Below are 69,160 nucleotides of genomic sequence, written 5' to 3' on the forward strand. Positions count from 1 at the left end.
TTTCTTTTCTTTGCGCTCTTTATTTTTGCCGTTTTTCATCTACTTCTTCGTTGCCATGAATGTGTGTGTGTTGTTTTTTTCTCTTCGTTTCACCGTTCCGCAATTCTTCGGCTATTATTGCTTCTTTGCTTTGCTCGGGCTCTTTGCTTAAATGCACACACAATGGTCTTGAGAATGATTTTCAGTATCTTTTTTTATACTCATATATATTTTTTTTGTTGAGATTTTTTTTCTGTTTCTCTTTCTTTTTTTTTCATGTCGTTACTTACTATCTTTTTTATGTATCTCTCACAAGAAACCACACACGTTTCAGGCCATCATCGTTACAACAAATAGCTGTTGGTGGAATAAAAATTGTGCAGTACATCGACGAATCGACATTTTTTTCTTCTATCTAATCAAATCGTGAACTAAGTTCGCCAATACGTTTTCGTTTCTGTTGTAAATTTAAAAAACAATTCAATATGCACTTTTCAAGCTTCAAATGTCTGCACAAACACAATTGAAATTCATTCGTTGTCTTGATTGTTTTCACGTAGCACAAAAATCTATTTAAAGTAGTTTCACTTTTTCTGCGTTATTTCACTTTTGGGATCCCGATAAATTCACTGAGAATTAAAATCACAGCACTTTTCTGGATGAAGAGTAGAAAAGCAAACACAAAAAGAAAAAAAAAACATTTATCTGAACGTACTCTCTGTGTACACTTCTTTTTTCATCATTTGAGATAAAAACTGCAATCGGTAAGTCGGTTGACCTGTTGCTTCGAAATGTGTAAGAGTTCTTTTCCTCAATTTTATTGTTTCATCTTGTTACGTCTCTCGATGTCGGCTGTTCGTTATGTTACTGTTGCTGCTTTCAAGTTTTTGATTCTCTTCCCGAATAAAAAAAAAAACAAACTACACAGCGTATAATCGTATTTCGTGTGTGAACACTTTTCCAACGTTTTATTTCGTTCGCACGGTTGATGTGAATGTGTGTACTCTTTGTTGTCGCTAAGTTGTTCGCTTGTGTGCACACACGTTCATACAGTGAAACGGTTTTGTGCATTTGTACGTTTTACCGATCGTTTGACACATACACACCGATCGACTTTTCACGTATGTATTGGTTGTTCATTCTTTTTTTCTGTCTCTGCTTTGGCCTGTGTGTGCTAATCGATCCAGACATGCATGTGAAACAAATGAATGTGTTGTTATTTTTGTTAATGTTGCCCATTCCATTCTCTTCGTACATCTGTGCCCTACGTGCGTTTATATAACGATCACCTTTTGGCATGAGGTTGTGTGAGTGCATGTTTTCATATTCTCTCATTCATTCAACTTTACCTCACTTTACCTGTCGTTGTTTTCTGCGGTTCTTGATTTCACTTTTCGGTTTTCATCACCGGTTGAACTTTCATCGGGCAAATCTTGTATTTCATGAATTTTCTGTTTCAGACGAATAACATTTTGGTTTTATCGTAATTTCTAATTGCAAAAAAATCAGTTTGAATAATAAAAACATCAACGCCCAAACGTAGTAAAATTCAATCGTTATTTCTTGATGAACTGTTGTTTCTTTCATAAAATCAAACCTCAAGAGATCAATGATCGAGCAATTCGATTTCTGTGTTTTATATTTAAATGCATTTAATTAATTGATTGATCAAAAGAAAACGTGTATTTCATCGAATCTTCATGCAACATGTTTATATATATGTTTATATTTAAAAAAAAAAAAACGCATGACTGACTCCATCAGTTGAAGCGGAATGTTCAAACGTGAAACTTTCAAGTGGAGCTGGTTGATATTTCGTTTAAATCTGTTATGGAATCTATAATTACATTTATTTCGTTACTAAAACATTGCAAAATTTCACATTGATACCAGTCATGGAATGGATTTTAAACGAGAATAAAAAAGATGAATTGTTCAATTCTTTGGAATATTTTGATCAATAAGAGATATTATTTACGTATAATATTGAATAAGAATTCTGTTGTTTTAAGTGTCGCAATTGATTCGATCCTATTTGTTTCATGGCAAACGTCCCCATTGAATAAACAGATGTGTTTTTTTGTCATTTTTTCGGAATATTCTATAGTGATTCATTTTTAATTGGAAAGTATGATGCCAATATGCGTAATTCAATCCACACGTTTATTGTTAGTTATGTGTTGATAAAGGTGTCATTGCAAACGGTTTCGGCAATGTAAGTGCGGCAATATGCAATTTGTGTTCGGTCTCATTTACATTGTTGACAGCCGAATTAATGCCTTTTATTACTCATTTTGATTTCTATAAAGACACATCATTTTCGGTGAGCATCATAATTTTACAAAAAATTCCAATACTTTTATTGAACGTGTGCTCTTAATAATCGTATATAAAGGCATAAAATCAGCAACGCATCAGTTTCAACGAGCGCATCAAGTGTAATAGATTGTTCTTCAAGATGTTCGACCGACAAAGTGTAATTTTTATGCTGATTATCAGTGTTTCGATTATGAATATTGCAAGATGTGATTATTATCCTTGCGAAATAAATGTTATCTCTCAGAAGCAGAAATATTTGAGTCGAATCCGAGAAGTTGATAATAATGTACAAGAAGACAATATTAAGACGTTAACAGCATCCAAATATGGTGAAAGGATATGTGCATACATGGTTTTTAAAAACAATCGATCATGTATGCTGAACGATTACAAGAAGGGCGGTAGCTCTTCCCGTTCTTATAGCTGCAGTGCTGCTTGGAGCTACTAAGTTCGAAATGAAAAGTCAGCGAATTACGCACAATGCAATGTTTGGAATTAAAAGAAAACTTTATGTTCAATATTATAATATGATTATAATCATAATCTTTGGAAAAATTCCCAATGTATATAAATTGGTATTGATAAGATAATAAGCAATAAAATAAAATTAACAAGGAATTCTTTTTTATAATTATTATTTTCCGTCCATCGTTCATTTTTAGAGACATTTTGGCATTTGATGGCTTTGCCAAACCAAGTTCATTTTTGTTCCACATTTGAAGTTGAATAAGATTTCATTCAATTAAATGTTATTTGAGTTATTAAAATGATTGATTTTCCATATATATCGGCTCAAAAACGACGCTTGGCTCTACAGATTTATTATGGAGCAAAATAATCGGCTGGAGTAAACTGAAATCAGAGAATTTATGATCCGATTTCAATTCCTTCGTAGCTGAATTTTTGGGTGAAGTACAAAAAACATAACGATTAAAACTAAAAAAATCGAATGGGCCAAAAAACATAACGTACATTTCATATAGTGCTAACAAGTGTACTATCGTAGAGAAAAGTGTACCACCGTATTATTTTACAAGCTCCAATTTGGAATTGAACATTGAATTTCCATTTTTCAGATTTTTTCACTTTACACTAATTTTTTTGTTATCTTGATCGATTTTTGAAAAAAATTATGACTTTCCCATTGACTTCGGTTTTGTATAGACATAAGAAAGACTTCCAATTTCGTCGAGAAAAAATAAATATGATCGTTTTCTCTCTTGTTTTCGTTGATTGTCACATTTTAACACCTATATTTTGTTCAAGTCAGCTATTCTCTGAAAAAACAAATGTGGAGATTTTCACTACGAATCGATTAATATCTATGTCAATATTTTGAATATATTTTAACGCAGCACATCGCAGTCAAGAATAAATAAAACGACGTAGATTCCAAAGAATGAAGAACTACCAATACCATTTCTGTTTTCAAAACTGATAGTTTAGTTGATTAAAGCGAATTGTGTAGTTCAAAATGTTACCAAATCAAATTGTCAATGTTTTAAAGATTTTTGATATTTTTGGTTATAATTCTGGTTTATCTCGGCTACATAAATATCGAAAAATTATTTATTCTCTACACATAGCGTTTGCGATAATTTTAACGTGGTTTCAAACGCAATTGTTTCTAATGTATTACGCAAAACTTTTGCTCCTTGAAGTGATTAGCGAATGTGTACAGTATGCCATTGCGTTGAGCACAGATTGGCTCATAATTGTGGATTCGATGTTTTATTGCTGTGAACATTACACATTTTGGGAGACTCTTCAACAGATCGACATATCCTATCAAACCCAAACCGATTTTATTTTTCGATTTTATTGGTTGAAGCTAGTCGCATATTTATTGAAGACGATTTATACATATTCAATAAGACTTTTCATTCAACCGTTTGACAGTTTTTCAGTTGATGGTGTATATATAGCTCTTTTTACAATATGTGAAGCCAGTATGTTTTACTATTTATTTTGTTTGGAAACTCTGAACTTTCAACTGAAAATGGTTGAAAAAGCGTTGAATTTGATAATTGAACAATGCATAGAGATAAATACAAATTTTAGTTTTCCATCTGAATTGGAGCAAAACTATGATGATATATAGGATGATTTATTTATTGAATGAAATTTTTGGATGGTCTCAAGTTGGTGCAATTTCGTTTTGTTTTTACTTCCTGCTCACCGAATTAAATTGGTATTACATACATTATGAACCTTTGAGCCTCTTTTACACATTTGGTACGAGAATTTTTCAATTACTTGTTTATGTTTACATTTTTAAATAACAATTCTTTCAGCAATGGGACTCTCCATTGTACATTGGATATTAATAATACTCTACTTATCTTGCATAGCCGACAGTTGTTATACGAAGGTAAAGAAATTATAGAACATTTTGATAAACTACTCTATCCAAATTTGTTTCCATAATTTTCTGTTAGATGAAGAATATACTGTTTCATCTGATGATTATTAGTAACATACGATGTGATAGTATTGGAATTGAATCACAGATATTATTAGATACAAATCTGCACTGACTTGCAAAATTAGAATTATGTATTAAGAAGAAAATAAATGTCAACGTTTTCCATTTCCTCTATTATTAGGTTGAAACAACGCAATTACACCTGTTGCATCACTCCATATATCTTCAATAGAAACCCCATTTAGTTTCTGTTGTTTCTATTTTTTGTTGTTGTCAATATTCTTGTAGTTGTCAAATGCAATTATCGTGTATATGGTTTTATTCGTGCAATTTTTGAAAGTGTATTAGCTAAATAAATATGTGCAGTGGATTATCACTTTCCATTGAAGCGAATTGACATCATCCTTGTTATAAACTTGTTATTCGAAATTAATTTAAGTTTCTCGATTAATTTTCAACCCAAAATAGTTATGATTCGATGTAAAAGGAAGCACCGTTTATTCAAGGGTTTAGCGTTTTCAATGCTACAAATATTGATATATATTAAAAATGAACCATAACTCATTGATATTCCGCAACACATCATTACATTTTCTGATCGACTGATCGAGATACAGGTACACCGGCAACTTTACACGACCAATGAATGTTCGATGGTAATAAGATAAATATTAACAGTCTATTAATAAGCCAGTAATTATTTCCCTACAATATCAGGTAAATGATTAACTTCAAAACCGGAAATTTTGTTGAAAATAAGACTCATTTGGTTGGAAAGTAGTCATGAGTTGAGTAGTTGATGAGTCATGCTGTCTTACTTTGCTCAAGTGTGAAATTCCTTTCAAACATAAATCATTTGAAGCGAATTTAATGTATTTGTTGCATATTTCAATGGCGATGATACTTACAATATTCGAAATTTGTTTGATAAAAGAATGCTATCCGATTTTAGGATTACCCGAGGCAATCAGTGGATCTTTGCAATATTTACACATTCTGCTAATATTGATCTAGATTTGAATATAAATTCCAAAACTCGATCATCAAACTGCCTACGCAAGAATTAAGTGAGTCAGAATTGAAATCGAGCTTGATACATGTTCCATTCAAAATTCAATGCGAAAGATATTATGCAGATTTTCACTTGCCTAAGGAAAATATTTCTGAATATTTCTTACGTCAATATAATCCAATCTAGAATCCAATGTAAATTAAAACACAAAAAAATTCTTTTGAAAAATATATATTTTGTTGTCAACTGAATACTCATTTAATATTTTTCATTATTTAGAAGTAATAATCACATCGCGCTCAAACTTGGCAAAGAATTGCATGAAATAAATATTATAGATCTAAAAGCGGCTTTCTTTTATTTTATAAATTCACCTTAATTTTTGAACACATTGATACAACGTCAAACTGCAAACTGAATATTTTATAAGCTTTAGATCACAATTTTTCATGAATACTTGACTTTTAATTTTACTTCGACTTTTTAACTGCTTTTTTCATACTTTTTGCAGTCCCCTTGTTAATATAACTCAGAAATAATAAAAAAAAAAATGTAGAAGTAGTCCATCCGCACGTTCCATTTAGAAATAATATTTCCATTATTATTTTGTATAATTCATTATTACAGATGAATATTTATAAGGGTATCATAATGAATAATGAGTTGGGTGATAATATATAAGCCAAGAAATTTTAGTAAAAATTGTGAAACCTATTTTATCAATTGACTGTGACTTGCTAGATAGAGTTTCATAACGATGAAATTAATTGTGTTGATTGTAACATGTGCATTCTTCATTTCAACATGCCATTCAAGTGAGTATATCTATATCTGTTTTTGAATTGACTTTATCTCAACTATTTTTAAAAATTCGTTTGCAAAGAATTAAGGGCTAGTGATCTTGAAATTTTGAAAATGAGCGAAGAACTTTTTAAAAAAGCCAACATGAGTTTGGCAACAAAAGTTCAATTTAATAGCCAAAAGAGACCGTGAGTCTATTATTATTTACACTTTCTGAAGAGATGTCAATTAAAAATAAATTTCAATTCGATTCGAAATAGGACTTTATACGTAAAAGAAGCAGATTTGAATAGCATAGAAACGATCAGAACAATGCGACCCTTGTTTGATAACTACCAATTGGATGCGTCAAAAGAAGAAAGAGAAACCCGAGAGCATCTCTCTGAGCAAAATCGATTCTTGGAAGCTGTTCTCACTTCTCAGAACGAATGTTATGGCGACATTGATGGACTTTTTCAGGAAAAAATGTAAAATTACATTATTAGTTGTTCTTTCAATGTAATTTGATGAGTTTCCCCGGTTATTTTAGTGGTGAATGGTTTTCAATATAAAATGGAACCCAGATATGCAATATATGAACATAAAAGACTACTCAAATTTCTCTGGTTCACCAAATACGCTCGTGTTCGCGGTGGTCCCAGATCATCTTCTGGCTTCAAGCATGTGTTTTGCCAGGAACACGTTAATAGGGTACATATTTTTGTCTCTTCAAATTTGATTTTTTCATCGAATGGATATGAATTAATATTTCTTCTGTTTTTAATATTTGATTTCAGAACGGTTATAAAGAAATCAGCGGACTGCATAATTGGATCTATTTTCGTGACCAAGAAGACGTGCGGGGGCGAATTTCTTTCCAAAGACTTACGGCAAAACTTTCGCTACCAAAAGTAATCTAAAATTTTCCTTTTGTTTTGCGGTTTACAGTTTGGTCATTTTCATTTTTTTTTTAAAGAGTGTTGATGTCATCAAGTATCAATTCTCATTCGATAATATGACAAAGCCAACAACTTCAATGTTTATTGGCACACCACCTGAACTAGAAATGGCTCTATATACATTGTGTGTTGTTATGGATAGAGATAACTGTACAGTTTCGTTGGGTGGAAAACAGTTTCTTATCAGAACGTATGCTTTTGACAGAGGAGAAGATAAGCTAGTAGCCTCAAGTAAGTTTACCTATGAATTAGAGATGAGTTTGATGGCAAAATTAAAGCGAATTAATACATATATTCCAGGCTTTCCGGTTGTTTAACTTAACGCGATTTCGATACCACGATTAAAACTGAATAAATAATTTACCGAAGAAAAAATATATTTTTTTATTTCAAGTTTACATTTGATTTACAATCTACATATTGAAGCCTCATTAAAAGTATTGTCAAGATCGTTTTTAATTTTATCCAATTTTTCATTTCATGATAGAACGATTCAAAAGTAAAAAATAACACACTCAAGACAGATGATTATATTTACACAAAAAAATGAAATGTGTTACATGTAAGATGTACTTTTCCGCACTGTAATCCACAACATGCATTTATTACATATCTTTTACTTAAATTTGAATTCACGAGAAAACTGAATCTGACATTAGTTTTGCGATACCCCCAATACATATTTTTGAGTGTTTAAGAATACATTAAATATCACTTTTGGAAGAAAAATTGAATTTTTCTCATGGGCATCACACCAGACGTGACACTTCACTCTATCAACCAAAGTCGCTCAAAATTTAATGGTTTCTATTCCTCGGGATCATCCTGTGAAGTCAGATTTTGAATTACTTTTCTTGGTTGAAAGTTATCGTGCTAACATTTTTTTGCGTACAAGGTACCACGCATATTCATTCGGACATCGTAAAAACGACTGATTCGTGTTCCCTGGCTCTTAAACCACCCAGAAAACATGTTTTTTTGGGGGTGTTAATTTTTCGACCGATTCCAATACTTTACCTTACACACTAGGTGTGTGCGGAAAAGTAAAAATAAATAACGGCAATGTTCTTAAGTTGTTCGGTTGTATATCTAATCCTCGTATATTTTATCGGACTTGATTTTGAACATCTTTTGAATATTAAATCTAAATCATACTAGTGATAAACGCTAATTTCTGTGGCAATTATCAAAGCATACATACCGTACAATTGTCATCACCTAACAGTTAATAAATTTTAGTGATACATACCATTCGGGTGAATCCATGGACAAATGTGAAAGAAAAAATGTGCTTGTAATTTTGCTAAAGAATAACTTTATAAAAAACCTTTCAAATTCGAATTTACTCAATCGTTTACGCATTTTTGTATTGATATAAAATAATCTTTGCTATACATGAATTTGTTCAGAGTTAAAAATGTGAAATTAACAAATAAGTAAATACCGGATATAGAGTGAATTATACATTATGTGTCCAAAAATATTGTTTTTTTTTTTTTATATGAGTCTTTCGAAAAGACTGGTCAAAATTTCAATTAATTTAACAACTACAATAAAATTTGAATAATTGACATAAAATCTTTAGATAAATAGGAATTAATTTTTAAAAAAAGTTCATTGAATTTACTCCCAACTCACTATTGAGGTAGTGAACAATGGTCTTTGACGTATATAAACACTTAATTGGTCAGACTATGAACAATTTTTTATATAAATGTATACAGTAAGATAAATGTGTATATATAATATTTTTGGAAGAAATTTCTATTCTTTTTGTAGTGAAAATGATTTTTTTAGATGAATGTGATTTTTGGGTTTGAGAAAAATTAAAATCACATATATCGATGACATTTGAGCTTGTTTTATATGATCACACTGCATTTTTGAACGTTTTACCTATATTTTTAATTAAACTTAACTAATAACACTAATTTGGCCTTTATATTTATGATTCTTGGTATTGATCACGTGGAACAATATTCTTTTTGCCGAGAATTTTCATCAATTGCTTTGACATGAAGTATGGCTTCTCTTCAGAGCCATCATTTCGTTCGCAATCTTCCACTGAAAGTAACAAAAATCAAATTATTTTATTAAATGAACTGAAATAGAGATTCAAATGTGTTCTTATCTCAAAATTCCAACTTACAGAAGCACAAAAACAATGTGTCAACACACATCGAATAAACACCGAAGAACACACTTGCGATGAGATATGTGGCAAACATTACAATTACCACTGGAACTTGAACGTAATTCAATTTATCATCGTATCTTTCGCTGGTAAAGTAAACGTATGTTACAGCACCCATTCCGACGGTAATTAGAATTTTTGTTAAGAAAAACAGAAATTCGGTGACTTTATCCAAAGCAACAACACGCAAAAAGTTTCTCATCAGTAAATTGAATGCATCACGTGCACTGCTGCAAAACGGTTTGCCATGTATGGCACACATGATGTACGCATTTTTGCTTAAAAAGCGTAAAAATCGCTCCAAACACCAAAAGAAACATTTACAACAGCAAAGAACACACTGTGTAAATTCGTTGTCCCATTTCTTCAGTTTTTCATCGATATACTCAAGAATCACACGTATTACACGGCAAATTGTAATTATGAGCGAACCAAATGCAACCGTACCCAGATGATATCTATAGAAAAACAAATCATTAAAATGTTCATTCATTTTTAACAACATAATGAAGCGTGTCATGCCATTTGAATTTATGTAATTATGTGAGAATTTTCTCATTTACAAATTAATAAAATTACCTGATAGATCGACCAAGGCCCACGGTTAAAGTGAAATACGGTACATCTTTTTTATGAAATGTCCAATACCAGGTGGCAAAAGTCGCTGCTAATACCATTTCACCCAGAGCCGAAACAAAGAAAATGCCCCAAAAGAAACCGAATACGTTCAAAGCCTTCAGTCGAACAATAAATCGAATTATTATTAATTTTACTTGAAGACATTCAATATATTTTATTTCGAATAAATTTGTTTATTACCTGGAAGTATGGTACTATTCGTGGGCTTTCAATTTCTTTGAAATTACATGCGGCTTTCTCGCATAAAGCATTTCCAGCTTTACAAAATGCATTGAATATGAAAGGATCACATGTAACGCCGTCCTAAATTTTATGACAAAAAGAGAGAAAAACACATTGAAAAATATGGCAATTTGCATTTTACCTAATGCATCAAACATTGAGCTTTTCCCATGAAACGTTTCAATTTCCATTGTGCGTGGAACTTTTAAAACCTTACAAAGTCAATTATTCTTACTTTATAGTGAGATGCATTGCCGAAGCAATGGCAGTTTGGCTCTTCGCTCATCCGAAGGACTTGATTCTTTGGCGTTCCAATGCTGGACAAATACAAGCCAACAGCGACGGCGAATGCGGTGACAATAATTTGTAATATCCATGGAAATATTGGAAAGAACACAGTTGAATAAATCGAACTCACGACTCTGCAAGAAAAAGATAAAAACGATTAAAAACAAGTAAAGCGTAAAAAATTATACAACTCCATCATACTTGCTGCCCTCTTTGACAAGTGCAATGGCTATAAGAATCCGTTTGCGTAGTACAAGAACCACTAATAGTATGATGATTAATACTATGGCGGCCACGATTCCTAACGTCAACCATGTGCTCGGCTTTTGAAGCAGCGTATTTATCCACAAACTTAGATTTGTGTGCACATTCACGTCGGTTGGGGGTCGGTCACGGAAGTATACATATTGCGTGAAGGAATAATAGGTCGCTACACCGAAGAAAAAAAATGATAATTTCATAAAGACATTTTTAACGGCTTCTTAAGCTCATTTGGCATTAGACATTTCTTACCAAATCCAAGCATTACAATGACACCCAATATCGATAACCACACTAACGGTCGTGCCACCCAACGCATCACAGCAATAACAATCAAACAGAAAAACATTGCTAGAAAAATATCAGCGGCGATTGCCCAGCGGATTTTCATCAGATCTTCAACGATTCTTTGGCCCATCTAAAAATTAGATTAACATTTTAAATTCGGTCAGTTTTGTAACGATTAGGAGAAGAAATTTGAATTAAGAAAGAGAGAAAAATCAATGATTGTGGAGGAAATATATTTCTTTTAAATGGCAGGAATCTGTGCATTTTATATGTTGGCATTATAAATTTTGTTTAAAATAAAAATGGGTCCGGAATACTATAAATAGCAACGAGATCAATATTCTATTCAAGAGATTTTGTGGATCATTCATGTCCAGTTTCATGTTGGATTTTCGATTTGTAACTTACCCCATCGAATTCGGCAAAAAATTTTATATTCTCTACTGCACTTAACAAATCGGACACTTTGGGGCTTTTGATCGGATTCCCTTGCGGGCTATTCGATTTAATGTTATTCATCAATGAAACATCATTCGGAATGCATAGTTTTGCAACTGAATAATTAAAATAAAAACGATGGATTTATTGGTTTCATTTTTGTTTGAAAAAGTTTAGAAAACATGCCGCACTTATAGCATATAACGTCGAACAGAACAGTACAAAATGATTGATGAATTGTTAACACAATGAAATGAAAACACAGAATTTCCCAAACTTTTTTTGTATTAGCGTTTAAGCATTTCCTCTCCCCATCAGAATATATGTACAATTAAGCAACTCTTTTACTTACTTCTTGTGCCGTCTTTTCATTCGAAAATAGCATGATAAAATTTCCAACGAAACGTGACAGCATCGAGTCAGCGTATTGTCCTTTTTCGTAAAGAATTTGTGTGCCGACATTTCGAGCGATTTCACATGTAATGACCGGTTCATTTGCAGCCGTTTGGCTCGATGATGTCAAATCATTTGGAAATAAAACTGGCGATTGCTTGGAAACAGTGCGTTGACTTTGGTCAAGCGGATGATCGGTATCGTCCAGTGATAAGCTTCGTCTATAGCGTTGCAATAGAGTTTTCGAAAGGCGAGGGCATTCATTCTTAGGCAATCCTGAGATACATCGCTTTAAAACTAATGACATTCAAAGGAATAAGCAACAAATACGTACATTTGCAAACATTTTTGTAACTAAATACATTCACTTTATCTACATTCGACACACACATACATAGGAAATATATAGCAAAATATTTTGATAATAAAAGAAAAAAAACACCAAATAATATACCACAAACTAAACAAAAATGATAACGTCAAACAATGATATTAACGGAAACAATAATACTGACATAATGTATAATATAAATAGACAATGACCGATACTTACATGGTTTGCTGGGCAGATACCAACTGGCACATGAGCCTCTGTCAACACGATTCTGGATATCATCACAATCTCTTATATCAAATTTATTTTCATTCTTTTGACAAATGAGTTTATCGCGAATACTGGGGAATGTGCTTGGATTGCATTGATATTTATCGAAGATAAACGTTGTTGTTGGACATTCCCTCACACAAACTTGTGGTGTTTTACAACCAAATAACGGAACGGTCGGATCAATACATTTTTCCAAGTTGAAAAACAATAAATACGGCTCATTAACAACGCCATTATCAACGCCACACTTTCGTCCACTACTGTCGGTCGGCACTAAAAGTCGATCCAAATCACCATTCTTTATAGCTGTTATTTAAAAAACAAAGTTTTGAACAATACCATTAGTGAAACGTCGTAAATTGAAACATTACGGTAATAAATATTCACATCATCATCATAATAATAAAAGTTGTAACACCTACCGAATTGAGCCACGAATCCCCAACAACAAAGGAACACAATAAATATGAATAAACAACATACATCGGTGCAGGAGCGTTTCGATAATGGACCTTTGAAATTCTGATCATATTTGATTGTCTCACCTGTAAGAACAAAAAAAAGTTCATTAAATGATAAGAAAAGGCGCTCTACTACCACTACTACTTCAAATGATAAAAAAAACGTTTCTAAGATTTTGAATAAAAAAAGTATTGAATTACTCATTGGTAGTTGTTCAAAAGAAACATCGTTCACCGATGGATGCACACTTTTTTGATTGTCATTCGAAAAACAACAACCCATGACTAATATTAATGTTTTCAATTTAAATATATACAATTGATAAATTCAGTTCACACTCTAAAAATCACAGTTTATTTTTTCGTCGAAATATCGCGACGATGATGAATTAAATTCATTATAAACAATTGCCACAACAATCTCTTAAATGATTGCACTCTGATGCATGTACATATGTGCAAAAAGTGTTTTCTTAATCGTAATTTCTTCTATTTTTTCATAAAATTGGTGTACAATGTCTTGGTATCGAATTCATCAAAACGTTAACACTTCAGTGCGACATACGATCACAGACTAAGCACATGCAATTGAACACAGTCACTTGCTAAATGAGTGTGAGCTCACAAACAGACTAAAATTTGTTTCTGTTAATATTTGTTCTACAAATATGTCTGTCTCTCTATGTGTGTGTCGCGACTACGTTTCCATTTCGTATGTAATCTACGTTGTAAGCCTGTTGTTTGTGTTCCGTATGAGACGGAGTCACTCACACTTACAAGCAGGTATAACGGCGTTTATCATGAGCCGAGCCGCATTTTGTCGCCTCAGTTTCAAACGAAAGTGACGTGCAATATTGTCACTTGTTACTTGTAAGTGCCGTTTGCCGTTACACACAAAGAATAGCATGCCGTTTATCTTGTCGCTCTATCAGTTTGGATTATTCGATGATAAAATAGATAAAAGTTTATACCAATCGCACTTTGCTCGATTGAAAAATAGTGTGAAAATGCCTTTGTGCGGTATTTCAATGATCCGTGTATATCACATGAGAAAAAAATCGTCACTGTTTGAACAAAATGATCCGTTAATACACTTGAGACCAAATCTTTGTCACGAAGATAAAAGCAATTGTTAGTATGTGCCGCACTATTGTGGTCCATAAAATTCTTTGTTTACATATTGAAAATGAATATAATTAACCTTGTTTTGAACGATTATATTGCACTTATTAGTCATATTTTCTTTCACTCTATCTCTATAATCACTATAGTGTTAATTTTCTCTCATAAACTAGTTTCATAAACGAACGAACTGGAGTCGATATACTTTTCAATAGATTTTCAAAATAAAATCTTTTAAAATAATTTATTTAAAAAAAATTATACTAACTTATGTTATTGCTTACGCGGTGCCATTTGAATTGCTCCAAAGCAAAGAGACAGTCCCCCCAAGTTTCAAATAGAATTATATTATTGAATCAACTGAACTATTTAAATAAAAATGCACTATACGTCAAATTGTATATATTATTATGATTGGCACGAGTGATTCTTGTTTTTTTTATATATAAACTAATTGAATGCTGTCTTTGTTCTACAATAAAAATACAACTATAGTTGAACGAGCTATTGTGACAGTGGTATAATATCAAATGAATTCAGTTTCAGTTCCACTGCAATATACAGCTAGTCTCTTCAAATCTGATCTTCACTCACTTAATTATAAATGACGAATTACGAATAATTACGAATTTTTTGTTGTGTGTCTCGTTTCTGGTTGACGCATGCACAATTAAAATCTCGTAACTATCTCTTGATTTAGTTTCTATTTCAGTTCATAGAATTGGCTTTTGATGACGAAAGCATGAGTGTGTTTACACTTTACACAAGCAAAATGTGTTTATTAGCATTTTTATTGAACATATACATTTTTAGCTAACATAATTCTATTCATCAATTTTTCAGAGACACCACAGTATCTGCACTGTGTATTTAAAAAAAATAGTTTGCCAAAATGCATTATTGCAAATTACATGTGTTCAAATCTATTTTTATTTAACCCAATCATATGATCAACTTACCGTAATCGTTTTCATCGGACCCTTGTCGACGATCATTGTCACCGCCACCGCAGCAAGACATTTTTTTGCAGCGGTTCTAACTATCGGATGCGTAAAATGGCTGGAATAACAAAACCACACAAATTTATTTAGTTTAAATTGGTTCGGTTGAACAAATATAGAGAGAAAAAGTAGCAATAAAAAAGTAAAATTGAGTCATTGCATTGCTGCGGAATAATGCGTGTATACTGAAATAAGAAAAAAAGTAAATGCAAATGTGATATAAATGGAGAAATACAATAAAATTCCCCAAGTAAACAATTTTGTTTCGGTTATCGGTACTCGAGCCAGACTGGTGAATGCATATAATCAATAAGTGCCCATTTATCTTGTGATAAATATGATTTTTTTTAAGTAAATGCAGTGCTATTTTACTTTGTTTCAAGACGTTTGTTTTGCACAAAAATGCAAGCCGTTGCCATTGGAAAATAAACAACGGCAATAACCTTGACCACTAGAATTAGTTCTACTCGAATGAAAATCGTAGAAAACATACAAAAACCAATCTAATTTTGATGTCTGGTGTGCGACGAACAAATTTATTGCTATTCCTTTATTTTTAGAACATCTTGAAATACGTTCGAGTGCGACGCTTGACTCATAGATCGCCATCAATCATACAGTGTATTTTTGATTTTTGCCCACTTTCCCATACCGCTTATCGCCATTTTTTCCACGAACTTCATTTGGGCTATCATGTTCTTATTCAACCTTTTAATCTACTTAAGGCTATTTTGATGGAATTAGGATGCACAAATTATTCGTAATTCATGATTGAGGTTTTAACAAAATTCCGACGAATTCAATTACTTGTTTTCTCGATTTGATATTACGAACATCATTTAAAAAAAAATGCCTTAACGACGAATAATTATTATTTATAGCTCATTTTAAATGGGAAAAATGCAACAAAACTCAAATACAGCCAATTGAAAATTTCAATTGAAAGCCCACTTTTAATTATCCAAAAATGCCACCATGTACTTGAGCTTCGACACAATGTTTTCATGAGAAATTAATTCATCGCAACAGATTAGCGTTATTATTGTAAAGTGTTACTTTGAAAAATGGATGTATAGCATTAGACTCGTGCATTCAATATTCTATTTAATAACACACGAAATTGTAATTTCATTACAAAATACACACTTCACATACATAGATTCTCACAACACGGGGGTATTTGCATCAAATTTTCCGTTAATTATGCGAAATAACTCTAAATTGAAATTTTTGGAAAAATGTATTTGGAGAAATAAAGTAATTGACTTACTGATGCCGTCTAGATGCAAACTATAAATTTATTAATTCGAATTACCGCTTGAACGCCTATTTAAAACAGTGCTTCAAACACTCAAATATTTCAATTCATAGACAAAGATGTGCTTCGACAACGTCTTTGGTCACAGTGAATCATTATTGAATAAACAATTTACTGTGTCATTTTTGAATGGACAATTTTCGGAGCACTGTTTTAAATAGGTGTCCATTGTTCAATTAGTTCATGAATCATTAAATCAATCGTTTGCATCTAATAAGAAGAATATGGTTCTTATCTTATGCAAATCCAACGGAGCAAATAACGTTCACAATATAATATGTACAATCGCAGTTTTTTTCAGTAGCTCAAAACATATTCATGTGACGATATTTTTATCATTCAAAATATTTTTTATTCGATTACTTGTGACGTCGTAATCAATACTGTTTGTAGAGATGTTTATTGAATTTATTTATATGCTGATATTTATATTGAAATTCAAAACAGACAGATCGATTACATGCAAAGTGTATTCAATGAATTACGCGAAATCGTTATTCAAAATGACATAGTTACTGCTGTACGGACATTTTCTATTGTTAACTGACACTCATTCGGTTTGACACTATCTAATGGAACAATGCATTAGAAGTAGTCGCGGTTGTAAATTTTTTATAATCCATAAACAGAATGATAGTCATTTGAAGTGAAAGCAAATAGTTTCGATTTATATGACAAAGTAGCTGAAGCTTTTTTTGCTGTTCTAATTTTGTTTTATTACATTAGCGTTTGATTCTACGTGCAACATATATTTAATTATGTCGGTGTCCTAATTTATACCAAACCAATCACCATGAATACGAAAGGACACAAACAACTGTCAATCGTGGCACGTTGCAAGTAATCAATACTACATTCCACATGGATAAGACTCACTATTACTACACCGAAATTAGCATCAAATGAAGGCATTTTTTGGCTAAGAATATCACATGCGCCTCGTTTAGCGCATGTAGACCATCGATCCTGTGGGTGAATGAACTCGTTGTAGCATAGCAAAAACACTAGTAAACATTTTCGATTTTCTCCCGCTCGATTTCCGTGCGCTCGTCACTCACCATACAATTGCAAATGAAATGCACGTTTCTGGCCTATATTTTGAATGAACACACCATAAACAATATAGTAACGTGTATACACATAATCAAGCAATTGCCGCATGCATTGTGTATAGCATGGCATATTCCCTTCGTGTTTTTTTATCGATTGCGTTGCGTGGAAAAACTCAAATATAGTATGTGATGCATTACACATTCAATTGGATGAAGTGTGAATAGTTAATACGGTCAATGGAATATGGTGTGTTGAAGTGAAGCAATTCGTAGTCAAGTTGAAATTGAATTTGAGCGTAATTCTTTAGGCCAATTTTGGTTTATTAGGTATTTATTGAGATAATTTTTTTCTATAAATTCTCTCAAGTGGGTGCAACAATGGCTTCAAATTCACTTGACAATCATTTATTCAAGACGTGTCTGACTTTGAACAACTATTGTCATCGATGAATAAATATTAATCTAAATTTGAATTGTATACGCTTTTTTCACTAGAGTTGAACCTGGATAATTCAAGTCTGTCTTCAAATTAGAATTTTAAGGATCACTTTCAATATTTAACTTCCATATTGATTTGAGAGAAAAGTCAGTTACAGCCATGAAATGTTCTGAATTCATTTTATCCATTTTTTTATCATTAGTCAGGAAGTCGGTTCCATATACATGATTTCTCGACGGATAAAAAAGTTTGCACTGTACTCGAAATCATTTTGTTGCTATTCGCAAAAATACGATAACGAGCTATGCCAAATTTATCATGGGTATTGTGTGACATAATGGAATTATCGTCTTTTCCGGCACTAATTCCCAAACAATGGCTGGTGGCAATGAGCAAATTTGGGCAAATTCTTCAAAAACCGTTTCTTTTAAAGCAAATTTGATAAATGTAAAACTGGTGTGAATTAGCTCAGATCGGCTGTTATCTAGGCGGAATTCCAATTGTGGTCCAACCAAAAATCAAGCCATATTATTCATCTCAATTTAAGTGACAGATGTTACAAAAGAACGTTAATTGCAATAACATTTTATCGCTTCATTTGTCTTCATTAAATATCGGAATACATAAAAATGCTTTTCTTTCGAACTTTACCGTAAGTGCTCAAAATTGTAAGTTAACAAAAACTCGCTGATCGCAATCACAAGCACGATAGGGTAATACACTTGTTTAACATTGATAAGGTAAAGTTCTATGATTGTAATTAATAAAGCTTCGTTTCTGCACTTGACACCAAATAAAGTCAATCCACCCAATGACCGTACACGGCATTCAAATGGTTTTACTTGATTTTCTCGTAATAATTTGTGATGTAAATAGAAAAAATCGAAACGACAAAAATCACTTTCATTGTGAAAGTTCACCAAATATATACATTTCTTTTTCCATTGTCTGAAGGTCATCGCTACGCGTGAATAGTTTACCTTAGTGTAAATAGTAAACGGAAAGAGGTAACGTAACGTATGACCTTAACTTATTAATTAGTCCAATAAACTTGTGACCGGCAGCGTTTGAATTTGATTATTATGAATGGTTATATTTGTAGCTTCATTTTGTACCAGCCAATAAAGTTCTTAAAATGTTATTCCCAATAGACGAGTTCGCAATATGTTTGACGAGATGGAACGCATTTGTATCTATGAGCTAAACTGAAAAATGACAAATTGACACGGGCCATTATTTAAACTTGAATTCTAACTTTACGACCAATCAAACTAACGCATATTGAATCGACATGAACAAAACATCGTATTCACTCATCTATGATATGTGATCTATCTTTGCGTTTAATTTATCTCGCCACGTTTCTTCAATGCTAACAAATGTATCCGCTCACTTGAAAAAAAGTGAAACGAAAAAAAATTGAGATCTGCTCAAAATTCTGAAGACGAAATTTCCATTGTAATAAACTCATTTATTTACTGCAGTAACTTGAATATTCATTTCTAAGAAGAAATTAAAACGATATTCAATGAATTCGATTCTGTTTTTTTCTTCTTTGTTTTAATTGAATTCGGCGATATTGCGATTACGTCATTCAATTTCATTTGCGTTGTTAGTTTGACGCTTGTCTCTGGCTATCGGTTAAAAAGTGATATTTTATCGATAGAGATATGCGATCGCCTTTTTTATGCGCCGTAAACCAATTGCTTTATAGTCAAACCGGTGGCACGCTTTCACTAACATTGCCGCCCGGCGGGAACCATTAACTGTTAGTTTTTACACAATCAATACGATTATATCCAAAATGCTATGCAAACAACATAAAAATATATACACATTTGAATGTGATGCGATGGAATTGGCTTAATGATCGTTAGGTTCGATAAAGCATAGATTTTAGTATGAGTTGTTCTTGACATAAAATTTATCAGAATATATCGAAACATCATCATTTATATATCAGAAACAAAATGTACTTGTTGCTTCAAAACGTACAAACGGATGACCTTCAAGTAGTTACTAATTTTGACATGTAATCGCCCCGAAGTGCCATAAAGTAAAACAATATTCCCCGAAAAATTACCTTGGAGAATCACAAAATACGATGAACCATCGGTGTAAACAAATGTTGTGGTTTTCTTACATTCAATGGTTAGCAATTATCGTACGTATAAAAATAGATGCGACAAGCACGACAATGGTCAAATAAAACTTGTTTCTTGACTTACCTGAATAACAATAAAAAATTCAAAAAAATAAACGCCTTTGTTGTGATTGATGAAAACGTTTACAAAAAATGTTCGGAGTAGTTTTTGTGCAGCGAATGTATATGTTTGTCTATCAAAAGTCACATTCCGCGAAATCAACAATCGAATTTGTACGATTTCGTGCTTTGAATTTGATACAAAATAAACTGAAAACTTGTTCGATTTTGGCAAAAAATTGATTTCAAAGTCAAACTGTATTTGGAATGAACGCACTTTAATGAAATAATAAAGTTGTTTTCAATGACGTATTATTGCGTAGATTATTATTTGAATTGCACGGTTTGGCCATCGATGCAAATAACTGCATCAACATTTTTATCTAACTCCACACAGCCGATTCAAGAAAAACATTTCACTACTTAACATGCGATTATTTGTTTGTTTGTTTTTTTTGAGCGTTTATTTATCTATATGCTGTCGCTGTGAATGCTGAAATTACACAAATGATGTTGTTGGTTTCACTTCCATTTCGCTTTCATATTCATACATTCAATGAACAATTCCATATAAAAATAGTCTATTTTGTTTTTGCTTGTCGAAAATCCATTTTTAAATTGTACAATTTGTGCTCATTTGTGCAATAATAATTTCGATCATGCAAGAATTAATTTTGTGGAAAATAAATCTTTTTGACAATGCCGAAACACAGGCAACACAATTTTTAAAATGGATTTTCGCTCAAGCAAAACGCGAAAGTAGATAACACTTTTTTTCCACTATTTTTTTTTTATTTCCATTTCGAGTAAATGAATAAATGTGCAAAATGAAAACAGTCACATTTTTCGTACCAGTCGACTGCTGAAACTGAACTGTATTGAACTGTTTGCAAAAGCGAACCGTACAAATACGCCTAGTTGCAAACGAGTCTTGATGAATACTGAACCAAATCAAGTCTGTTCATGTTTATGTTTTTGTTTTGTGTTGAAAGTGTGCGTGTGGTCGAACAGCGTCGACACAGTCGTATAGGTTAAGAAAACGTCAGGTGTATTGGTGTGCGATACACAATTATGGATAAACAGCACCAATGTTCGATTTATTACTGTGCATTGGTATATATGCGCGTGTAGTTTCTAACATTGTGTGTTGTGTTCAGTTTGGATGCTAAAAGATACAATGCTGTATTTGTACGTATGAAATCTCTAATGTACTGAGCAGCAACATGACACAGCTGATATATAATGTTATGGAATGCACACATTTCAATCGATCCAAATTCTAAACAGTATAGTCATATGGTTTTTGTTTTTATCACGTTTTGTTAGTTGATCCTGTTTAACTCGCTCATGTGAGCGATAAAGAAAAAAAACTCACTGGCGCTATATGCTGTATAAAGTCAATATTGACATTGTACACAAATAATTTACAGTTTGACATTATCTGCGTTGAAAGCATGGATCAAACGGTTAAATATTCAACATTTCATGTGATGAATATAAATTACTAAATTGTTGCCATCAAATGCCATTTCATAAGAGCTCGAATTATTGGTTGCGATAACCAGTAAAAAACTGTAGATGGAAAATAGCGCATGGAAATATTTAGAAGGATTCTTGAAGGTCGTTTGCCATCCAAAATACATAACTCGAATGTTGAACTTTAGTACTTTTGGACCATTAAGTATTAGACGTACACATCGAAACTGATAGTAGTACGGAATTTTCATCAAATAACTTTGATCTTTGATTGTTTTATTATCTCAAGCAAATGTTTATAGTACAAAAGATAATAAAACACATACATTTGAGATTCGTATAAAAGCGTGTATCTTTCAAAAATGTTGTTATTTTTATATTTTTATTTTTTTTTTCTTATAAAATTTGTTTCTAAAATCTCCCAAAGTTCTGCAACATTTAAACAACTTTATACCAGCACCATAAAAATGATAATTTTCAATTATATCTCTCACAATTTTATTGCTTCTGAATTAAATCCAGCACAAGTGGTGTATAGTATGTGATTAAAACATCGGCGCCTGCAAATGAATCGATACACGTTTAGTTAAAAACAATACGAAATATTGTTGGTTAGCGGAAAATATTCACCTGCACGACGCATCGACGTCAGCGCTTCCATGACAATGGCATTCAAGTTGAAGGCCCCATTTTTGGCACCATGCCATAACATAGCGTATTCACCCGATACTTGGTAAATGAACAATGGAATATTTGGAAACATATCTTTTGTTTGGCGAACAATATCCAAATAAGCCATACCAGGTTTCACCATTAGCATATCAGCACCTTCTTCAACGTCACGTTCCTAGAATGAAAAATGTCAAATTAATTCTATTTCTTTTATTTTATAATAAAACAACATATACTAACAGCAGCTCTCGCAGCAATACCCTTGGAACCAAGCGGTAATTGATAGCATTTACGATCTCCGTAGGCAGGGGCTGAACGTGCCGCGTCTCGGAATGGACCATAGAAAGAAGATGCAAATTTTACCGCATAAGATAAAACGGCAACTCGACTTTCTAAGCGATAATTACGTAGAATTTCCTTGATCGCACGGATTCTGTTATCCATCATGTCGGAAGGAGCGATTATATGTGCACCGGCCTGAGCATATGCCAACGAAATTTGAGCTAAGCGTTGAATGCTCTGGTCATTATCCATGTGACCTTCTTCATCGAATATACCACAGTGTCCATGATTTGTGTACGGGCACAGGCAAACATCAGTCGCTATCACCAAATCGGGAAAGTTCTTTCGAAGCAATGGTAATGCACGAATTACTGGATTTTCGGTCGAATCTGCCGAACTGCCATTACTATCCTGTAATGGGAATGGTTCTTTTTTTTGAAATGAGAGTTTTTAAATCCAATGAAATATAAAGAAAAAATCTTACTTTAGGCAATGTTTCAATAACCCCAAAGAGTAAAACTGTCTTAAGTCCCTTTTTGATCAATGGCTCCAAATGCTTAATCAATTGATTGACTCCAAACCGTGACACACCCGGCATACTCGGAATTTCCTCAATTACATCGTCTTTTTCTCTGAAAATGGCCAAAATTCGAATATATTAATGCCACTTTTTTCCTTTGGATGGATTTTAAATGTAAAGAAATGAACTTACATCAAAAACAGTGGATACATTAAATTTTCCGGTTCGATGTTAACATTTGGCTCTTGCCATTTCCGCAAAGTTGGATGAAAAATACTGCTGTGAAATTTTTTCGATGTCGACATATTCAAGTATAAGTGGCACCAATAAATCTAATTTTAATTGCCGTTGATCGACAGTGATTTGGCAAATTTCAATTAGTTAATTGGATAGATACTATTATTATTAAAAATTACTTTGATTTCGGCTTTCCATTGACAGATGACATTTGCCACTATTTTAGTACACACATCATGTGATCCAGTACTTCATTTACGTTCATAAAATGTCAAACAAATATATGCATATCTTGTCACTTGATGACAATAACAAAATTCCATTTCATTAAAAACAAGAGAGAAAAAAAGATACAATTTCATTTGTGAAAAAGAAAAAGCTCATATTCCGTGTGCAATTGAAATTTTTGAAATCAAGTGGAATTTATGTGAAATCCACTGATAAATTCAGTTTTTTGTTCGTTTAAACGCGATGAATTTAGAAAATCCCACACAAATCGAATCGAAATTGGAACAAGAGAGTGGTAATTTATCACAATTAAAAGATCATGTAGATAAATACCATGATTTGTCCACATCAATGTCAACAATTCTGACAAAATTTGAACAACGCTTGGGAAAATTGGAGCAAACAATATTGCCCGTATACAATCAAACGGAGCATTTACAGAAGCGTCAAAAGAATTTACAGTCCACACTACAGTGCCTGGAAAATGTACTATCGCACTACGAAGCATCACAAGAGCAATGTAATTTAATTCATTTGGGCCCATCCGAAGGTGATGTTGCCGATTTTCTTACTGGTTTGGATAAATTGAAACGGGCCAAGGACTACTTTCTCAATTACAATCCGCAAAGTGTTGAATTGGAAAATGTAACGAGTCTCTTCAATACCGGGTGCACAACGTTGGAAAATCATTACAAAGCATTGCTGAAAAAGTACAGTACGGTTTTAAAACCGGTTGATTTGCTTGATTTGATTTACATCGAAGAGGATTCATCAAATGAAGATTGTACATCAATTAAGCAAATGACACAAAGTACACGCGAAGAGCTAAACACCATATCAAATTGGTTGGAATATAATTTACGACGCGACTATATTGATATTTATGCAGCCGAACGGTCACAAGTTGTATTTCGTTCGTTGCAATTGCTAAAAGATCATCAACGCACCGGAAGTTGGGAGAATGAATCATCACGTACACGGGGTACATACTAGGGGCAATTCACTTAAAAATTACCTTTCTATTATTTAATAATTGTTATTGATTCTTTTTCGATTATTTCGATTATTTGTCGATTACTTATCGATTATTTCCAATTAATTCTTTTCTTTTGTGATTCTGCCCTTAGGTACATATGCTACGGGTCCGGTGAAAGTGGAACAAACACGAAAAACCACATCAACACGTATACAACATTTACTCGAGCGTAAAGCGAACAAAATGCTAATGAAAGCATCACAAACACTCGAACAATCCACTGGAATTTCATTAAAAAAATCCACAAACACTGATCATAATGCTCATGTTGATATAATTGGCGATCGTGATCAGGAATTGGACAAATATTTGGTGTTATTATTGGGTTTGCAGCGACTTTTTATATGGGAGCGCACATTAATGGCTGAAGTCATCCCGAAAACACGGCATAACGATTTATTCTCCAGATTGGCACAAAGTTCAATTGAAATGGTGGTTAAAGATGCCGAAGGTATTACGGGCAAAGCAATGCGAAATATTCAACGTAAACGATGGTCTTCATCGTTGGAAATTTTCTCGGCTCTACGTCATTTTCAATTGCTACAGCCGGACATTGAACGTGCATGCGATGTGAATCAACGCCAACAAATCAATTTAATTCTGCTGAAATTGCAACAAACTGGTATAAAAGCGTTGGATCAATTTTTGGAATTTGTTAAAAGTGATTCTGGTTCGAATTTGGTTGGCATGAGTGCAAGCACATTATCTTCAAATGTTCCAAAAGATGCCACCGTTCATGAATTAACGTCAAATGCAATTTGGTATTTGGAACATTTACTCGAGCATTGTGGTGTTATTTCCGATTTATTATGCCAAGATTCGTTCTATGTTCAACAATTGGATTCATTGTGTACGAACAAATCGGTGTCGACAGATGCACGCGTCAAAATATTTGTTGGTTTGTATGTGAAACGAGTACTTTCCGAATTGAATTTGACAATTGTATCGAAATGCGAACAATATGGAGACTATGCCACCCGTCAACTGTTCCGTTTGAATAACATTCATTACATTTTAAAATCATTACAACGATCAAATGTGCTTGAACTATTGCTGATGACCGAACCAGAGTGTGAACGAAATTATATGGAATTGATACAAGAGCTTCATGGTTCATATCAACGATCATGGGCACGATTGATATCGATGATTTCGCCGTTGGAAGATCTACCCAGACCGGTCAATGGACGCGTTAAAGACAAAGAACGATCTATTTTGAAAGAACGATTTTCTGGTTTCAATAAAGAACTTGAGGAGGCATGTAAGATTCAACGAGCCATTTCAGTGCCCGATGTCATTTTACGCGAAGGCTTAAAACGTGACAATTCAGAGAATATCATTCCACAATACAATGCCTTCTTTGAGTCGTACGCTGATGTTCAATTTAGCAAAAATCCCGAAAAATACGTTAAATATAAACCTCAAGATGTTTCAGCGATGCTCGGTAATTTATTCGATGACAGTTTTCAATAAAATCAAAGTATAATTTAAAAAAATAAATGAATAAAAATTAACTCAAATTGCAATCTATATATAAATATTGAAAATAAATTGTCAAAATTATGTATATTTAATGAAATAAAGAATAACATTCAAGAACATTACAACAAATAACATTCAAAAATGGTCAATTTTTTATCGTTCTTATTATTGAAATGAAATCTTAAAAGCAACGGCTACGCGATCGTTCCTTCGTTGAACTTTCGCCTTCTGCCTCTTCGTATTCTTCACCAATTGATCGTAGTTTGCGTTTTCTTGGCTTTGCCTTTTGACTTGCGGATTTTCTGCTTGATTCGCCCGAGCTGGTTGAGGGCCGGCTTTCGTTGTCACCACTCAAGGTGCTGCGAGTAATTGATGTTGCCTGATGTGCAAAAATCGACATTACAATCTTAGAAGCATTGTACTTTTCAAACAAGCATAAAGAATACGTTAAATACCTGTGACAATATGTCTTCATTATATATATCTTTGTTCTTCAAATTTCCACACCAATAAGTTTGATTGTTTAAACACTTGTTTGCGGCCAATGCAGCTTCTACCTTATAAACCAGCTGCGAATTAGTTTCACGTAATGTCGGAATTAATGCAATGATTGCTGTGTCTTTTATGGTCTGTAATGAAATGTCCAATCGAATTAATAACGAATATGACAGTTAAAAATAAAAAAAATAAAATACTTTTGAATGGCAGCATAAGGTATGCAAGAATCGCGTGGACTTTTGTAATGACTGCAAAAAAGTTACACTTTCGTCAACTTTTCTGCGCAGCGTTGCCTCGATGGTCGTCATTCCATGTTGTAGAAATAGTTTAATGTACGAATGTGTGTTCTGAAAAATAATTTCAATTACTCCAATCAAATGGTCTCTCAATTGAATAAACTCGTTTTACCTTCAAGTAATAGAAAAAGACACGAGAAAGATCAACCAATTTGGCAATGTTGAGGAGTTTGTCGATTATCCTGATAGAACTGTCCCAATGCTTGAGCTGATTCGATGATTGAGCATTTTTATCCAGTTTTCGGTGCATCGAATCAATCAGAGCCGTAAATATTTCACGATAAAATGTTGGATAGTTCACACTTATGTCCGAGAATAACATAAAGGGATAAAGAACATAAAGAGATATTTTAATGAATAAATTCAAATCAACTCGTAAGACATATTTTTCTTACATTTTGATGCAGGGGAATGTGATTAGTGATCCGCCTTTTGTTTTTAAATCGTTTATTTCAGTTTCGATCCACTGCAAGTTTGATCGAATGAATGAGAATTTTGCATCTTTTATGTAACCCTTCAACAGCTGTTCCAAAAGTGAATTATATTCTCCACCTTGCATTTCGCGTCCTTCAAACGAATACCATTTTCGTGATAAAAATCCTTTGCAAAGTGTAACTATAATACAAAAATACCATTTTAAAATACAAATATGTTTTTTTTCGTTGAGATCGTCTATAGTTTCTTACCAACATGAGTGTGATAAGCATCCTTAGCATCTGTATGTTTAATAACCGCTTGTGCAAAATGAAACATGTAAACGGCTGAATGTAAATCAACCGCAACATCGGCGCTTTTGGTGATATTTATTACTGCTGCCAAAGCCATTTCACTAATGTTGTCTTGCTCTACAGCAGCTTCACCAATAACCGCTTTCAATGCTCCTGAAAACGAAATTAATCACGATGAATTGAAGGTTTTCTCTTGTTTTTCTTTCAATCGCTTACTTTTCAGTGTATCTTTGTTGGCATCATCAGAGAATTCGGGCCAAGTGAATAAAGCGGCCACCAAACGAATGCATAAGCCAAAACAAACTTTAATCATATTTGCTTCATCGCTGAATAGTTTTTCGGAAATTGATTCGGATTCGGTGTCATCATCATCATTATTTTCTGTAACTTCTGAGCTTTTAATGATTTCTTTAAGCTGTTTGGCGACTTGATCGAAGTGGCTCAGGATTCGTGGCAATACATCAACGACATCCGAAATGAATTCGGCCGGAAATGCAATGCTTTGACACGTTTCCACTGTATTACTGAATTTTCTTACGCCAAAAATGCTTTCAATTTTTTGCGTCAAGTCTTCCAAAAGAAACCTGATTGAAAATTGTATTTTAATAATGTTTTAGAAGAAGAAAAAAAATTAAAATGTTCAGACATACTTGAACTCGATCAATCCCAACGATTTACCAACGAATTCACGCGGCAGTGGATATTTCATAACGAGATTTTCTTCAAACAAAACCAACACATCCGGATCCATGCACCGCAAAAATTCGTTCAAATTAAGACTCCAGTCGTTCGATCGTTTTGTTGACATCGCTCGGGCCGATGGTTGTATGGTAGCATCAACAGCGGTGTCAGTGACCGTTTCATTGGCCGTGCTTGGAAGTTGGCTGGTTTGTGTTTTTGAAATGGCCTTCTTTTTCTTAGCTGTGGTTCGTTTTGCACCCGGCCGCTTGAATCGTGACATACTACTGCGTGACACCGATGATTCGGTCAGGAAAATGCATGTCGGTGGAACGTAATCATCTGGTGCAAAAGCCAAAGTTTCTTTGATTTTTTGTTCCCATTCAAGTATTTCTGATAGACGTGTTAGCACTTTTTGTCGCATATTTTGTTGACTTGTGTACGCACTCACACACTCACGAAACACATTTACCGTGTAAAAATACATGTCTAGTACACGACGCGCTCGATCGTCATCGAATTCATCAAAAATATCCACATTTTCGATTGGATCCATGCTCTGCGGTAGAACAATACCAGCTCCCACAATTGCATTAATCAAAGACAAATTGCCATCGTATCGCCGAAAATATAGCACACGCATCAAATTGAATAAAGACGCGAGAATCGTAACCGAATTCAAAGCACTGCGAGAAAAAAAAAATTGTTTTATTTGAGCAGCTCATTTCAAATCGATTTAAACACAAACATTTACCTTCCACTTGGATTCAAAAGAGTGCCCGCAATATCAATTGCAATTGTTATTTTTGTGTCCGTTTCAGTTTGTTCCATTTCTTCATCGGTATTGAGTGCGCGAATGATTTGTAAGTCCCATTGTGCAGACGATGCGGGTGATTGATCAATTATGAAATTATTTTCGAAATATCCGGTCACCAAACCCATTAGCCAAGTCAAAAATGGCCGGTTTATTTGATGATTCAATCGTTCATGATTACGATCCACAAATACGCTTGCCAATTCGTCAAAGAACAATGCCAAATGTTGTGGACAACTTTGCGATGATGTTATAGCCAATTCTGAAAATGAATCAGTATTGAGAAAACACTTCACATTTCTATTCCGATACACTTACCAATATAATTTGCAGCAACCTTTGACAATCTCGTTGGAAGTGATTCAATTGTACTGTATGAAGAGTTCAAATCATCGGATCCTGAATCTCCTTTCCGTTCCCACACCATATTATCGATAACCCGAACGACACCAATAATTCCTCGATTTTTTACGTTTTTAATACTACTTGACACTTGCTTCTTCACCATCATATCGATCAAATCCTTGAGCTCTTCACACGGCGGATCACTGTACGCAATCGAACAGATTATATTCATTACGAGACGAAATTGGCCCAATGAAAAGTCACTCGAATGATCAATTAAGCGCTGCAAAATTTGTTATTTTATAATGTGAAAAGATGCGTATTTGATTAGGTATTGTATATCTACCAGCATTTGAAGGCCATTAAATTTCATTTCAGACGGATACTTTCGATTGATTTCACTCAAGATCATCAGTGCACTGGTTGTGAGATCCGTTTGAGTGGCGGATTTATTTGCCGCAATTCCGGAATCGGCCAATACCATTGCTTGCGCGTTTCTTTCACAGACAAAACCAACCAAACGTGAGAGCAATACTTTACGATCACACGTTTCAATGCCAAATATGAGCCTGGAATATTTCTTATTTCAATTTAGTAATTCTACAAAAAAAAGTTTAAAGTACCCTCCCCTCCACCACCGCACACTACTGGTTTAGATATAGAAAAAAAATTATTTACCGGTAGCCGACATTTGCAAAATTTGAAATCACTGTATTTTTATCACGCACAAAACTGTCCAGCAACTCAAACAGAACTTTTGAATAATCAAGCAAAATGATCGGCAATATGCGTATAGTTTCCTCGAGCAATTTAACATCAATAATATCTGCTTTGAGCTTTCGTCGAATCTGTTGAAATGGAAAACTTCGTTAATCAATGAAATTAAAAAAAAACAACAAAAATGCTTACAATATTTTCAATAGCCACACTTTTTTCATCGTTAATTGTCGTCATCATTAGTAAAATTATTAAATCAATTGGTTTGTACCGTTCAGTATTAGATTGAATCAATTTTAACCAAACGTCAAATAGCTGCTTCGATCGTATCAATGTACGTGATATACACCCAAAAACGTCACGTTGGTTTTTCTGAATATTTGCACGTGTTGTCGGCAATTCCTCCGGCCACCGTAAACACAATCGCAAATTTTCAATTAATTCACGTAACTGTACCGCATCTTCCGTACTAAATTTAAGGATGAACTTTGTGAAACACGGCAGCAACTGACACGGAAGAAATTCAATTTTTATTTGTGAAAATATATTTGACATACCGGACTATATTAGAAGAAAGCGATCTTGTACTGAGATAGTTTTAGTCATGTGGTTCATGAGCTCAACAAATTACTATCTCAGTGCAATGCATGAGGAAGACTTACGTCATTTGGGGCATTATTCTTGATATACCGTATAATTTTCTGGCATATTTGAGAATGTGTGCTCGGATTCAAGCACAGATTTCCGAATGTGTCGATCGTTTCTTCGTTTAATAAGTCGGCATCTTTCGGAAGAAGCTGCATCAATTTTTCAATGACATCATTGTGTCGAGTTAAATCGACAATATCCTCAAGGCTTTTAATAATTGTACGGCGTGCGTCAGTTGATGCAGTTTCGAGGGCGTCAAAAATTTCCGTGCAAACAAAATCACCGTGCGATAAGTGATCTACGAATTTCAATTGAGCCAGTAAAAGTTCGATTTCCATATTCGATGCATTCGTTCTGAAATTGGATGAGTGGATGGTTTTTAACTTAGTAACGGATGAAATAATATGTGCTTACTCTTCAATCGCCAATGCCTTTATTTTACGCATAAGAATTTCAATGATATCCTTTTGCATAAATTGAATCATCAGAAAATCGTTCATCACACTTTCCGTTGATGTTTTTGTTAGATCCGAATTTGGCAATGTGATCTGTGCAAATGAATGAAAATGTAAAAGAGGACGATACAATTGAGCAAAATAAAAAGGCTTACAATGCAACTGCTCAAAATTTTGGTCATTTGATTGGAATTTTTCATAACGTCAAGTAAACCGGAAAGAAATGTTTGTACATTTTCCGGATACTTTGGATGTGATGTGAGCTCTCGCCGCAAACGTATCACAAATTTCAAATGATCACAATTCAATTTTAAACTGACATCGGAATTTCGATCTGATAACATAACTCCGCAACGATGCAGGACACTTTCAAAATACGACATTGGAGTCTGTTGTGTGTACGATATTTGTGATCGTAGCAGGGCACTTCGCTGTGATATGTACCGACTGGGTTGCATCACTTGACTGGTTGGCACAACAAAATCGTCATCGTTCGATATGATGGCTGGCTGATTTTGTGACGCTGACGATTGGCTGGATGGTAAATTGTTGCATTCCTTCAAAATATTACTGGGGCCAGCGACCGATTCATTTGGAGTTGATGTTATTCTCGGATTTGTTACCGTCGACAATGAAGACAGCAAACTGGTATTCTCAGACACTGTAGACAATGTACTTGTGGTTGAAACTGACTTCTTGACGGCACTAGAACCAATTCGATATCGTTTTCCTCGATACATTTTTTTGAAAGTTTACAAACCAAACCACAAACAATAGAAAATATTTAAAAATTGTCCTTTTTGCATGCAACCAATTCAGCTTGCATGTATAAATCTGTTGACTTTTTTGTTTTTACTAAACTGACACTTAATTTTGGCGCCATTTTTTCGTACATTTAGTACAAATTTTGGCGTTCGAGTGAAAAATGCAGTACTAGATCTGTGTAATGAATGCACCGGACATAACATTTATTTGAAATATTTATTCTTTTATTAGGAAAATCTGTCGCACAGGTTTCTTCTCATTTGTCTTTAATTTTTTTAACAACATTCTTAAACATCTAACAAAATAAATTGAGCAATGAATTGAATCACATCATCGAATTTTTTTTTGTTACAATCTCAAAATTGTTCTTCTATTGCATTTTTCTTTAATATCAAATCATGCTAAAAAGCAAAAAATCAAATGCGCTATAGACGGCAATCGCAATTTTCATCGACGTCATCGTTGACATTCGACGATTTTTCATCGTAGCAAGTGCCATTTTTCGATTTTGCTTCACTCATCGCTTGATTTTCATGGCAAGTTGACACTGTTTTTGAATAACTCATCTGTGGAGCGCTTGGGCATGGTGATGTGTTTTGGTTCTCTGCAATTGGAAAACAGATTTAAAAAGAACAATATTACGCTTTAATTCGAAAATCACTTACGAACTCCGCTAACGCCGGCCTCGGCACATGCCTGTGAACAAACTGGTGTGCATACTACTTTTCTTGTTCGTGCTTGAATACTTTCCATATTGATTTTGATTGCAATATGACCAAAGAAGAAGTACCCCAATCCCATGCTGAGCACAACAGCCAAAAATACCCAACCATTATAACACATAACGGCCAACATCACAACATAGCCGAGCGTATTGTGGAAAAGGAAGACCATTGTTTCGTTGATCATTCGGAAAAAGCGCCCCGAAAAAAAATTTGAATTCGGTTCGGTAACTAATAAATTTGCCGATTCACTTGGTGCACACGAAACGGCCGCAATTTGTTCACGCGCCACTTTGGCACGCGCATAAGCAGTATACACCTGTAATTAGACATAGGAATTGCGTGAAATGTTTTCAAGTGGTAGTTAATCTTTTATCAATATACTAACTTTAATTCCTTCATACAGAATAGATAACAGTGCAAACACTAAGCATGTAAGTAAGAATGCTCCAACATTGTCTATTTTCAATGCCTTGAAGAAAAAATTCTTCAATTCGGCCGACCAAAAAAATGTCATTTCCATACCACAGCCGCCACTTTCGCAACCGCAAGAGCAAGAGCCTCTAGATGAATCATTGCAATCACCACACATCGTTTCCATTTTAATTTTTTACAAGAAGTACACACTAACTGGTTTTATCTGGACTGAGAAAACAAATGGATTAGTCTTTCAATTTAAAATATAATTTTAATACAATCGTTTATTTGAATTATTGAATTGTTCACAGCCTGATATGGTTCTTTGATAAACAAACTCATCAACATTCACATAATAATCAAACACGCAACCATAAATTCCGTTAGTTTGGTTTTCGATTGAAAAAAAGTGATGAGTGCATGTAACCGCGTGATTGGCGTACTCAAATTTGTGTGACGTATATATGATTATTTCAAGTTATTTGAACACTATTCACGTTAAAAAAATTAACTTTAAATCCGCTTTTACATGATTACAATCTCATTGATAAAATGCAATTAAAATATTTGTAATGATAAACATTTGTAATGTGATATCTTGATAGAGTTTTTTTCTGAATATGAAAGCATCGCGCATCTTATTTTTAAAAAAAGTAAAGAATTTATGAATACGATGATAAAAATTGTTTGTATTTCTGTGTAAAATTTATTTTGTTCCAAAATATACGCAAAACTGAGCTTTAATATAGCCTACAAAATATTGCAGTAGACCCGAGACTTACGAAATTGCCTGTTGAAATGCCGCTTTGCAACTGAATCAATATTTTTTATTTTTGTGCGTGGAAGAGAGTGAACAATAGCCAACATTACACTCATTTATCAGAATCGCTTTCAATTTTTTTTCATTTTCTTTCTAAATTGAAGCACCTTGATATCGCTATCAATATATTTATCAGTCTTCAAGTATTTAATATGCAATAAATGTCAATGCTCTATTTTTCTGTAAAAATATCAATTTTCTATCAGTCTAACAGTAAGAATTGGTTTGTTGTTACCTGAGCATAAACGAATAAGTGTGGCTTATCACTTTAAATATTTTTTTGAACAAATGGGCATCTTATCGCTCTTCAACCGGTGGCCATTGTTACAATAAAATTATCGCATTTGAGTTCCATTTTATTATATTTATAACGATTGATTATAATCTTCGTTGTATATGTTGAATGTAACACCATTTCAGCTCATGTTGCGTGAAATGAAAATTGAACTACAGCGTAATAAGCGAAAATCAAATGAAAGGGAAATCCATAGCACATTAGCCATATCGAAAGTGTTATGCAATATCTGCATGAGACTAAATTTGTGCGCGCACACACACCTAATTTAATGCCAATAGTTATATTGACGAAGAAATAACCATGCAAAACCTGTTTCACAGCAACTGTGCTTATTTGAGACATTTTGCATTTTCGATACAGCATTCAACATCTAACTCAACACATACGTCTGCTAAATACACGAGCTATCGTATGGACGAACTTAAAATCATTTTACACCACGGTCCCACATAAAATGTCATGCGTATATTGTACAATTACCGAGACAATTACGATGATTTGGCGTAAATCATTATCGAAATAAACGCCCCAATAAGTAAAAAAAAAAACTCTTTTCTGCGAATTCGTTCCAATCTACAGAAATTTCAAACAAGATTTTGTTTTCGATTATTTTGGTTGTCTTTGTTCAATCTGAATGGGCCGATAAGCAAACAAAGGTGATTTTTCAATTTAGTTCAATGAATAGACTAAATAAATTAGCTTGAACCGTGCGAAATCTCTTACTTGAATTCATCAAAGAATGAACAAGTACAATCTCCATTTTTTTCTTTTTCGTTTGAAAACAATTTAGTTAGCGTTAAAGTATCGAATGTCACAGTTTCGCTTTTAGTCTGATTTTATTTTATTTCGACATGAAAGGAACATGGAACATCAATTCGAGAAGATAGAGCAATAAAGGTTAATCATTTTTTTTGTTTTATTTCACTTACAATTGAGTTTACAATGTGAATAGTGAATCATACGGTATTGCTTTAAGCTCGCATTGAACCGTAAACAAAAGCAGAAAATTGTAGAGATAACGATAGCAAAGAGAAAAAACACTTATTTGTATTTTTAATATTGCAAATTTATTCTATTTCACGAAGTTCCAACGTTTTACGTTAAATGACAGAACCGGCAAGAATTTATAATAAAAACCTGTTTATAAATAGAGATAGATGCCATAATGATGTTAGTCAGCACAGCAATTCGACGATAAACTAATTAAACAAATGTTCTGCAGTAGATTGCCACACAATATTTGTCACACAAATTCGCACAACGTTTCATTGTAATAGTAAATGCCATCAAAGTGCAAACGACAACAATGCATCAAAATAAACAATTGCATGAGAGACGGCGGCGGATAAAAACCGTTTCTATTTGTTCAACAAGTGAAACATGTTTACCTTGAAAATCCCGAAAGACGTGATGTGTATATTTGTATATCGGGTCTAACAGTGGAACAATTGATTCTGTAATACTGTGCGCCACACTCGATTGTCATGCACTTTTATTGCAAGGTATTTTATGAATTACAAACTCAGCTAATATAAATTTGCTTTTTTATCACACAGCTAACTTTGGCTGAATGTTTTTATTTTCTTTTATTATCACTTTTGATGTTATTGTTCATTCCACCAAGTAATTGCTACCTCATTCTTTTATCACAAGGAGGTTGTACGTTCTGATCGTATTTACAATGAGAATGAAAATTGCAGTCAATTACACACTGTCGACTGCATACAAGACTGTTTCGCTTATCAAAACCCAACTGACGACTGATTACGGTATGTGAAACACAAGTCAAAAGTATCTCTCTCTCCGTTGTACATTGGTCGGTTGTACACACTAAAGCAGATTCACATGTACGAGCACCAAAACATTCAAAATGTCACGACGGGACTGTGGAACAAAACAGAGAATGTATATTTGTCCGTTCATTGATACAAAACTCTCGGTTGAATCATTTCGCACTTTTTGCCCAAACACCACATTTGTTTCGTCACATTTTCACACAGCAATGAGCTGAAAACAACGCGTTTGTTTACACGAATGAAAGGGAAAAAGAAGGTGTAAAAAAATCGCAACACAATACTAAATGTGACATTTACAATTTAGATTCGGACGGCTTGAAAATCAAAACCTTGTGAAGTGATTAAGCTTTTTGCTATATGAAACCTGTCAATTTCATTTCAATTACAATAGATCGAACACAACATCGACAGATGCAATTGAATTTTTATTTTCTGAACTATTTTTGATGATGTTTGCCAATTTTTTCATTTAATCTCCACTAAGAACAAGATACAGAGCTCCTTCGATTGAAAAATTATCGTTTAAACAAAATCGTGTTTGTACATGGAAAACAACGTACAATATCAATCTAGTACCACCGTCAAAACTAATCGATAGATGGTTCTCAGTGTGAACTGAGTCGTCAAAGTAAATGTCATTCGTATCAAAATAAACTTGTGTCTTTCCAAATCCGAATAGAGAAAATAGTAAAATACATTCCATGACAAAAAATAAATCGCACTAATCCAACGCATTTTCCGTTTGAAATAAAAAAAAATAATGGAAAAGGATAGTGACAGTACATTGACGTCATTGGATGAGAATACAGAGAATTTATGCGATAATCCTACACGTGATAATTTGGCCGAAGGTATAGTTAGTTTATTTCAACCAATTATTGATAAATTGGATGATCGAGTTCGTTCAACAAGGTAAATATTTGTCATTGTCTTTTGAAATTTTAGCCATTTTTTTCGTTCGTTCAAAAGAAAAGCTATAAATATGAATATGATTTATTCATTAGACTGGCACAACAAGATCTATCAGAGCAATTGGACAGTTTGATAGCACAATTGCGTTCAATTGAAGATATTCAACATACATCCCCCGAATTTGATACGTACGTTCATAAGTTGATAAACGTTAAGCATAAAGTCACCGTTATTTACAGTATACTTCAAGGTGCTCAGGTGAGCAAATTTTATTCGATTTTCAATTTAACATTTTGTTGAATGATTTTTGCCTCTTTAACAGGATCGATTAAATAGACTCCACAAGCAAATCGAGCGTGAAAAATTCAAACGACGTTCGATACTTGACAGTGAATTGAGCAGTCCAGACACTCCAACAACTCCAACGTCATAAGTTAATTTATTTTAAAATTTCAACATCAAAATGGAAACGCCATACTTAACTCATATCACATCCGAAGATTTTAAATATGTTTACGAACCAGCCGAAGATAGTTTTCTATTGCTTGATGCTCTCGAGGCGGATTTGTCAAAATTACAATCACAACAGCCAGCCATTTGTACTGAAATTGGTTCAGGCAGTGGTGTTATCATTACAGCTGTAGCAAAGGCACTACCACAAACGGCATGTTTTGCAATTGACATAAATCCACGTGCTTGTGATGTTACTACACGGACGGCAGCCAAAAACGGAGCCAATTTAAATGTTATTAATATGAATCTTTTGAATGGTTTTCGATCAAATGTGGTTGATGTGCTGATTTTTAATCCACCCTACGTCGTTACGCCAGACGAAGAAATCGATTCATATGATTCGACCAGCGATAATCCATTCAATGACAATATTATTAAATCGTGGGCTGGCGGCACGGATGGCCGACTCATTATGGATCGAGTTTTCGATGCAATGGATACCATTTTAACAGCAAACGGAACAGCATACATTCTGGTCATTGAAGAAAACAAGCCAAAAGAAATCATAGCCAATATGAAAACGAAAGGTTTTTGCGGGTCTATTGTAACCGAACGTCGTATCCGTGGTGAACATTTATTTGTTATCAGATTTGAAAGAGTTTCACATGCCCAGATTTGTAAAAGTGCAATTAAGTAATAAATTATTGAGTTTCCATTTCGAAAATGCATTTCCACTTATTTGTTGCTATCGTGATTTTGTCATACATGGACATTTTGTCATCATTTGGTTTGAGTTTTAAGCATACCATGAAGTTTGTTTGAACTTTTTAAAAGGGGTTCTTTCAAGTAAATAATGCGTTTGAATGAAACAAGCAGATTTGTGTTTTGGTGTATTTTATTCGTAGCATTTTCTACAAAAATCTGTATTTATATATTTTCCTATTAGTAGTTATAAAATACTGTAGCACATTGTGTTATATTATTAAAATATCAAAATATTGTGGCATATTGTGTAAATATCTGGTGTTGCTTTGCAAAATAAAGAATAATGACAAATATTGAATAAATCTCATATATAAGATTTTTGTAATAAGCACGAATCATATTAATTATGGAATTACCGGGGTAAAACATCTACAACAATCCGTTCTAGAATTCGTCGATTTATTTTTTCCAGCCAATGCACTTGTTTCTCGGAAAGATTGCGTTTCTTTCGGATGCTTTGGAGAAAATCGTATTCTTTTTTGTCATACAAATAGCCTTTTTCGAAGGCATATTTGATCAGCGCCTCGTTCGGTTTGCGTATATTGGTACTCGTGGCTCCCTTAATGTTGTCCAAATCTTTTTGATTCACAGACAGAGAAAGGATGTGTTCCTTCAATTTGATGAAATTGTGCGAACCATGATAACTACTTTTGTAGTCCATTTTCTGGATTTTTCACGGTATTTCACAACTGAACGAAATTAACTTGATCACAGCAGCCAGCTTTATACGTCTTCGTTCTCACTGTGCCCAGTCACATATAAGTGAATTCATCGTGAATTGTCCACTTCATCTTTGCATTCGTTGTTAGCCACAACTACAATGTGGAAGGTTCTGGATTCGTGAAAAATGATGTTTCATCATTTCTTTTATCCATTTTCACAATACAACTAATATATCTTTGCATCAATATTTTGATAAAAAAAAAGCAAATTCCTTTATTAGCAATTTTTTGTGTAAATTTATTGTAATTTTCTGCATTACTAGAAATTTGAAATTTTACCACAAAAAAGTACAGTATACATTTGTGCAATACATACAGAGTTAAAAAAATCTAGTACGTTTATGTCTTTTACGAGTAGATCTAATGTTTGCTCGAACTGTCAAAACTCATTTCGCTATAATTGGTGTAAACAATCAACAGTCATACATCTTGTATGATTCTTTTCACTTGAAAAATATTTGAATACAATTTGTTGGAAACTTTTATGTTCAAAATTAAGATATAACACGAAAAAAGTGAAAATACCTATTCGAACCGAAAATATTGTGAAATCTTAATTGGTTGATTTTGACTTCAGTACAATAACACGCCTAACCTCAAAGACGACGCTTTACACATATATTTTCTAAAAACAAAATTTCCAGTTCACCATGGCAAATATCTCCGTAACAACACCAAGTGAGAATTGGATCAAAGCGATGAACGATCACATCATTCCAAATCAAGAGTATTTGCTGCAAGGCTCGATTTTGGATTCGGCCGTGGAGCATTTGTTGCACAGGTTTGTTGTTGCTTTGAAATGCACTCACACACTGTTGATAATAAAAAATGGTTTTTTAATTATTTAGATTGAAGGGGCTATGTGATAACGTGGATTCTGGACCGGAACAGTTTCAAGATCATGAAATTTCATTCAGCCTACGTATGCCAAATCAGCCAGTAAGTCATCAATACCATTTGTTATTTGTATATGCCGTGATCCAAATGTTATTTTCATTTTCAGAATACACTTCAATTGCGTGTGAAAAAAGCAACGGCTGAGACTGATCAGTTCCAACCATATCAATTGAGGTACATTGGGCAGCCGGAAATCGGTGATCGAACGCGTCCAACTTTAGTTCGTTCGAGCATAAATGTCGCATGTACATCATCGGTTGTTGAGTTTCTCACGGAATTGGGTTGTCGCGTGGATTTTGAGTATATTAATCGTGGATATATGTTTCGAAAGGGTCGAATGAAGATCACCGTTTCGAAAATATTCAAAGTGACACCATTAAAACCGGGCGAGACATTCAATGACCCCATATCTCAGAGTTATTTGGTTGAACTCTCCGTGCTGGCAACCACCGGCCAAGATGCCATCGGTGAGGATATGCGCGCGTTTGCCGAACAGTTGAAACCATTAGTACAATTGGATAAAATCGATTGTAAACGACTTGGCAACTTACCTTGAACGATATATTTTTAGTGTAGATTAAGAATCAAATTAAATCTGACTTATTTACCATTCAATAAAAAAAGAAAATCTAAGCGCATTTCGTTTGAGGGCTTCATTCTTGTTTTGTATTCAATTTTTGCGTTCGTGGCGAAAAATATATTGTATTTCACACAAAAAAGTCACACAATTGTGTCTCATTAACGTGGAACTATTTGATTTGTGATAAGTTGTCCAGAAACATCGAACTGAAAATGTACATATCACCAAAGGTGTCGTTCAAATAATATTGGGCAAAAAAAAATGTATAATGAATGAACGTCATCGAAACGAGACACACGTACAAAAACCAAAAATGAGGTTTAGAAATGACCGTCCTTGACGTAATCGATTGGTTAAATGGATTATCACTTGATCGCAATTCCATTTTATTACATCCAATTTCCCAAGCGATATCAATTACAATTTGACATCAATATTGGCATGCAATAAATGCGCATATTGCAATACACGCAGCAATCAGGTAAAAAACCAAACCAAAGCGCAATAACGTTTCGATCAAAACGTAAAAGACACAATTAAAATTGATTGTAAAAAAAGAAGAGTGGCGTGTATGTGTGTTGTTTTCACGAAGGCGGTGCTTTGATAAAACCAACAAATCATAAAATTTAATTTCAGTGGGGAGACAAGCCCAAAACGACAATATAAAGATAAATACAAGAGACGTGACAGGTGACAAAATTTATGCTGTATGCCGAGACAATATATACATGTCCGTAAACAGAAATCCTATCATAACCCCCCAAAAAAAAAACAATCGGTTTCAAATCGGATATATAAATCGTAATGCTGTGCACGCATCTCATTTTAATGCACAATGCAAAAAAAAAGAAGTTGCTCAATTTTAATGGTCAAACAAAATAAGTATGCCGACGAAGCCACACCAAATCATCCAAATCATCAATTGATTCTCAATACCTTATAAGTGAAAATACAAACAGATTATGCTAACAATCTACAAAGACCAGTGGCCCTTTTGCATATGTAATCATTCTCAAACAATAACAATGAATTTGTACAGCCACTAAACCAAACGATGATGAACAAATCATTTCGCGTAATATTTCATATATATACACATTTATTTCAGTTTTCATTAGTGTACATGTCTTTTATTTACAATTGGTTCGGAATACGCGTGTCTCCACAATTGAAAAGCAAACGAATACACAATTTATACAATACAAGAGAACATCGATTGTATGTTTTGGCGTTCTGTTTTTGATGAGTAAACCAATCGCAATTGTCTACTAGATAAAGATTGGAGTTATTTACACACGTTCACATTTATGTGAACAAAAGGCGGCGTTCTTCCATACCATACATCACTTTTTTCTTTGTCATTGTTCTTCTTATTTTATCGTTCTTTCTCTCACCGTATTCAATATGCGCACTTTTATCAATTGTATTTTTTGTGCAGCTCTTTTCACCTCTTTCTAAAAATGGTGGCTCTTTCAACGAACAATTGAAATTTGTAATTGGAACAATCACAAAAAAAAAAACAATTAAATCGGCTTATTAGAGCCGCAGATACAAACATGCGCAAAATGAGAGAGAGAGAGAGGGTGGTAGAGAGTGATGAAAGATTTTATATAAAAAATATATAAAAAGCGAATTTATTAACTGCAGGTCGTAAACATTTTGATCTAGATTTCAAATCGATCTTGATATCGATTTTTATACAACGAACGTGTTGAGATCGAACGTCATATGGAGATAACAGTCTAATAAATTAATGTCAATTAATTAATTAGTAGGCTTTTTTGATTTTCATTTTGCACGAAATTCGATCGTGTCATTTGATCAAAAGATAATATATTTTTGTTGCTGTCACACTCTATGCTAATTTAAAATGACTTCATTAAGCAAAAGAAAAATCAAAAACAGCTTTACGCGGTAGTACAAGAATTATATGTGTCTTACTGGAATTGATAACTTTTTTAAAAGACATTTTTTTGTAATTCTCTCATTCAGTCCTTTAGAATTCGTAGAAAATAAAATGAAAAAATGACGCGAATATTATCAAAATTCGGAGATGCTTTTTCATCATAATAACGCTCGCATTAAATTCAAAGAACATTGCTATCATTAAATGATTCACACAATATTCTAGAAAAACAAATTTAATAACGTGTGTGATTTGTGAAATAATTTGTAAAATGATATTTGATTTGATTTGTTGTTTTTGCTACATTTGTTGAAATGTCAACGTAAAATAAAAACCGAATTTGAATCAAATCATTTGACACTTACACGCGTGGCCCGAAATCCAAATATACTTTCGAACGAATCAAAACACCGATCAATAAAGGATTTATACAAGATAAAGAGCGTGAGAGCGCCATGATATGTATCACATTTCAAATTTATTTACCATATTCAGAGGTCGAAAGTGATTAATTTTAAAATGTATTCGAATGGAAATATCACAGGCGCAAACTACGTATCAAATTGAAAAATATGGCATTTAGCTCTATCTCTTTTTGGATTTATTTGATTCAATTCTTTGGAAAGCCCGTTTTGAATGCGTGTGGAGTATTTTATGAAGAAGAAAAAAAAACACATTCTGAAGCATGCGCGGCCGATTCCGATAAGTGATCAACGAAAGGAAAGTGACGAAAGAGAAATGCCGTGAGAAAAAAAGAAGAAACATTAGATAAAGAATACGGAATCTATTTTCAATGGAATGTTCAGTTTGGTCCAATTCAATTAAACTGTCACTCAAAACGTTATTTTAATGAAGATATGGGGCCATCTTATTTAAATTGGCAATAGAGATTTTTTGCTAAAATGGCAAAATTAAATTAAGATCACAATAAATGATGGCCAGTGCCACTGCAGTCGATCTTTTTTTTTTAATTACCTAACTGTACATTTCACCCGAAGAAAGAGGAGACAAATGAAAACATATCACACCAAAATCGCATATCAGTTGAATGAATGAAGGAAAAATAAGTTAGAGGATGAAATCGACATGCCAATAAAATAATCAAATTTATTGTCATCGCACCCAGCGACACAAACAAAATCTGAATATCACAAGTAAAATCAGCTTTTTGGCGCTTTCAAATCAATAAAAAAAAATCCCAAGCGATAAATGTGGAAGAAGAAAACAAAAATGCCAAAAACTGCAATTAAATGAATAAAAGAAAACGATTTATAAATCTCACGGTTTGTTGTGAGTATTAACTATATGTGTGTGTGTTTTTTTTCTGTTTTTATTTCGTGTTGCTCTTTTTTCGCTGGATTTTGTTGACAATAAAACTTAGTGATTGCGCTTCACCTTCACCACCGCCAGCAGTGGCAGCAAAAAATGTCTGGTCGCTCTTCTTTCTTTTATGCTCCATCGCATCTCGATGTTTCATCTTCTTAACCGTTTTTTTTCGCATGTTTGTTTGTCTGTTGGTTTGACAGGCGAAAAATTTAAATATCAAAAACTGGAGTTCGTTTTGTGGAAGTTGAATGAATGAAGACGAATGAAACCAAGACACAGATAAAACGTTCAATGTGTCGCAATTCTATCTAGTGTTATCGTTTTATTTCGAGTTTTTTTATGATTATTTTCGGATTTTTCTCAGATTTTAAATTTAATTTATGTGATTGTGCAAATCGTTTTGATGGTGGCCACTTGTTGTTTGCAGTTTCGACTGCACCCATTTTTGTTCGCTCGAGATCCCAAAAAAATCCATATATTTTCGTACGTAGTTGTTTCTGAATGACGCCCGAAACGTGTATCTTTTAAAATTAATTCGACTATGTGTGCGCGTGTGAGGCAGAAGAGAAAAAATTCATTATGCAAATCCGATGATTCTATGTCACGGAGAGAAGCAGAAAAAAAATCGCATAAGAAAAGATACAAATGTTTTCACATAGTTTACGTTTTATTGTGATTGGGTAAATTAATTTCGTCTCTCGTAGCCAAAGATATGAATTGTGCGTAGACATTTATGAAATATAAAAAACCATACGGTTGCCGTATGCAAATCATTTGGATATTTTTAAATTTTATTACTCACCGTTGTGTTTGTTGTTGTGTTGATACCTTTATTGTGCTGTAAATCGTTTCTTTTACAATATACATTTGAGTCGATCAAGTGCACGGCACGTCAAAAGGTTTTATTTTGTATAACTGAATCATTTAAGTTACCTTTGTTATTTAATGTCGCTGATGACCCCAAAGCTACGGGATTTTCTATCATATTTCATGATTTTTGTCAATGACTTGATATTCAGCTTCGGAAACTGGTTGGACGAATCCATTGAATGGCATATAGGCTATTTCTGGAATGACTTTTCACCGTTTAAACCATAGCAATTGTTTTTCATTGTCTTCTTTTGACTTTGTTTTTCAAAAACCTTGACCAAACACCGAAAAAACATCGAACCATCACAAGTCGTAAATATATATATTTGTGTGTGTGTGTGTGTGTTGGGCGCGCATGAATGAAAACCCGACAAAAATCTTAAACCAAAAACTGTTTAAGAATGAAATCATAAACAAAAAAATGTGTGCATATATAAAAGATATTTGACACGTTCAAACGGTCACGATATCGCGAATCAATAAAGAAACAAACAAAGAAAATGATGTCAACCGATCGAAGCGCGAAAATAAATGAGGCGCGATCATAGAGATCAAAATAAAAATCAATAAATTTGTCTGTGCGGCAAATAAATCGGTTATTTACGAGATATGGGCACACCGATTGACATATATTAAGGACTGGCGCTGTTTAAAATTGACTCTCGATGTCATTAGAATCGACGTTTCACCTCCAAAACTATCTCAAAGAATTTTTAATCATTGTTTGAAACGGCGAACGAAAACATTTTTTTTTTTCGTCGTGAGTTCCGCCTCACTAGGAATTTCATTTTATAGAAAAAAAAAGATCAAACGTAAACGGTAAATGACATCATCATCTCGCAATGAACTTGGATTTGCTTGGCGCTTCAATTTTAAATACTTTAATACTCACCGCATGCGATTAACGTAAGCTAAATGCTAAAATGATGAAATAAAAAACTGCAGGAATTTATTGTCGAATTAGAAAGGAAATCGATTAATTTTATTAATTTCATTATGTTTTTCATTGGATTTTAAATACAATATACGATAATAATACAGAATAATAATAATATTTTTTTTCAAATGAATAATATGGATAGGATAATAAATTTGTTGTTTCTTAAAAAAATACAATAAATGTTTTGACATGTCTCTTAGATACAATAAAATTGCCGATTACAGACCACAATTCAAACAGTTCCAAATTACATTAGTGACCAATATGACGATGATACTATCTTACGAAATAAACTTATTGATTAACATTAGCAATGTAAATATATGTTTGAAAAGTATTATATCTTCTTCTTCTCTTTTTTTTTCTTCAAATTTTTTTTTTGATTAATATTGCTTAATTGACACGATAATTTATTTGCAACAGGTTTTTTTTTTATCTTAAATTTCACATATGTTTCGAATCAAGTTTAAAAAAAGAGAGAGAAAACCTATAAGATCGCTTTAAAAGCTACAATTGAAGACCTTTACTCGTGGTGCATTTTCAACTGAAAAACTAAAACAACTGGGTTTCGACGAATTCTTAGTTTTTTTCTTCGACACAGCTTAATTCACAAACATTTCATATGTTGTTGTTCTATCTACAATTTAAAAGTGACGAAAACAATTTTCAGTATGAGAACGAAACGATAATATACTTAAAAGTTACGATATAATAAATGTAACACCCAACACATAGTTTGGGTGCGGACTTTGATATGATTAATTGATGATATATTTTGATATAGAGTTTAATAATCGCAATAAATGTGAAGACAAAAAAAATATCTTTTCCTCTCTATTTATAGATAATTTCTTACTTTGCTTATAGACTTATGCATTTGCACAGAGAACATACGGACAAACAAACGTTCGATCTAATCGATTCTTTCATTTCCTCTATTTTATCGCATTTCTAAACTAAATTACCTCACAAAAAGTAATAAAAGAATGTCTTATTGATAACAAAAAAAAACAACATAAATACGAACTGAACGAATTGTTGTGAGCGACAGTTTATTTGCATTTTTATCTTCGACTTTTTTTGGTATACATCAAAAATTTCATATTTCAAGGAATCATTTCATTCTCGGGCGCTGGTGAATTACAATTTTATATCTTGGAATTTGAAGTTTATTCGATTATAAACGCGCTGCTCATCGGAAAGGGAACGATGTCAAAGGCATTGCTTGTTCAAAGCAAAACATTCAATTCGAAAACAAAACATTTAATAATCATCGTCAGCGCCGCTGATTACTAAAATTTCATCGTTTGCCATATAGTTTTAAAAATAGATCACCGTATTTTCGGACACTGATTTATTACTGTATTGTGTCGTCTTTTTTTTCTCGTATTTTGTTATAAATAAATCAACTCAAGTTGAACGGATGTACTTAACACTGTAACCGATTTTTTTCCCCCTAATTAGTCCAGACTTGTAAATCATGGTTTTGCCTTATCTTCCATACAGAATGTGTACAGTTCAAGTACAAAGGTTAATTTTTAATTATGCTTTGCGCCATGTATTCTTTTTTTGGCAACCAAAAATTATCATTGGGTTTGCTTGAATTTCGATTGATAAGTAATCATTTTTTTGTTGCTCGGTTTCTGTTTTGTTTTCGGTTCAGCTCCCTTTTCTCGAAGCGAAAAGAAATGATTCGCAACATTTTTGCTTAATTATATAATTACAATATTACTTAAATCTATGATTCTTTTATTTATTCAATTGATTCGCTTATGTATCTATAATATTTCGGGATTGTTTTTTCTTTCTTCTCTCGTTATTTGTTTGTCTTAAAATGTCATAGAAAATATGTGTATGTGATTTTGTTTGTCTTGATTAAATATATATTGTAAATTATTGTATAATATGCGAATAAAAAAGAAATGAACTCAGTTTTGACTGTATTGTTTCTTTTGTGTGTATGTGTGTCGATTTTTCGCACACAAAAGACAAACAATCAATGTTTGTTGTTTTATTTTCGGTTGTATTGGCACTTGAAATTTCTTATTCCACTTTTTTGTTCATATAATTTTCATGTAAATATAAGGCACTTCCATCAAATATGTATTCAGTATCAAGAATTTGTAATCGATCTCTTATCTGTTGTTCAAATCGATTTTAAACCACTCACACACACGCTTTTAAAGGGAATTTTTTTTGTGTCATTTGCTTGTTAAGTGTGTGATGGACTCAATAATTTAGTATGTTTACGATTTGCAGTTCATTAATATGCTCGTTTTTTGTCTCTATGACTAAAATAAAGAACTAAACTGTCATGTTTTCCAATAAAAATCATAATCACAAACTGGCTTCATCTGAGCGAATACTTGACAAATGACCATCGAAAACAGCTTAAAAAGTCATAAAAATTAATATATCTTCGTGTTAGGTGCTTTTTTTCCACTCTTTCCGTTTAAATCAAGCCCAAACGCTCACTCGTTGGTGACAATCAATTTTATGTTGTTCGTTTTCACAAAATTTCAAGCGAAACGATTGACAGAATGGAAAAAGAAGAAGAAGAGGGCAGAGATAGAGAGTATGAGAGAGAGAAATAAAAATCATGACAAAGTCTGAGCCGAATGTATTGAGTGTGCTATTAAGGTGTGTTTATTACAGTTTACATATATTATTTGCTTTTTAACATCATTTCCACAGAGCCTTTAAGACCATTCAGTTGAACTATTCGAAAAACAATTGTCGTTGATTTCGTTTTATTTTTTTGTCGCAAAGCCATTGAGAGCTTAAAACTGGGAAATTCCCGCATCACCAACCCAATGCCATTTCACTACGACCTACTGTACAATTTTCACGTACGATATTGTTTTTTCTTTGTTGTTGTTACGAAGACAAGGGGCACAAGTGATTGTGTCGTAAACTTGCTTTGGATCAGTGAAAAAGAAGAAATGTGAATGCAAGGTGCAAAGAGGAAAAAAAGAAGATGAAAACGACGACAATGAAAATGGCGATAAAGAAAGAGACAAGTTATTGGGAGAAGAATTTTTGACGAAAGACCTACAAAAATGGCTCATTTGCAAATGCGCAGAAAATTGGTAACGCACTGAAATTCTTTCATGTTGGCCGCTCATTCATCAAATGGATTGTGTCATTTGAGAATAAATGCGATCGGCACGTGTAATGAAAGTCATTCGATGCACGATTTTAACATTTAAAAAAAAAAACAATGTCGGCGAAGGTGTTAAAACTGATGGCAAAATTATTAAGACTTTTCGATGGAAATAACCCCTCCAGTCCAATATATAGCATGTAATTAACTTGTTTCGTTATGAAACAGACTCATGTGTGCATTTCACATATTTCACACCATCGTCATGGTGGTTTTATTTTTTTTTTTCGTGGTGATAAAATAAGATTAATTGATATGCAATTAAAATCCATATCGTGTTTGTTGTGTTCAATTCACAGGAAACACATTAAATATGCAACGGATCAATTCAATTCTCGAATTTATTTTTTTTGTTGTTGTTTAATTCTACATTTTTGAAGATATGCTTGTTTTTCGGTGAAGATAACAAGCCGACGATTAATTAATTCTCAAACGTGTAATAAAAAATTATTATTAATGATTTTTTTTATATGGGCTCAACATCAATTTAAATACGTAATTAAATAAATATCGTCAAACGAATACCGAAATTCGGTAGTTGTTTTTTTATGACGGCGTTGGATGCGTGATTGAATTTTTAAATATTTAATGTGTTGAAAAAAAGAAATACGCGCACCCACCAAACATCGACACCGAAACCGTGTACTAATACGACAATTTAAAAATGGTTTCTTTTTTTGGCGGTATTTATAAGCACGATCCAAAATGACTAATTGAATGGGAAATCAAATCACTATTATGGTGACATTATGTGAGAAAATAAATTCGAGATTAATATTGATTTGAAAAATGCTTTATTGAACAAAGACAAATCCCCGAAAGCATTTAATGTTGGCGATGAATTTCAAACAAACACCTTGGCCGTCTAATTGTCTACGAAAGACGAAACAATTTCAAACGACGACAAAAAAAAACAAATCAGGAAAGAATGGATACGCGTACAGAAGCAATTATTATTAGTAAACTGGTAATTATATCGCGCGCACAACCAAATTCAGGTTCTTCTAATTTCAGGGTGCTGAAAAAAAAATCATTTATTTTTTCTGTCACGTCTCTTTCACTCTCCGAGCTACTTCAACATTTAAGCCGAATGGAATTATAAATAATTGATGGTTTGCGCCTAATGAGCGTGCGAGAATTATTTTTCAAACGATTTTCACTCTTTGTTCAAGCCATCATGGCTATGGTGTATTCTTTTTATGACTTTTTAATTTTTTCGGAAACGGAAATCAACGATCAAATCACATTTTCCGTTGTATCGTCAGCAATAGAAATAATCCACATCTAAAATATTGATGTGATTTACAGGAATTAAGAGTAAGGCTTTTATCGATTATCGCTTTTGTGATTATGTTTATCGGAGTATGTAATCAGTAAAGTGATCTAATTTAATCATTCATTCTTTTTTTTGTTTGTTTCTTTTTTTAATTTTATCTTTCAGAAAAAAAAATGTTTTTTTTTTTATCACAAATCAGAAATTTCGTTCTTTTATATGGCCAAAATATTAAAAAAGAAATTGTTGTTTTTTTCTCTTAATGCAAAATTGAAAGAGTATCATTTTCGAAAACGAAACGATTAACTAGATATTGAGCTTATAAACTATTACAAAATGTTTGGACATTTACCGAACGGTGATATCTTGTTGTGTTCGATTGAACTGTGAGCTTCGTGATTGGAGTTCATCGTCTTCGTGTGACCATTTTTCAAGAATATGCCGACGGGGTACAATGTATTTCGTTGGTTGTGGTGTTGTTGGCACAGTTGTTTCGGCGCTGACATCATCCGAGAATGTTGATGCAACTGTCGGTGCGGGTGATGCCAATTTTGTTTGGCAATTCGAGTCAGTGCAATTGCAATCGCTGAATGTTGACGAAGCGCTATCATAACCAGACACCGGTGAACCATGATTTAACCAATATGATGAATGAGTTTGCGGTTGTGTGTTTACGATTGGTGACTGAAATGGCGTTATCGTTGTTTGGCTATTATTTTCATAAAATTTATGACTGCTCCAAATAATCGGATCGCGTTGGGCTGCTGTTGTTGTTGTTGCCGTTGTTTGTTCATCCGATTTTGGGCACTTTTTTCCGTCATTATCGGTGGTATCGTCTTCATCATCGCTGGACAATAAATACGGTTTGAATAGCTTAACAACTTTGGCTGGTGTTGGACTAGATGCTAATTTTTCATGTGTTTTATTTTGTTCGCCATTGATGCTGATACCTTCATCAATGTCATCGTCATTTTTACGTTTACGTGTGCATCTTAAATCCCATGGTTTGTATTCGATTTCATTGTTATCGGTATATGGAATTTCGAGCGCTTTGTATGCTGCTTTAACCGGTGGTGATGGCAATGAGAAACGTGGTTTGATCGGTCGACATGATTCGGCCAATGTTTGACGGGCAGGTACTGTTAAATCGATTGGTGATTGTGGTCGGTCACATCGTTCATCTTCATTTGATTTTGTATCGATATCAATGTTAATTTCCGTTTTTGGTGTGACACATTCGGGCATAATGTTGGATGTTGGCATTGCAATCGATGGTAGATATGATGGATACATTTCGTATGCATTTGGATGTTCATAGAAACCATTTTGATGTGACAAATGGAATGGTGTTTCAAATGCCGACGGCATTGCTCTTGATGCAAATGAGGCAACTTGCAATTCATGTGGTAAATAATGTCGAATTGATGGGATCATACCGATTTGTGGTGGAACTGATTCATAAAGCATTGGGTTGATTTCATGAAATGTAACAGCTGCAGCTGCAGCAGCAGCAGCGGCCGCAACGGCAACCGATTGTGGATGATGATAAGTGGCCGGATAATGGGTTGGGTGGAACGCTTTTGTATTGTCAATCATTGGAATTCCGTTCGATGCATGCGATGCATTTGATTGTGATGGGGACGGCAACAAATACGACGGTGAAACGATGCGCAATGGTTGTCGTTGAGATGCATATGAAACGGTCGTTTCATTTGATGATGAATGCGGTATTGGGCGAGCAACAAACGACGGCGCTAACGCTGGTGAAGTGGATGTACTTGAAACGGGAAAACTGGTATTTGTGGTCGGTGCTGCTGCATTTGTAGCGCACTTGTATTCGTTGCCTGTGCCATAGCATTCGATGTAGTTGCCTGTCTCTGTCTTTATCATAGTATGTTCGATGCTGTTTCCACTGTTACTATTACTGTTATTATGAGTTCGTGCATTTACAGCGACGCTATGTCTAGGTATATCCAAGGACATTGTGTTGATTTCATTTGCATTGTATTTTTGCTGTTGGTGTTGGTGTTGGTGCTGGTGCTGGTGTTGGTGGTGGTATTGTTGTTGATGGTTTTTTGTGAAATGGAAATTGGTCGTTGGGCTGCCAGACATCGTTGATTGATTTAGTATTGATTTATTTGTGACTGATGATGCATTTTCATGGATTAAACGTTTTGCGTTGACATTGTCCGCACCGGATAATGATAAATTATTCACGGTTCGGCCATTTAGTACAGCGCCTCCATTTATTACTTGAATGGCGCTCATTTTATTCGCATTACTGTGACTGGTAGCGGAGGTGTTGTTGTTATTCTGATTATTTTGTAAATCGCTGTTGTTATTATTGTTATTGTTATTAACGCTCGATCGCAAATTTGTTTCGTTTTGCAGCCACTTTTGGATTTGACGACGATGAATACCATATTTGCGAGCGGTGGCCCGCTGATTTCCCTTACAATCGGCATCCATGCGATATGAATCGAGTACGGTGAGCTTAAATTGAGCAGAAAATATGCGGCGGGATCCCATTTTTGTTGTGGTTATCGGATGCTGTGGTTGCTTTTGTGGTGTATGATTATGATGTGTTGATGATGCCATGGTTGCAATGTTCGCGACAGTTACTAGTGGCGTTTTAATTAAATTATTACAGTTTGTTGACATCGTTTTTATTTCTATCTCGTTCTTTCTCTCGCCTTTTTTTATTTGGACAATGTCTGTTTTGTCGCTGTGACTCCTATCTCGTATGTGTGTTTTTTGTTTCTTTTTTTTTCGACGCTCAAATTGATATAAATGGTTGTATTTGTTCACTGGACGATATCTATCACATTAAATTCTTAATCATCTCTCAGCGTTTTATTTTATACACTTCTGTCTCTCTTTCGGCTATTTTCTCTCTCTATGTTCGTATATCCCAATGGAGCTATTATTTTATCAGTCTAATCGCTTTCATTTAGATTTAAATGTTTTTCTTTCATGTTTTAATTAAAGGCAAAATGTCCACTATTTATGGGGCTTATTATTTTTTTTATTCATTTAATGTTGTTGTTATTTTTGCTAAATTACGATTATCGCATACGTGAGCAATTCTGAGTGGCTTGTTATGGAGTAAATCACGTACAGCACTTTCGTTGTATATCATTCTATTCATAAGCTGAAAACGATGTGGTGCCGAATTCGTGTAAACAAATACTGATTTTTTTTTCGTTCGAAAAAAATAAAATTATTTGTTGCTATTATGAGTTCACACTAGAAAAGTCAACTTCAATTTAACTGGTTTGTGTGTGTGTGTCGCAAACGCGCGTTTGGTGCTACTTGCAAAGAAAAAAAAAAGTGTTTTACTTGGAACCGACCGCACATTCTATTTTAGCATCGAACAGCAGTTAAGTTTGTCTCTCTTTTTTTTTAAATCGTTGCGATTGTTGCTTGGACTTGCTTCGTATACATTGGTAGTCGACACTCATTGATCAGTTTGGCGAAACAACAGTGTACAATACACAGCAGGCGTTAAGCAAAAAAAAAAAATATTTCACAAAATTAAAAACGAAGAAAAAAAACCAAAATCAATGACAACAATTTCTTCTCGTCCAGGTCTTTGTCACTTATTTTACATTTAAATACTCCCTTTTAATCAATTGCACAATGTTTACAGAAAAATTTCCGGCGATTCTATGCAAGATTGGGAATATATTTGATTTTGAGTGGATTTAAATTGTCAGTATCACTGTGTTGCGTGTATTTGTGTCTTTTGTGAATGAAATTCGTTATATTAGTTTCACACTTTGGCTGGGATATTTCTCACTTTTTTTCATCTCTTTTGATGTCTACACTTTTCGGTTCACAGATTGTATTTGCACAAATAAATTATTCAAAAGTTTTTTTTTTAGAAAAAGGCAATGTACTTCGTTTTGTTTTTAAATCAATCAAAAATTAAATATCGTTGATGATGATTTTAAACTTGATATTTTATGATTTAAAAGGCAAATTGTATCGAATCGAAAAGTTAATAACAAAAAAAATATATATTGCAAAATGATATAGCTACTTGAACTTGTTTAAAAATCAAACTGAAATATTTTAAAGAGAAATAAAAAAAATTCGTCTGATTTTCACGACGAGACTGATGAGCAATGTTGCTGTGTATCGGATCTCATTCTAAATTATGACTAAACTCTGCTATAATCGTTTCGCTTAAGTTTGGTTCGTCGGCGGCGTTTCTACACTTCATACACACATACACACGGCACGTATCGTCATTGCGTCCGAACCAGAACCCCAATATGTATTGGTGTGTATTAGACTAACCGGGTACGGCAAACACAGACTATTCGGCGTTGTGTATGCGGGAGCGGTGTGTCGCATATATACAAATAAGAGTGCTTACTTTTTTTTCACACATAGCTATACATACGCTTATATGGCAAGTACGGCTAGTGTTACGTTTTAGCCGTTGTAGGATGAAGACAAAGAGATACAAAACAGAGAGAGTGAGAAAGAGAGCGAGAAGAACAAAAAAAAAATAATATGTGAATGGGCGCACCGTACTGTGAATGCATCTCACAGACACTTCACATATTAAACACACTCACACTTGTTTTTCCAACGAACAAGCGGATCATTTTTCTCTGTCTGTCGATTGCTTTTTTTCCATTCGTTTTTTTTTTTTGCTTTCGGTTAGGTGTCACTTAGTATTTTATTTTTCTATTTCCTTCTCTTTTGCACTGCATATCGGCTTCATGCACATGCATAGGCACATACATTCCGATTCTTGTTTTTTTCCATCAAACATTCTACTTCAAATGCATGTGTGTATACCTATACACAGACTGTATTCTTGATAAAGCACCTCATTGCAATCGCGCGCGCGTTCTCACTTACAGTTCTTGCACACCCGCTGCATTGAAGCCTGCATGCATATGGTACGCAGTATGTTGTCTGTGATTTTTGTGTGAGTGAGCAGGCGAGCAAATGAGTGTGTGTGTGTTTGTGCATAGCCAATTCTGATGAATGTGGCGATCGAATGTCTCGCAATCCGCTTCATTGGTGAAGTACTTATTTTGTATTTCATTCCCTCACTCATTCTGTCTTTTCTCGATTCGTTTTTCTCCGTTTCATTCGTTTTTGAACCGAGATTCATGTGTATTTTAATCACTGTTTCCTTCGGCTGTAACAAGCGTTTGGTGCTTGGTTTTGTTTTTCGCTCGTTCGTTCGTCGAAATCGCACACAGTTGCATCTCGTTGTGTTGCTGAAGGGAAAAATCAATCGGTTCGACTGTTTGTGTGCGTAGATGCATTGGCATTTTTTTTAACAAACTCATCGCACAGCATACGAGCGAGACAGACACCAAGTCACCACCGCCAAATGGAATTAAATGAAAATAATTCTCAACTGGTCGTTCGAATTCATACGTATAGAGTAAACGCCGCTTAAAGTTTTTTTCCTCTTCTTCTCTTCTCTTGTTCCACGTTCAACCATCCATTAGAGCGACACATACGTACGAGAGCAAAAAAAAAAAAGAGGAACGAGAAAAAAATAAATCTGTGCGCGCTGTATACGGCTCTGTACGTTTTTTTTACAATATATGTTTTGTTGTTGGTTATAATGCCTTTTCAGCGACGGATAAACATTAATTTAACGAAGAAAGAACCAACACTGCGTTTTATATATTCTACTGAGTGATCGATTTCGGACGCCATTAATCTTTATTTCCATTTCATTCCGGCGCATTCATATGGTGTTTTTCATCCCACTCAAACTCTCATATACATTCAAACACATACACACACACACACACACTGAAAACATATTTGCTCCTGATACGTGTATACATTGAATCTTGTCGTTTGGATATTCGTTTGTTACTTCTTCTTCATCGTCATCATCATCATCATCTGTGTATATTGAATCCGTTGGGTATTCGTAGAACTCGTTGTGTAATTGAAAATGCGTGTTTTTAGACAATGCGTCTTGATCGTCGTTCTTTTTATCATTTTATTGCTAACATTTGTCTTCTGATTTTTTTTTCTCTCCCATTTCATTCTGCTTCATTCGATTCGTTCTTTATACGAGGACCAAGCGCAGAACTTCAATCAATGATTGGTTTCTTAACCCGAATGAATTCGACACCGAAATTGATACGTTATTCGTTCACACACATTTGATATGCAGTAGATTTGCATTTTTTCAATTGAAAATTCGACACTCAAATAAGCGTTGCTTACGTTTCTGTTTTTTTTTTGGATGTGATGATTTCAGAATTGAGCAATGTCCGTTTAATTCAGATGTGCAGCTGGTTTTTTTTATTCTAATTGTACAATTTAAGGTTTTTTCCCTCTGATTCTGTGGAAAACGCTTATGCTCAATAAAATTCAATGGAAATTTCAGCGTCGTGTTGAAAATCACGATTCAATTAGTTGAGTAAAAAAACTGTGTTTGTTTTTTTCATCATTCTCGTACTTTTCGTAAAAGTCCAAGAGAAACGATCTTTTATGATTTTCTGTTTATCGCGCTATGCACGCGAAATATCAAGCCAAATATAAAATGCGGTGTGTGTGTGTGCGTGTTTGGGTGATGCTGTCGAAACGATCAATCGACGCATAAAATTTGCACATTTCAAAACGGAAATTCACGTGCGCTGCGCAATTTTATTCCAAATCCATGCATCTATCTCGCTCAACTGCATTCGACTTCAAGTGAATTTATATTGCATTAGCATGAAAACACATTTTAGTAGCTCTATCGGCAGCTTGGCTAATCTTGCCCATATATATATATCTGCATATTGAAACGATTATTATTATGTTTATACAATGTAAGGCTTGCTGCTGTCGCACGCTCGATTTTCTTCTCTTCTCTTCTCTTCAATTTGCTTGCACAAGATGAAAAAAAAATACACATCGTGAATTGTTCGTGTACACACGTATGTATTTACATGTGGTGTGATTTCTCGCTGTGTTCATCCAAATCGTAATAGGCCTACGAATCTGAATATTAACGTTCTCTTGTCCCCTTTTGCCTTTATTCATTTTCAAATCGATTGTGATTCTTTGCTTTTTTCGGTGTATTTATTTTGTTTTGGCCGTTTGGTTGTGCGTTCATGGCGTTTGTTTGTTTCATTGCGTTCTCTCAGTCAGTCGACAGCAGATAAACGACTTTTTGTGTGATGTTGTCGTGTCTTTTTTTTTCTTCATTCGAACACAATCACTAGAACGAGATCAGGCAACGCCTACAGAAATACGGTAGAAGCGACAACAACAAGTTTGTTTTTTCATCATCAAAGCATTTCAAGCTGATCTTTTTTTCTCTCTCTGTCGCTCTCGCTTTATTTTACATTCGTATTTTCACCGAATGAGAATCCTCTCGTTGTGCTCATATATTTTTTATTTGTTCGCTTCGATATTTCTTTCTCATCATCTTTGATGCGCTTCGTACCTTCTTTTTTGTTCGTTTACATTTTCTCTCTCATTTGTTCTTATGATTTTGTTTATTTTCTCTCTCTTGCCGATGATGAGCATCATCAAGTTAAACGAGACGAGGCGAAAAAAAAATCTGTTTCGTGGAAAAGGAGAAGATGATGATAAAAAAATAAATAAATCGGTGTTCACACAAAATTTGTTCATTTTGAAGTGCCACGATGAAGCCAGAGAATGAATCCGTTGAAAGAAGAACCGAACGAAAATATTTCATGAACATCCGTTTTTAAGCATCATGCAAAGCAATTCAACGAAATAAAAGAGAGATGAACGAGTGTATAGATTTTCTTCGTTTAAATCAATGCACAATAAATAAGCCAAAACGAGTTTTTTTCTCGATCGCCTTTTTTTTCACCGTTTAGGTGCGCTTGCCACTTCAGCGTCTGTGAATGTTTCAGATCAAATAAACATATATTCACGGAATATTGAAACGATAGCCACTCTGACGACGACGACAATGGACGCGCTGTGACTTTAATTTATAAAGCAACATAGGCAAAATCGATTCGGAATGTTATAAAAAAAATAATATTTACTTCGGAAAATTCCTTCAGAATTATCAGTGGAAAAATTCGAGAATATTACTGCCATGTTATTGAACAAATCAAAATCATTTCAACATATAATTTAGCGTACGATCATGCGACAAGTATGGCGCTTTCGAGAAAGGCAAAAAAATTATTATTATTGCGTAAGTAAATGTTGTATAGAGAGAAAAAAAAACTCTACATATATTTATTAAAGAAGTTAGTCGAGTATCATCGTTACACTTAACATACGCAAAGCGCACACAAACTCATAGGTTGTTGTTTTTTTTTCCTCTTGTGTCTCTTTCTGTTATTCTCTCACGTCGTCATTTGCTGCACACCTATATACGCTCTTGTTGTGCATGATCGGTCGGGGTTCGGATTTTGTTCGGTATTTTGCAGCCGCCTTGCCTCACCATGTGCCTCTCTCTCTCTCTGTGTGTGTGTGTGTTTATGTGTTTGTATGATTCTTGATGGAAACGAACGATCAAAATCCACTTTACACACGGTTTGGCTTGTAGGCGCTATGGATGCACTGCTATGTATTCACTGCCTTGCCTTTTCATATTCATGTAGTTGAGCCGGAGTGTGCGAAGCATAGGTGACCGTATGTGAACGCTTCTTACTCTCTCACATTGTATGGGTAATTTTTAATGACTGCGCTCACTTTAGCTTCGAATGAAAAAGAAAAGGAAAAATAATTGTCAACAACGTGAACCGAACTGAATAGGCAAAACAACAGCAAAACCATCGCATACACATACACATCTGACCATGGTGCTTACGTGTATGCATGCCGTTTGATGAGTTTGTATTTGTGATCACGGCAGACATCGTGTCGCCAGGCTTGCATGAGACATGTCGACGTCAACTAGCTTATACACTTTTTTTTGCTGTTGTCGATTTTCTCTTCGATACATTTTTTTTTTAATTTCGTTTGTCGTTCGATTTAGTTTTTGTATTTAAGCATAATATTGCATAAACTAGTCAATAGTATATGCAGTCAATGTGTTTTTTTTCGTTGTTGTTTTTGCTCTATCTGCTGATCGTTTGAAATGGCCTCTAAATTCGATGCAAAGCAACATTAAATTCAATTTGTACACTACATTCACTCGTCATTTTTTTTCTATGCTATTCATGTGATATCTATTCACCTTGAATATGTATCTAAGCACAATTTTCGCTTTTTTGAACGCACACAACCGATCCTGTTCGAAAATTGGTTTTGCGCTAAGGAAACCCTTCAAATTGAAAATGAAATTTTCATTTTTGAAGTTTATATGAAATGGCTTTGGGTATGTACTATTTATAACAAATAAAATATGACGAATCTGTGTGATATTTGAAACTTGCTAATTTACTGAAGAATATTTTCGTTTCATTTTGGAGTGGAGGACTTTGAATTGGTTAACAATTTGGTTCGGCATGAATCCTGTACAAGGAATTTGCTTTGTCGAGAAGATGCCATTCAAAATGGTAACATTTTATGTCAGTCGTAATCAAGCGACACTTAACAAATTTCAAATTACATGCTATAAGAGAAATTTATATGGCATAGTATGCTTATCCTTGTATCTTATATTGTTGTGAAATTTAAAACCATTGAACCACGTTCTTGCCACGCTCTTCTTTAGCTGTCTTCCTCACTGCTACCTTCTCCGCTGCTTTTTTTTTATTTCCTTCCATTTGAACCGAAATAAAAATTAATGGATTATTTTATTATGCACAATAAAAAGAGTGAAATAGATTATTTTCGTTCATTCAATCCCTCGCACTCTCTCTCACTCTTTTGCACTCTATCTCATTTTCCCTCTGTATGCCTTGCCCTGGATCAAGTTATATTGTTTTGTTGTGCGCGCAAGTGTATCGCGCTGCGCATGTGCATGTCCCATTGTATTCCTGGGTCGCCTGTTTTCTTTTCTTTCTTCTTTTTATTATTATTATTATTATAGATTTCATTTCGTTGTACCTCTCCCTCTCGTTTCTATTCTATTTTCTCCGTGTATCTCTTTCTATGGTTCTATGGCTCTCTTTTGTCGTTGTCAAATAGTATGTTGCCTGAAGGGCTCATATAAATTCAACTTGTGAAAAGTGTAAGCAGAAAAAGAATGCATTTGAAAATACCTGTTGCGCTAAAGCCGTATGTCCTCGCACATGTAGAATAGAATAAACCAGGAATTCAAAGACAAGATGAAATTGACAGAAGAGAAGAAAAAAAAACCGAAGAAGAACACTAAAACCTGTAACCTTAGCTTCTACCTAATTTTGTTAATTCTCTATTTATTTATTTTTTTTCATTCATTTCTCTCTAACAAGTTTTTTTTCCTCTTCTTTGGTCCATTCGTTGTCATTTTGTGTTTTTTTTTACACATATATATGTATTTGGGACCAATTTTGTATTCCTATTTCTTTTCATCACATAAATTAATTTAAACAATTTTCCTCTCTTCTTTTTGAGATTCCATTTTTTTGGGATCGAAAAAGATGCCCAAAGTCTTTGTTGTTGTGTTCACTTCGTTGGCGCAGGGTAACGAAGGTTTATTTTTGTTTTCTCTTCAGTTTGATCTCTCTGCCGTTCGCTGTCTCTTTTCTTCTTCTTCGCATTTTATACTTTCTCTGTTTTTCCTTTGATCGTTTTATTGTCAGCTCTCAAGTGAAACGCAGGTAAAAAAAAAAATCATCGTTCTCTCTGATCACTTGGTGATAAAGATGCGAAAGAGAAGAGAAGTACTTTTTTCTGCTTCGCCAGACAAACTGACTCCAGTTTCAAAAGGTGAGAAACAAAGTACTAATATTATATATATATAGATAGATTTGAGCGTATAAATAAAAAGCAATTGTACACAAAAAAAATCGAAGAAATAAACAGGTTTTTGTTGTATATGTTCATTTGTTCATTGCCTGTGCAATGTGCACTGAGTTTTAGTGTATGTTGTTTTTTTTCTTCTCTGTCTTCCATCTCTGTTCTTTCTTTGCGCTCTTCTTCTCTCTATTTGTTGAGCTTGTTCATGTGTGCCCTTCTAATTTCCATAATTCTTTCTGGCATTGTACCTGGCGTATGTAAACATCAGGCACATGTATATGCGCTCCTTGGCCATACAGAGAAACGAAAAAAGCACCTTATGCGCATTTGGATTTTCACAGGTAATACGATTTGAATTTTAATTAGGTATTGATATGCTTTGTCTTACTGATTACTAGTTTGTCGGCAAGTGCTGAAACATAAAAAAGAAAAATCCTAAGCCATGAGAAAATGTGAATCAACTTAAAATCTCCTTCAAACGGATTAGGAGTTTAATATTCATGGAATTGTTGCTTTTTTCCTCAAAACCAAAGAGCAAAGGAAAACATTTGGACAATTATTTGGAAGCATATTGTCTTCAATATTTAATTTGCACTTATTTCATTCGATTGTGTGTGTGTTTCTTTTTTTTTCGTAGCCAAAATGAACACAAATTATGCAACACATGTGCCATTCTTCTTGTTGTGACGAACACAATCATTGTGTATGTGTTTCTTTTTGAATAGCATTACACTGAAAAGTTGCAATTACTGCGAACATTTTTGGCATTGGACCAACATACATAAAAACCTTATGCTCTAAATTGACGTGATTCTATTTATATCAAATCGTGTTGGCCCACAACGGTTTCGAATGAGCGATGCGTTTGAATTCATCATTCGATAAATATGCAAAGAATTACGGTGATAGTTGTTTGTTTGATTATTTTCTTTTTTTTTTTTTGTTTTCTTTCAGTCGTTTTGTCCGCGCACTTTCGCCCGACACACACGCACACATACTTCTTGCTCGCATTCGTCTCAAACCAGAAGAAGATAATTGTTTGTTGATGAATGTATAATTATTTATATTGCTCTAATTATATAAGAAAAAAAATCATTGACAAGAAAAAGCAATGATAACAAAAGCAAAGATAGACAGACATGATTTTTTGACCATAAGTATTGTCAAACAGCAAAGATCCACACAAAGAGAATATATACACTTACCTTGTTTATTTTCACATTCTCAATGCTTTTATTCAGTATTGATATTTTTCTACTGTGTATCTATTTTATTTTATTGAACATTGAACATATATTTCTCTTATAACACAGAACAAATGATATTTTTATATGTCTAATCGTGTGTGATTCCTCGTTAATTCAAAATATTTTCACAAAATTTATTGTTAGATTTAAATGGAGACATTTGATCAATACGGAGCGTATTTAAAAATCTATTATCTTTTAGACGTGCACCATTTTGAACGAGTAGTTTGATGAAATCCGTACTAGCTGAAATCAAAAAAGCGTTTCATTTTCTTCGTACGAGCATTATTTAAAAGTATTTGATTACCATCAGTAAGATCCCATGCAAATTTTGCAAATGCCATGAACAGTGGCGTATATCCATAATTCGATTGGATATTGACCTCTGCGCCGGCGTCCAGGAGCATTTCAGCTGCCTCTTGATGCCCTGTAAATAAAATGCATTGATCTTTGCACAAAGTAATTGAACATTTGCCAATATTTACGAGATAATGCAGCTAAATGAATCTGTAATGAAATAAAATAGAAGTTGGTTTAGAAATCATCGAATGAAATGATTTGTGAATTACTGTGATTTGTTCAAAGGTTTTTTATACAATACTTACTGGTGTATATCCTTTATAGTTTATTGCATTGATATCTGCTCCTTTGCTTATTAACAACTGAAATGGCAGTTTTCTCATATTGTAATCTTCATCATTGCTCGTAAGATATCTAGATTTGAATTGTGTAAATCCAAGTTTCGATTGTCAAATCCTTTGGTAGATCAGTTCAAATTGATCTATGTTTTCTGGTGCAAGTCATTTTCATATTTTCTGGGGGTCGTTAGTACCAATTTTTCGTAAATGACTGTCGCAACAAACATTTCTAAAAAATTCATTTTTTTTGGTATTTTTCGTGTATGATTAATAAATATTGATGTCTTTCTATTGAATTATTCTCAGACATCATTTCTACGTCGAATGCAGCCAATGGGCGAATTGAAAGAAAATGTACTTTTACAAATTATTGAATAGACTGGCCCTATGGATATAGTACACCTATTTTCTCAGCTGCTACTAATAGGCGCTGTCGTATATCGCAAAAATCTAGGGGAATTTATCAAAACAGATATCAGCCCGATTTTGCATATAAATGCGAATCCTAATGGACATTTTACATGCAATATCTCCTCAAAAACTCCTAGCAAAATGAGAAAAATTCTATCCAAAATCATGAATTTTGTAAAGGGGTAACGCAAAAATTTGATGTCTCAGGAGGGAGTAATACAGCCTCCCCCCTTATCTCCCCAGCTATGTGTGTATGAGAACTGGTTGTCTATGAACCATTGAATATACAAAGTTGATATATCTTTTTCTATTGCTTTGTAACACACACGCAGTAAATTTGTAACAAAGTAATCTCATAAATAAAGGTAAGAGAACGAGACGAGAAAGCATTTGCTATGGATTCGATTTAAATAGACGATGAAAAATTAAAGCGCTAAAAAATGAAACAAAAATGTCGTCTAATCTTTCGATTTCGAATTCCTGTCAACATTCGGTTCGAAATTGAAAGGCAATGCGAATGTGCGGTAAAAAGTGAAACAGTCGATTCCATGCTTTTTTTGTTAAGAATTATCATGGGTATGCATTTCTTTTATGGAATACACTGATAATAGATAGAACGAAAGGAAACAAAATTTGGATATACATATATTCTTCGGCTTGTTATTTGAGCTGGATTTCTTTCGCATGTTCAATGATTAGGTGGTTCTGAAGAATTTCGGAGGTAATAAAAAAAAACTAAAACAAATACATTGTCTCGAATGTTGCAACACATATTCTTTCGTGAATTTCTCAAAAAATAAATTCATTAAGTATTTCATACTTATAATACTAGGTCTGAGCAACAAGCCAAAATATTTCTTTACGAAAAAAAGAATAAAAAATAATCTTAGCGTTAAAAGCGAACATAGAGAACTGAGCGGTAGAAGATATGCATCGTTTTACGTTTTGCTTTGATTTTTTTTCGGATTCTTATAAACAATCTTTCTATCTAATATATTCAGCTAAAGCATTTAGATTATTCAATTGAGCACTTTATCGCAGGCCCAACACACTCACTTTCATGTGATGGTTTTGAATGTCGACGTCGTCATTCGACGATGACACATAACGATGCGATGCGAACAATTCACTTTTAGCATCCAATTGTGCCAAAAAAACAAAACAAGAGAAAAGAATCGTGCACCCGGGCAACAACAATAAATAAAACGATCGAATGAGAAACCATAGAAAAATGCTTGGATTTCACTTCCTTCATCTAGAAATAGCCACTTATTATACTATAGAGTCGTATGCGCATGTTCTTTCTTTCATTTTCAATTTAATAAAAAAAAAACATTTCATGTGCGACATGTGTATGTGAGACATCGAAAGACGTTTCAATCATGCGACTCTTGTTTATTTGTCATGATATTCATAATGTGACCCAAAACCGTAATCACATTCGAGAAACAATAACGACAATTTCCGCTGATTTGTGCAACTTTAGAGAGTTTTATCGCTAAACAAACGCACGCACACCACCACACAAAGACAGAAAAATCAAGATTATTTTTTCAACGAACAATATTTATTCGAAACCACCAAATAACAATCAACTCATTTCATAGTTGCAGATTTGCATGATTCGACACAAATATGACGAATGTGCAAAATGGAAGAGAAAAAAAAATCGCACACACATTAAGAATATCTCACGCCACTGCACGCGTTGATTATTTTTTGTTTAGTTCAGTTTTTATCATTTGCTGATTAATTTTTCCTTTCGGTCTCCTTTTTTTCTCTCTTCTTTCTCTTAATATCGTTAAAATATTGCTGTGATTTGCAGATTCCTCGTACATTGTACGTTTATTGTATAAAATTGCAAAGATTGCGGCGTGCATTTGCGTTGTCTTTCCAAGTATGTGTATGGGATGGAATCCAGTTGGTGGTGTCGCTTGTTTTGTCTTTTATCGAATTCATACGTTTATCGCCATACGATTCATTAAACATCCGGTTATGAATTAGCATATTTTTCATTCATAAAACAACATTCGAGATTATGGCTAAAGAGTTGGGCACGCAGAAAGTAGCAGACACAGTTCAATGAAATCGGTTAAATCGTTTTAATATCGATTTTATGTCGATAAAAATGCTTGATTTCAAGCTCGTTAATTTTGTTTCTTCTTGATGTTTTTTTGCGTAAATTTTTCGGTGTATTTGAGTAGCACTCATGTAAACGAGAGAAAAATGCGATTCATTAACAGAAAATCGAATGAATTATGAATGGAATATGTGAATTAATAAACACGAAAAAAACGACCGAAGAAGAAAGACCAAAGTCGTTTTAATCTCCTCTCGATCAGCACATTTTTTTTTTTGCTAATGGAATTGTGAAGAATGTGTGTGTGTATGTTTTTTACATTCGCCCATCGTTTGCGCCAACCTGTTTTGTTTTCCACATCGAGCTCACGAGATCAATTTTAAGTCGAGCAATTCGGAATCAAATAGCGCTGCGGCAGCAGCATTAACAACAACAAAACCGTAACACCTAAAGGAAAACAAAACGAAACAAACCTGTAAACACAATTAACTAAATAGACGAATGCATTCGGCCAACTGCCACAATGCGGCTGCATTATGATGAAATATTCGCCTACGCATGAAATTTATTGATTGCATTTTTATTTTCATTCAAATCCTCTTAATATTCATGTTTTGAATGTGCGAACCGTCAGCGAAAATGAGGTGAAAAAAAAGAGAAACAAGAAACAAATTGACGAAGCAAATGTACTGAGCCACGAATTCAAATTCAGTAGGTGCGCGCCCGTGTGCGCAAACGCAAATAAGTGCAAGAGCGTAGAGCGCAGTGCCGAAGAAGCCAATTCATTTAATATTTAATGCGCATGTATTTTTAATATTGTATACTAATTGGCAACTAAATAGCCACATGGGTTGCAAAAATTCATACCCATTCAAGAAATTATTAATCAAACGGCAATTAATATTGTTTCTGTTTATATTTTGCGTTTGCAGCGTTTTTCCCCATTTTCAATTGTAAATATTTATATCGTTTGTGAACGCTCTCGTTTGCCTCCCGTGCACAATATTATATCGAATATATAATTTACGCTCAACTGAATAACGCTTAAAATTTATTAATTGGAATTGAAATTGTTGAATGGCCAATCCGCTTAATTTTTTGCTTTTCCTTCAATTGTAAAATTTACCGTTCGTCTTCATCTTGCCTCACCGCTGAGACTGATTTCCTCAAAAACAATCCAACGGCAAACGTATTTTTGATGAAGAAAATGATGAAGTTATAAATATAAGAAAAAATGTCGAAAATTGATTTGTTTCAGTCGGTCGAAAATCGTTCAAAATGCAAATTGATAAGCAACCGCATTCTGGCTGAAACTGGCTAACACGTTTTCCGTGATTTTCTATATACATTCGAAATTGGAGAGTTAATTTGTTGTTTGACTCAATTAAGTTGAATAAAAACAACAGAGTCAGCACCATGTCGACCCCAAAAACGCAAAATTTAAACGATGATTATTACTATTTGTGTAAATGAATGTGTGAGCCCATACAAAACGTACGGTCGCGCATTTTTTTCTTCAAAAGTCACAAGTCGTCATTTGAATCAGTTTTTATTTATGTCAGTTTGTCTCACATTCATTTGATTGTATGATTCACGGCGGCACTTTTTTTCAATTCTATCGCATTCTTTGTTCACTATCGTTCTGCTGAATTTGTGTGTGCGTCAAATCGATAACATGAGCCCGAAGTGCGTTGAATATGATAAGTATCTCTCTGGGTTTTTTTTTCTCGATGAAATATGTGTGTTGAAAAGGCGGGCGCGCATACGCACACACTCTTTGTTCGATTTATCAACTCGTTTACATTGCGAAAACAGTTGAGTGCCGTATCAAATAACACAAACTGAATGTGTTCCATGTGAAATGCGGTTTTCATTCACCAAATGATATCGCTGTATATAGAGTGATCGAGTGTCGTTCTAGGTTGGTTGAGTCAATGTTGACAAAGGCAACTGACAACGAACGCCAATACCGCATAGAAATGAAGAGCCGAGAAACGAACATTACATATAATAAATATGTGACAAGTGAAGCATTGACTTGTGGTTTTTATATATGTTATATTTTTTTTTATTGGATTTGATAACGGATGAACGGCATCTCTTTAATATAAAATTATATTACACATTGTTACACATTTCATTTACATTGGACATTTCGAGCTGTGGGAACAAATGCAAATGTTTACACAGAGCTTATAAATTTTTAGCTCTCGATATATCCCAACACGAATTTTATTAAATTTTCGGCTTCCAACAACAACCACAAAAAAAAAGAAAATTAAGTAAACGACACGATTCAAGTGCTAACGAATTGCTGTTTAAATACAAACACTTGGAAATTATATATTTCAAGCGATAGTTCCAAAAAAAAATACTATGAAATGAGTGCAAACGAACGAAAAACACGAGTCAAAGAACTTGTATCTTAACATGACATTTTTAACCGCCACACATATCAGGATCAGCTACTGCGGCGCACATTCATTTTTTCAATTTTTGATCTAAATGCAAACACATGACGGATTTTTTTCTCTTCATCAGTCTTTCAAGTAAACAACTTAAACCGCGGCGCACTGACGATAAAAAAAACCCCCTCATGAATATGTGAAGACAGAAGAGAGACACACTCACTTGGAAATGCAAACAGATCGTGCATTCAAAAGCAGCGTCGATGTTAAATGTTTGCTCACGCTCAGCATAATAATTGTACGCTTTTTAAATTAGACAGCGTTATTGCCGATAATGCATTATGACACCGATATACGTTTGAATGTATACTCATTTTCAAAAAAATCTAGTTTGCATGCCAGTTTCAGTTGAAATTTCAAATATATTACGATCGTATGGCATTGAGTATACAAATCAAAATTTTGTATTTGAAATATGCGATCGTATACGCGTGACATGCACAACTATTCGATTCAACAATTTTTTATGACTTTACGCCGTGTACAGTGTACACTGTACACACACATCAACACGCTAAAGAATATGCGGTCTTAATGGGTCAGCATTTAAAATGATTTATGGTAGTCAGCGAAGAAGGAAAAAAAAGAGAAACACTTTATTTAGGCACGAATTTATTTATTGCGTCTCGTTCTCTCTCATCGATTGCGCTTCCAAATCATAATCTTAATTGAAGGTGCTTAACACCAATAATTACTTGATTCGGTTTACCATTTGCAACTAGTTTTTTTTCTTGCACTCTTCACAAATGTGTCTGTGTTTTTTGTTCCTTTATTATTTGTTATTCAAGTGATGTGAAGAGAGAGGGAGAGAGAGAGAGAGAAATGAATGGAACTACAGATTACTTATCTAAATTTTATGAATAAAATTGTTACATTCTCATAGCTTACAGAAATACCAAAAATAACCAAGTATTTATGGGTTTTCGTCGGTTCTATATTTGCTTTGTGTTTTGACATAAACAACGCCACACTGTCTGGCATCATCGAGATTTTCTTTTCCTCTCTCTCTCTCTGTCATTTACGCATTTGGACTTTTACTTATATAGCAGCTAAAAAGCCGACTCATAACCACTTGACAATGATCGTTTTTGTGCCTGGGCATTAAGCTGCAACGAATTTATTTAGAATGTATTGAAATGCACGAATAGAAAGAGATAGAGAGAGAGAAAAAATGTCTACTGTTCTGCACTTGAACAATGAGGGGGGTCTCGAGTAAATCTCAATCAGAATAGAAACAAAATATCGCTTTCATTGCGCCTAAAATTTGAAATCGCTGTGTCATTTTCAATGGCAACAAAATAAAAAAAGGAATTGTGAGTGAGAAGAGTGAATAGAAGAAGGAAACAAAACAACAAAAACCCAATTGCCCGAGAATAGAC

At 33.8% G+C, this 69,160-nt stretch overlaps 11 protein-coding genes and 1 long non-coding RNA gene across 21 annotated transcripts in view; 6 read left to right on the plus strand and 6 right to left on the minus strand.

Annotated features, from left to right (window-relative positions):
- Positions 1-953, minus strand: part of LOC116339764 — an 11,436-nt gene extending 10,483 nt beyond the window's left edge. The window contains exon 1 of one of the 2 annotated variants that reach the window (XM_031765800.1): positions 695-953. The gene's annotated coding sequence lies outside the window, so the exon portion shown is untranslated. Of the gene's footprint in view, positions 1-269 lie in introns of both variants that reach the window. The other variant, XM_031765799.1, reaches the window with a different exon arrangement.
- Positions 954-2,168: 1,215 nt separating this feature from the next.
- Positions 2,169-2,932, plus strand: LOC116339837. Its single transcript, XR_004201027.1, has 2 exons — positions 2,169-2,302; positions 2,375-2,932. It is a non-coding gene; the product is annotated as an uncharacterized LOC116339837 (long non-coding RNA).
- A 4,156-nt stretch (positions 2,933-7,088) lies between these two features.
- Positions 7,089-7,849, plus strand: LOC116339687 (poly(U)-specific endoribonuclease homolog). Its single transcript, XM_031765714.1, has 4 exons — positions 7,089-7,226; positions 7,313-7,426; positions 7,492-7,705; positions 7,775-7,849. The coding sequence occupies exons 1-4, from the start codon at positions 7,089-7,091 to the stop codon at positions 7,789-7,791; spliced, it is 483 nt and encodes a 160-aa protein (XP_031621574.1). The 3' UTR covers positions 7,792-7,849.
- A 1,225-nt stretch (positions 7,850-9,074) lies between these two features.
- Positions 9,075-21,353, minus strand: LOC116339680 (CTL-like protein 2). Of its 5 annotated transcripts, none has more exons than XM_031765703.1 (13): positions 21,253-21,353; positions 20,426-20,893; positions 15,347-15,446; positions 13,227-13,349; positions 12,751-13,110; positions 12,157-12,494; positions 11,331-11,496; positions 11,019-11,247; positions 10,765-10,951; positions 10,488-10,610; positions 10,248-10,402; positions 9,624-10,126; positions 9,075-9,538 (listed from the first exon to the last, which is right to left on the minus strand). In XM_031765703.1, the coding sequence occupies exons 3-13, from the start codon at positions 15,405-15,407 to the stop codon at positions 9,420-9,422; spliced, it is 2,364 nt and encodes a 787-aa protein (XP_031621563.1). In that variant the 5' UTR covers positions 15,408-15,446; positions 20,426-20,893; positions 21,253-21,353; the 3' UTR covers positions 9,075-9,419. The 5 variants fall into 5 exon arrangements, with proteins under 5 accessions (XP_031621563.1, XP_031621564.1, XP_031621565.1 ...); XM_031765704.1 differs by having other exon boundaries at positions 21,242-21,310; XM_031765705.1 differs by lacking the exons at positions 15,347-15,446; positions 20,426-20,893; positions 21,253-21,353 and adding an exon at positions 14,672-14,929.
- Positions 21,354-22,203: 850 nt separating this feature from the next.
- On the minus strand, positions 22,204-23,790 carry LOC116339644 (delta-aminolevulinic acid dehydratase). The gene is made up of 5 exons (XM_031765655.1): positions 23,543-23,790; positions 23,315-23,462; positions 22,789-23,241; positions 22,507-22,723; positions 22,204-22,436 (listed from the first exon to the last, which is right to left on the minus strand). The coding sequence occupies exons 1-5, from the start codon at positions 23,653-23,655 to the stop codon at positions 22,375-22,377; spliced, it is 993 nt and encodes a 330-aa protein (XP_031621515.1). The 5' UTR covers positions 23,656-23,790; the 3' UTR covers positions 22,204-22,374.
- A 165-nt stretch (positions 23,791-23,955) lies between these two features.
- LOC116339508 (exocyst complex component 7) lies at positions 23,956-26,368 on the plus strand. Of its 2 annotated transcripts, none has more exons than XM_031765425.1 (2): positions 23,956-24,797; positions 24,943-26,368. In XM_031765425.1, the coding sequence occupies exons 1-2, from the start codon at positions 24,059-24,061 to the stop codon at positions 26,322-26,324; spliced, it is 2,121 nt and encodes a 706-aa protein (XP_031621285.1). In that variant the 5' UTR covers positions 23,956-24,058; the 3' UTR covers positions 26,325-26,368. The 2 variants fall into 2 exon arrangements, with proteins under 2 accessions (XP_031621285.1, XP_031621286.1); XM_031765426.1 differs by having other exon boundaries at positions 23,956-24,804; positions 24,959-26,367.
- Positions 26,369-26,471: 103 nt separating this feature from the next.
- Positions 26,472-32,375, minus strand: LOC116339588 (Fanconi anemia group D2 protein). Its single transcript, XM_031765553.1, has 16 exons — positions 31,668-32,375; positions 31,472-31,605; positions 31,072-31,411; positions 30,602-30,916; positions 30,371-30,540; positions 30,039-30,261; positions 29,666-29,975; positions 29,288-29,609; positions 28,506-29,219; positions 28,072-28,439; positions 27,814-28,008; positions 27,523-27,742; positions 27,240-27,429; positions 27,029-27,178; positions 26,789-26,962; positions 26,472-26,712 (listed from the first exon to the last, which is right to left on the minus strand). Exons 1-16 carry the CDS (start codon positions 32,250-32,252, stop codon positions 26,515-26,517), a joined length of 4,608 nt encoding a protein of 1,535 aa, XP_031621413.1. The 5' UTR covers positions 32,253-32,375; the 3' UTR covers positions 26,472-26,514.
- Positions 32,376-32,450: 75 nt separating this feature from the next.
- Positions 32,451-36,578, minus strand: LOC116339589 (copper transporter 5.1-like). 4 transcript variants are annotated; one of them, XM_031765556.1, is made up of 4 exons: positions 35,923-36,578; positions 33,388-33,639; positions 32,943-33,318; positions 32,451-32,881 (listed from the first exon to the last, which is right to left on the minus strand). In XM_031765556.1, exons 2-4 carry the CDS (start codon positions 33,598-33,600, stop codon positions 32,703-32,705), a joined length of 768 nt encoding a protein of 255 aa, XP_031621416.1. In that variant the 5' UTR covers positions 33,601-33,639; positions 35,923-36,578; the 3' UTR covers positions 32,451-32,702. The 4 variants fall into 4 exon arrangements, with proteins under 4 accessions (XP_031621416.1, XP_031621415.1, XP_031621414.1 ...); XM_031765555.1 differs by having other exon boundaries at positions 33,388-33,644; XM_031765554.1 differs by lacking the exon at positions 35,923-36,578 and adding an exon at positions 34,199-34,320 and having other exon boundaries at positions 33,388-33,644.
- A 385-nt stretch (positions 36,579-36,963) lies between these two features.
- Positions 36,964-37,689, plus strand: LOC116339571 (SNAPIN protein homolog). The gene is made up of 3 exons (XM_031765525.1): positions 36,964-37,242; positions 37,335-37,500; positions 37,565-37,689. Exons 1-3 carry the CDS (start codon positions 37,091-37,093, stop codon positions 37,673-37,675), a joined length of 429 nt encoding a protein of 142 aa, XP_031621385.1. The 5' UTR covers positions 36,964-37,090; the 3' UTR covers positions 37,676-37,689.
- Positions 37,690-37,691: 2 nt separating this feature from the next.
- LOC116339570 (methyltransferase N6AMT1) lies at positions 37,692-38,419 on the plus strand. The gene has a single exon (XM_031765524.1). The coding sequence runs from the start codon at positions 37,706-37,708 to the stop codon at positions 38,390-38,392; it is 687 nt and encodes a 228-aa protein (XP_031621384.1). The 5' UTR covers positions 37,692-37,705; the 3' UTR covers positions 38,393-38,419.
- Positions 38,420-39,566: 1,147 nt separating this feature from the next.
- On the plus strand, positions 39,567-40,735 carry LOC116339660 (mediator of RNA polymerase II transcription subunit 18). Its single transcript, XM_031765676.1, has 3 exons — positions 39,567-39,963; positions 40,031-40,121; positions 40,186-40,735. Exons 1-3 carry the CDS (start codon positions 39,833-39,835, stop codon positions 40,633-40,635), a joined length of 672 nt encoding a protein of 223 aa, XP_031621536.1. The 5' UTR covers positions 39,567-39,832; the 3' UTR covers positions 40,636-40,735.
- A 4,974-nt stretch (positions 40,736-45,709) lies between these two features.
- Positions 45,710-54,280, minus strand: LOC116339499. Its single transcript, XM_031765409.1, has one exon. The coding sequence runs from the start codon at positions 52,796-52,798 to the stop codon at positions 50,486-50,488; it is 2,313 nt and encodes a 770-aa protein (XP_031621269.1). The 5' UTR covers positions 52,799-54,280; the 3' UTR covers positions 45,710-50,485.
- Between the last annotated feature and the right edge of the window lie 14,880 nt (positions 54,281-69,160).

The sequence above is a fragment of the Contarinia nasturtii genome, unplaced genomic scaffold (genome assembly GCF_009176525.2).
Source record: "Contarinia nasturtii isolate CC-2019 unplaced genomic scaffold, AAFC_CNas_1.1 Cnas_scaffold_533, whole genome shotgun sequence".
NCBI classification, from domain to species: Eukaryota; Metazoa; Arthropoda; class Insecta; order Diptera; family Cecidomyiidae; genus Contarinia; species Contarinia nasturtii.

What these genes read in the sequence shown, in the direction of transcription:
- LOC116339571 (XM_031765525.1), top strand. Translation starts at nt 37,091, where the DNA reads ATGGAAAAGGATAGTGACAGTACATTGACGTCATTGGATGAGAATACA. An exon ending in GATCGAGTTCGTTCAACAAG is followed by an intron (nt 37,243 to 37,334) that starts GTAAATATTTGT and finishes TTTATTCATTAG; the next exon opens with ACTGGCACAACAAGATCTAT. An exon ending in GTATACTTCAAGGTGCTCAG is followed by an intron (nt 37,501 to 37,564) that starts GTGAGCAAATTT and finishes CCTCTTTAACAG; the next exon opens with GATCGATTAAATAGACTCCA.
- LOC116339508 (XM_031765425.1), top strand. Translation starts at nt 24,059, where the DNA reads ATGAATTTAGAAAATCCCACACAAATCGAATCGAAATTGGAACAAGAG. An exon ending in TGAATCATCACGTACACGGG is followed by an intron (nt 24,798 to 24,942) that starts GTACATACTAGG and finishes TTCTGCCCTTAG; the next exon opens with GTACATATGCTACGGGTCCG.
- LOC116339570 (XM_031765524.1), top strand. Translation starts at nt 37,706, where the DNA reads ATGGAAACGCCATACTTAACTCATATCACATCCGAAGATTTTAAATAT.
- LOC116339660 (XM_031765676.1), top strand. Translation starts at nt 39,833, where the DNA reads ATGGCAAATATCTCCGTAACAACACCAAGTGAGAATTGGATCAAAGCG. An exon ending in GTGGAGCATTTGTTGCACAG is followed by an intron (nt 39,964 to 40,030) that starts GTTTGTTGTTGC and finishes TTAATTATTTAG; the next exon opens with ATTGAAGGGGCTATGTGATA. An exon ending in TACGTATGCCAAATCAGCCA is followed by an intron (nt 40,122 to 40,185) that starts GTAAGTCATCAA and finishes TTTCATTTTCAG; the next exon opens with AATACACTTCAATTGCGTGT.
- LOC116339499 (XM_031765409.1), bottom strand. Translation starts at nt 52,798, where the DNA reads ATGTCAACAAACTGTAATAATTTAATTAAAACGCCACTAGTAACTGTC.
- LOC116339644 (XM_031765655.1), bottom strand. Translation starts at nt 23,655, where the DNA reads ATGTCGACATCGAAAAAATTTCACAGCAGTATTTTTCATCCAACTTTG. An exon ending in ATGTATCCACTGTTTTTGAT is followed by an intron (nt 23,463 to 23,542) that starts GTAAGTTCATTT and finishes GGCCATTTTCAG; the next exon opens with AGAAAAAGACGATGTAATTG. An exon ending in GACGTCGATGCGTCGTGCAG is followed by an intron (nt 22,437 to 22,506) that starts GTGAATATTTTC and finishes ATTCATTTGCAG; the next exon opens with GCGCCGATGTTTTAATCACA.
- LOC116339687 (XM_031765714.1), top strand. Translation starts at nt 7,089, where the DNA reads ATGGAACCCAGATATGCAATATATGAACATAAAAGACTACTCAAATTT. An exon ending in GCCAGGAACACGTTAATAGG is followed by an intron (nt 7,227 to 7,312) that starts GTACATATTTTT and finishes ATTTGATTTCAG; the next exon opens with AACGGTTATAAAGAAATCAG. An exon ending in CAAAACTTTCGCTACCAAAA is followed by an intron (nt 7,427 to 7,491) that starts GTAATCTAAAAT and finishes TTTTTTTTAAAG; the next exon opens with AGTGTTGATGTCATCAAGTA.
- LOC116339680 (XM_031765702.1), bottom strand. Translation starts at nt 13,548, where the DNA reads ATGGGTTGTTGTTTTTCGAATGACAATCAAAAAAGTGTGCATCCATCG. An exon ending in GTATCTGCCCAGCAAACCAT is followed by an intron (nt 12,495 to 12,750) that starts GTAAGTATCGGT and finishes GAATGTCATTAG; the next exon opens with TTTTAAAGCGATGTATCTCA. An exon ending in GAATAGTACCATACTTCCAG is followed by an intron (nt 10,403 to 10,487) that starts GTAATAAACAAA and finishes GTTCGACTGAAG; the next exon opens with GCTTTGAACGTATTCGGTTT.
- LOC116339589 (XM_031765556.1), bottom strand. Translation starts at nt 33,600, where the DNA reads ATGGAAACGATGTGTGGTGATTGCAATGATTCATCTAGAGGCTCTTGC. An exon ending in TTCTGTATGAAGGAATTAAA is followed by an intron (nt 33,319 to 33,387) that starts GTTAGTATATTG and finishes GTCTAATTACAG; the next exon opens with GTGTATACTGCTTATGCGCG. An exon ending in GGCCGGCGTTAGCGGAGTTC is followed by an intron (nt 32,882 to 32,942) that starts GTAAGTGATTTT and finishes TTCCAATTGCAG; the next exon opens with AGAACCAAAACACATCACCA.
- LOC116339588 (XM_031765553.1), bottom strand. Translation starts at nt 32,252, where the DNA reads ATGTATCGAGGAAAACGATATCGAATTGGTTCTAGTGCCGTCAAGAAG. An exon ending in GGTTGCTGCAAATTATATTG is followed by an intron (nt 29,610 to 29,665) that starts GTAAGTGTATCG and finishes ATTCATTTTCAG; the next exon opens with AATTGGCTATAACATCATCG. An exon ending in CTTTTGAATCCAAGTGGAAG is followed by an intron (nt 29,220 to 29,287) that starts GTAAATGTTTGT and finishes TTTTTCTCGCAG; the next exon opens with TGCTTTGAATTCGGTTACGA.